The sequence below is a fragment of the Cajanus cajan genome, chromosome 1 (assembly GCF_000230855.2).
Source record: "Cajanus cajan strain Asha chromosome 1, NIPB_CcT2T_4, whole genome shotgun sequence".
Taxonomy (NCBI): domain Eukaryota; kingdom Viridiplantae; phylum Streptophyta; class Magnoliopsida; order Fabales; family Fabaceae; genus Cajanus; species Cajanus cajan.
Window position 1 is genome coordinate 31,532,956 of NC_138517.1, and position 72,089 is coordinate 31,605,044.

General features: G+C 31.0%; 3 protein-coding genes across 8 annotated transcripts; all 3 read right to left on the bottom strand.

Moving 5' to 3' along the window:
- Positions 1-272: 272 nt before the first annotated feature.
- Positions 273-5,426, bottom strand: LOC109792247 (disease resistance-like protein DSC1). 3 transcript variants are annotated; one of them, XR_014427568.1, is made up of 6 exons: positions 5,286-5,426; positions 3,787-4,899; positions 3,379-3,678; positions 1,817-3,285; positions 1,062-1,373; positions 273-663 (listed from the first exon to the last, which is right to left on the bottom strand). XR_014427568.1 is itself a non-coding variant. In XM_083059147.1 (5 exons), the coding sequence occupies exons 2-4, from the start codon at positions 4,507-4,509 to the stop codon at positions 1,855-1,857; spliced, it is 2,454 nt and encodes an 817-aa protein (XP_082915273.1). In that variant the 5' UTR covers positions 4,510-4,899; positions 5,286-5,426; the 3' UTR covers positions 273-663; positions 1,817-1,854. The 3 variants fall into 3 exon arrangements, 2 of the variants coding, with proteins under 2 accessions (XP_082915273.1, XP_082915276.1); XM_083059147.1 differs by lacking the exon at positions 1,062-1,373; XM_083059150.1 differs by having other exon boundaries at positions 273-1,373.
- Positions 5,427-34,589: 29,163 nt separating this feature from the next.
- Positions 34,590-39,964, bottom strand: LOC109792249 (disease resistance protein RPV1). 2 transcript variants are annotated; one of them, XM_083059170.1, is made up of 6 exons: positions 39,470-39,964; positions 38,699-39,331; positions 37,052-38,159; positions 36,639-36,944; positions 36,458-36,544; positions 36,029-36,293 (listed from the first exon to the last, which is right to left on the bottom strand). In XM_083059170.1, the coding sequence occupies exons 2-6, from the start codon at positions 39,166-39,168 to the stop codon at positions 36,162-36,164; spliced, it is 2,103 nt and encodes a 700-aa protein (XP_082915296.1). In that variant the 5' UTR covers positions 39,169-39,331; positions 39,470-39,964; the 3' UTR covers positions 36,029-36,161. The 2 variants fall into 2 exon arrangements, with proteins under 2 accessions (XP_082915293.1, XP_082915296.1); XM_083059167.1 differs by having other exon boundaries at positions 34,590-36,544.
- A 17,676-nt stretch (positions 39,965-57,640) lies between these two features.
- Positions 57,641-62,980, bottom strand: LOC145949378 (disease resistance-like protein DSC1). 3 transcript variants are annotated; one of them, XR_014427572.1, is made up of 6 exons: positions 62,840-62,980; positions 61,341-62,453; positions 60,933-61,232; positions 59,185-60,839; positions 58,430-58,741; positions 57,641-58,031 (listed from the first exon to the last, which is right to left on the bottom strand). XR_014427572.1 is itself a non-coding variant. In XM_083059177.1 (5 exons), exons 2-4 carry the CDS (start codon positions 62,061-62,063, stop codon positions 59,223-59,225), a joined length of 2,640 nt encoding a protein of 879 aa, XP_082915303.1. In that variant the 5' UTR covers positions 62,064-62,453; positions 62,840-62,980; the 3' UTR covers positions 57,641-58,031; positions 59,185-59,222. The 3 variants fall into 3 exon arrangements, 2 of the variants coding, with proteins under 2 accessions (XP_082915303.1, XP_082915305.1); XM_083059177.1 differs by lacking the exon at positions 58,430-58,741; XM_083059179.1 differs by having other exon boundaries at positions 57,641-58,741.
- Between the last annotated feature and the right edge of the window lie 9,109 nt (positions 62,981-72,089).

Here is a 72,089-nt window from a genome sequence, read left to right on the forward strand (position 1 = left end):
AAACTTTTTAATTATAATAGATGCTACATTAAGATATAAATTAAAAAATATAAAAATAATACAAAGATATAGAAAATTTTATACAGATAAATAATTAAAAATATTAAATAAAAATAAAAATAAAACAAGTAATTACAATAAATAAAAATAAATAAATAAAATAATTGTTCCAGTACCCTACAATTATAGTGAGTACCGTAAAATTTCTCTATTTTTAAATAACAACAGTCAACAGTTATTTCTGTGTGATTTCTTGTAACTCGAAATTAACATTTTCAAGCACGAATTTAGGACTTTTCTTTCAATAACACCATAGCATGGTTTTAACATGAATATTTTAATTGAAAAAAGTAGTGAAGCAAATAATACTCCACGTGCAGCTATTACAGAGACTCAAAAACATACTTTCACACAAATCTCAAAGTGAATAAAAGATCAACTTTAATTTGTGGTTGCAACCTGGCAATCAAATAGAATTATTTGCTCTCAACTTCCTACTAAGCATTTTATTGCCCATTTTCCTTCTCTGATACTACCTATGATAATTTTGGGATGGTTTCTGCAGCAAGTACAACTGATTGATTCCATGCAAGCACTTTGGATTCTGATAACCAAGAGATAGTGCACAACCTTCATGTGTTAGGGCTAAATGCATCATCCCTTCTGAAAAGGAAATTTTCACCAAACAAGAAAAAATGGAAACTGTTGAATATATGAATTTGAATGCCTCAACTAAGTCTTTTGTCAAATCTTTATACCAAACCATATCACATGAAAGAAATAGATAACACAAAAGAATATAGTGACAACAATATCATACCAACTCGAAATCTGATTATTCAATGTTTTCATCTGAATAGTGTGTTTCGAATATGGAATGAAGCCTAAAAAACATAGACAACTAGTGTAGAAAGTTCTGTTAATTAATTTAATTTTTACATATTTAGTCCTCATCAATCATCACATTTTTATGATAATTTTTTCTCAATACTTAAAAAATAAATATAGTACACTCAATAGTACCTTGTGACTAGTTTTTTTAAACTAGCAGTTAATTTTACCTTTTCTTATGTACTTTGGGGTCGAGGAAGTCAAGGTAGGGGGAGCATTTGTCTCGCCTAGACCTTGTACAACTTAAAAACTTTACAGCATAAAGACACAGTAACAGGTAATGGAAGAATTAATATTCAAAATATGTCATAATCAAGAAAAAGTGATACAACTTGAGAAATTATATGATCTTCATTAGCTGGTAAGGGAAGAATTAAAGGAAATAACTTATTTATTTGCTACAAAAATATTGATAACACCAAAGCAAGACCAAAACATTCAGTTTCAGAATAGAGTAATGCTGTATAGTCCAAATCCATCGTCTGAAATTTTTTCCAAACACAAAAGATTCAAGTCAGTGAACTTACACATTTGACTTTTCAAAAAATTTTAACGTTCGGAAGATATTTTGGAATTTAAATTCGGAGGATTTAGCATTTTTGTTCAGAATATATACCTTATCCTATAAATTTACAACCATGTAGAGCCACAATTGTAATGTGCATACTTGAAAATTAATTATCACAATCATTACTTCGTCCATGGTCATATTCCTTTTCAGTAAGGGTTCTCCGTAGTTTTTAGTAGGCTTGCATATTGTTGTCTTTTGAGTAATAGTTACTTGTACTTACTTGCTTAAGAGCTTAGTAGGTTCAAATGTTAACTTTTTAATAACTTAATGTTGTAACCAAATAAGTTAATATAATATGAAATGACAGAGTCTTCTAAATCAAAGATTTGGTTGTAGACTGGAGGAAGGAAATACCTGAGATTATAGGAAGCACACAACCCAATTCCACGTGCTTAATGGAACTGAGACATTGACATTTGTTGAATGAAATTGTTATATGTCGAGCTGGTTATTGCACTGACCCCGAATCCTAGTACCATATCCGGCCGCATGACAGTAGTTTTTCTGAAGAGTGTGTGATATGTGTGTAACACTATTTGAGCTTGGATTTTAAAGCTTGTTTGATTTTGGGCTCTACTATTTAGGAAGTTAGAACATCTTCGATCGTACATCACACACACATGATTCGACTCAATTGTCCAACGACAATAATCTATGATCATTTCAACACTGTCCCTTTCACCTTCACCATCACCGTCACTTAAAGTGATTTTAACTGTAAGTTCATTTTCAATTGCTGTTCCTTCATAGTTACCAAGGACGAAGCCAAAAATGAAGTTAAGCATGGGAGAGGATGGAGTAGAAGAGAGATCAATAATTACATAATTATTTGTTCTCTTATACTCCAACCACTCTGGAACAAAGCTTCCAGGATACACATAAACAACTTTATTGTGATCTGCAAAATTCATCACACTGATTTGTGCATTCAACTGAATAGCAACTAGAGAATGTTGATCCAAGTTCAAGCAATTCCATAACAGAACTCGTGTCCTGTTTGCCCTTAATTGTTCAACAGATGTTGAAGGGAGCAATAACATTGTCTTCAACGATTTGCAATCTCTAGCGTTTATATTTTTCAAGGATAGGGGAAGCATTGGTAGAGTTTGAAGTGAACTGCAAGATTGGGCATCTAAAGTTTCAAGGGAAGGGGGAAGATTTGGTATGGTGTGAAGTGATTTGCAGTTTCTGAGTTTTAGAGTTTTAAGGTATGGGTGAAGCTTTGGTAGAGTTTGAAGTGATTCACAGTTTTCAGCATCTAAACATAAAAGGGTCTGGGGAAGCTCTGGAATACTTTGAAGTGACTTGCAATCTCTAAAATCTAGAGTTTTAAGTGATGGGGCAAGCTCTGGTATTGTTTCAAGCTCACGGCAACAGCTTAGGTTTAGATGTAGCAGTTGCGTAAGATTGTTGATGGATGAAGGTAACCTCTGAATGCCACTTTCTGTTAGATTTAGTGATTTAAGCTTTCTTTGATGTCCAAATGACGAGGGAAGTGCTTTCATTTGCTTTGTCCATGATAAGTCCAATTTTTCCATATTTTTTGATATAATTGAGAATTCAGTAAGATTCTTACAATAAACAAGGATGAGATAATTGAGGCTATGCATATGGGAATCACTTGAAAGTATGGTAAGGGATCCACAGTAACGAAGATTCAATTTCTCAAGTTTGGCTAGAGAGAAAATAGATGGATGCACAGTAGTCAACCTATAACAAAAAGAGAGATCCAATACTTCAAGATTTATGGCTTTAGATAAATCTGGCAGCTCCTTTAACTCATAAGAATGCTCGAGGTAAACACCTTTTAAACTCACCAGGTTCTGTAATAAAACAGAGATATCAAATGCACTAAATTAGTTAATTTGGTCTCAACGATGCAACAATAAAATTATAACAGTGAGATACTTATTTACCTTCACTCCATCCCAAAGTTTTTCCATTTTGCTCACTTGTAATTTCAATATTACTAGTTTTTCGGCATAAAAGTTTTGTGGCAAGGATTTTAAAGGGTAACAATCCCAAGAAAGAAATCTTAATTCAGTTGCCAAAAATAGAGGTCCTTCACCAAGTTGATTTTCGAAACCATATGCATCTAATTCGCTTGAAATTTCCAGAAATTTTAGTATGCTCATCTTAGCAAATATGTGAGGCCTTAACTTTAGTCCCCTAACTGTTGTCAACTGAATTCGTATGCTTCTAATGGCCTCAGTAACCTGCCATCAATGTTAAAGAAAATTTTTAACCATCACCAAAAAGCCACATTTCTCTAATAAAGAAAATTCATATGTCATTAAAAAGATATAATTAGTTAGGATTTAAACCTTGTCATTTTTCAGTACTTCATAAATGTCATTGGGATCCCATAATCGGCTGCGGCTTCCAGGGTCTTCAATAGACTCTTGACGAACAATCTCACATCCCATTTCTTGTAAACTATCATGCATAGACACAATATTATCCTCTGAGAAAGATATCAGAGCTTTGTCTTTCAACCTTTCTAGCCCAAAAATCACTGAATTATCACTTTTATCATCTTTCAGTAAAGATTTTAGATTATCTACATTTATCTTTGTAGACAATTTGAGAAAGAAACATGCAAGATCTAGAAAAATTTGTTTCTCTTTGCGATCTAGATCATCAAAACTGAGTTTCATTTTGTCGTAAACTTTCGTAGGAGGAATTTTTTCAAGTTTGGATAATTCACTTTCCCATACTTCCTTATTTTTTCCACAAAGAAGACGAGCTAAAACTTTAAGCACTAATGGAACACCTTTGGCATAATTGACCACCTTTTTTGATAGCTCATTGTACTCCTTGTGAAGATCACTTTTGTTAAAGGCATTCAAATTGAAAAACTGAAGTGCTTCACTGGGACTGAGTTCTGTAAGCCTATATATCTCATCAGCTTTGTTAGCATTAAGCACTTGCTCATCTCTTGTAGTTACAATTATTCTGCTACCTGATCCAAAATTATCAAGAGTTCCGAGTAAATTTTGTAGGTGATCCAAATCATTCACATCATCAAGAACAATAAACACTTTCATGCGACCAATTCTTCTTACAATATCATCAGGCAATGTGTCCAATGTATTAATTTTCACATCACCTTCTAACAATTCAGAAAAGATTTCATTCTTCAAAGGAAGTATTCCATGTTTGCTTGATTGTTCTCTTTCATTTGCTAAAAAATAACAGCCTTCATATTCATACAGTAACTTATTAAATACTTCTTCTGCGAGGTTGTCTTGCCAATACCGCCCATACCCCAAATTCCAATAAGACAAACGTCTTTTGGTTCTTTGTGTTTGCGTATCATTGATTCCACAATAGCAATTTTCTCATTAATTCCAACAAGTCCTTTTGAGTTAGCGTGTGGTTCAGCCAACTTTGACAACAAAATATTGACAATTTCTTTAATCAGTTCAGCTTCATTTCTATATGATACAAGCAAAAAGAGTTTGGTGTTAAAAATCAATGTAAAGTAAATAACGAGACTATGTCAGATCTATCTAGAAGACCAAAAATCTTTAAAGAAATTAACATTTAGAAATTGAAATATACAAAAATCTATTACATGGTAGTAATTTAACCACAAAATTCAATGGACAAGCAAAGCATCGTTGATCAATCAGAATTCTAGCATAACAGTATTGGCTAAAATAAAACCAGTAGCAGAGGTAATGACTGAAAAGCATATAACTAATTTAAGAAATAAAGGTAATATCATCTTGCAATTTAACCAATCATGTTATGATAATAAGCATATAAACTATATTAGAACAAGAAAACATAGAACATTTATGGGAAAAAAACATCTTACTGAAATTTTGATGAGTCAATCCCAGACAAATCAGCAGACTTATTCAAAACACTTTTCCAGAGATGCACCTTGGTCTTATGTTTTCTTTCATGCTTAGCAAGCGCAGTTTTGTAACTCCCCAATTGATGTCGTACATGTGAGGGTTCTACATGGTAGAAAACAGGAATCACAATCCGTCCATGTTTCTCTTTGCATTCAAGTATTTTCACGAGTTCTTCTAAACACCAACGAGAAGAAGCATAGCCTGGTGAGAATATGATCAACAAAATGGATGACCCTTCAATTGCTTCAACAAGTTCTGACCATATTTCTTCTCCCTTCTTAAGATTTTTATCATCTACAAATGCATTTATTTTCTTCCTTTGAAAAGTGTCAATCAAATGGCTAAGAAACCCTGAACGAATGTCCTCACCCCTGAAGCTAACAAAAGCATCGTACTTCACTTGAGGAGTGTTGTTTTCTGACTCTAAGATGGGTTTTACATTTTCCTCAACTACACCACCTTTCAGTCTTCGAAACAACCGAAAGGCAAAGGAAAACAACAGACAAAAAAACAAACAAGAGCCAAAGAAATACAACATATTGGTTTTCCTAAACAATTCAGACACAAAGTATGGTGTTAGATCGCAACAAGTGCAGCCACAATTAATATAACTGCAAAGAAAAAGAAAGATTGAAATGAAATGGAAAAATCAGTTTATTATAAAAATGAAACTAACTTGATATGTCTAGAACAAGTCATATGTAAAAACATGAATACCAGCTTTTTTTTCCGGATAAGTATGCTCGACGGAGATCACAGGAAAACAGTCGTTGACCTTGAATATTAGTGTTCGAAGTAAACCTTTATCACGTATGTTTTGGAGTGTCACTCTACTGATCTTGCAGATTTAGAAGCAATTTCATGGAAAGTACCACAAATATACAATAATGAAGGAAAAACAATTGTATTTTAGCTTTACGTACAGCCGAGAACTGCAATATTATAAAATAATAATATATAAAAGACTAAACAAAGACAATTGGCTAGACCCCATAAGAAAGATAAGATTATATATAAAGACCTACACATATGTCCAACTGATTCAACCCGCAAATGTTTGTTTTTATGGCTGCGTGCTTCATGCTGGTCATTAAATAAAATTATTTCCTCCCCCACCAACTACTACACATGTAAAACGGCATTTTCACTTGAAAAAATGGGAACTGATGAATGGATGAGTCTGAATGCCTCAAACTATTCTTCTGCACGTTCTTTGACTCCATATATGTACCAAATCATCAGGCAAACTTTTCTGCCATCATAGGGAGAATAATGGGTTGTGTAAGATATTTTTTTGTTACCAAATTAAGTAAATAAATTCCACTTGCAAAGATTTTGATCAATTTTGTTCATCTTATCATTTGCTTTTAAGGATGGTTATTATCAATTTAGTCATGAAATTTTTAGTCCTAGATTTAATGAAATTATAATTCTCCTACATAAATGTAAATATATTGGATATGATATAAATATAGAAAAAAGGTTAGTGGTAAATATATTATACAAAATATAAACTTTTACTGATATTAAGAAAAGATTATTACATTGATAAAAATGTATCTTATTTTTATATAAAAAAAAATAAACACAACTTTCCTCTTAGACGGGCCTACTATTATCACGTGTGGACTCCCCATGCAATAATCAAGAAATGTATGTATATGGCTTTCAATCTCCGAAATTTAAAGCCATGAATATAGTGACAGCTATATCATGCCAAATCATATTAAGTAAAGCTATATACCCCACAATCCCTTTGTTCTCTATTGGGCTCAAATCTTTTGGGCTCCAATTGTTACGCGGCCCACTTCCAGTAAAGTGATCATTTCCTTTTGTACATCAAAATGAACTTCAGCTTCGGTAACCCACAATTGTATGCTGCACCAAAATCTTTCCTATACCTCCTAGACTATTATATAGAGAATTGAAATTTATTATTGAAGGGTATGACATTATTCAATTTAATTATTTATTAATTATGATATATGTTTTAGTTATGTTAATGTTAACTAAAAGTAATAGCAGAATGAAATTTAATTTCTATCATAAATTGCAAGGAGCCTAGAAATCGTCATGAAGTGGAATCTTTATTAAGAAAATTTTATGATAGTAAAACATCATATTGTGTAAAATTATTTATATAATTATATGCTAACAAATGAATTCATTCCATATATGAGTTATTTTAAATTTTAAGATAATACATATATAGAGGCATGAAGTGCCTCGGTTCCACTAGTTAATGATAATGTGTATTAATTTAATGATAGTTTTTAAAATAAAATTATTGAATAAAAAAAATATTTTTTTAGAATATTAAATATTTAAGAGTTAAAATAATTTATAATAATATAATTTTGTAGTTCAATATAATGAATTAATTCTCTTAAGACATAATCTAATTAATATTTAAAGAAAACCTTAAGTCCTACATCAATTAAAAATAAAACAATTAAAGAATATGTAAGTTAAATTAAACAACACTCAACTTATAAGTTGATTTTGTAGGGTTAAGTGTTAGACCTATAATCTAAGAGTTTAAAAGGTTATGAATCACATGTTGGAGGTGTGGAAGATGGAATTTGCAAGAAACTTTCTACAATAATTTCTTTGATTTTTTTTCAGAAGAAAATTTTCTACGAAATTTTTTACGACAAATTTGCAGGAAAGATTCTTGTGAAAAAATTCATAGGAAATTCTGCAGGAAAATTTGTTGCAAATTATAAAATTTACAAAAATATATTATCTACGAATGTATTATTTGGAGATAAAATTTCATAGAAAAATTTATAGAAATAACGTTTTTTGTGAATTTTTATGCAAAATTCGTAGAAAAAGTTGTATATAAGAAAAGAAATTATAGCAGTGATGATTTTTTGTGAGAACAGCTAGTGATTGAAAGATCAGAGAATCTATAAATAGGGCCTATGCAGGGAAATGTTAAACTACGTAAAAGAATATGTGGAGTTGAGGCTTTGAGCTAAAAGTAGTAGAAAATAGAAATTACAAGAAATGGAAATGATAAAAAAAGGATTTATCGTGATTTAATTCTAGATTAGGTAAAAAAAATTGAAAATTATTTAATAATTTATTTAATTAATTTAAATTGGTAAATATTTTATACGTTGATTTAAATATATATAATAAAATATTATAAATTTTTAAATTTTTTAATAATTTGTAAACCTATCTATATATTAAACACTTTTAATTTTATGGTTGAATAATTAAAATTCAACATATACCATTAGTTAATAAATAGAGTAATTTTACCTAGAGTTACTCTTGAAATAATTTAATTATAAACCCTAAAAACACACAAATAAACATACAAATATACAAACTTAGAAGTAAACTTGAAGTTGATCACAAAATATGTAAAATGATGGAGAGAAGTTGCTTATTATGAGCTTATCCATTTAAGTAAAAAGAAAATAAAGATGATTTTATTTTTAAATAATTTAGTGACACTTTATTAAAATCAATTATACAATGGATTTTATTTTCGTTGATATTGTATTTGTAATATTTTTTTAAAAAATTATAAATTAAAATCATTAGAATAAAAAGAGAAATATACTATCTACTGCACATATATAAATGGAATAGGTTAGAAAATTTACAAATTTAGACTTCTTTATATTTCTATATGTAAAAACGGAGGATATACTAAAATCTTTTTCATTAGCAATTGCTCTAGTTTTTATTAATTGTTTTAATTCAAAAATAAAATTTATTTTGAAACCTTACTAAAATTATATTAATAAGATAATATTTTATTTTGTAACTAAATTGATAATCTAAATCTTAAATTCTTTACTAATTTGTTTGTTTTAAAGTCACCATCATTCTCAAAATATTACTTTATCATTCTCTAATTTATAAATAATTTACTTTTTTTTCTCCCACCTCTACAAGAGTCAAATTTTAAGCAAGTCAGTTATCAAATTAATTATTAGATTTGTAAATTATTTTTAGTAAAATATAATTTTATTATGTTTTTAAAAAATTTATCAAATTATCTAAAATTTTAAATTTTAGATACGTTTGTTACAAAACAATCGCTAGAGAAATTATAAGATTTATAAATTCTTTTCACCAAAAAGTCTAAACCTTAAAATCCAAAACCCTATATCCTAAAATGATAAATCTTAAATCCTAAATTTTAACCCTCAAATATAGAATCTTTTTTAAAATGAACAAATTATTTAAAATTTACAATAAAATTTTTAAAATATGTTAGTTACAAAAAACACAACCAAAATAATTACAATATTGTAAAACTCTTTTCACTAAAAGATAATTTTGTTACAAGACAATAAAACGACTAACCTAAAAACTAGGAAGATATACATCAGGACACACCATAATAATGGTGTTGGCCAATGTTACACCTATGTATACAATAATTAAAAATGAGGCTCCCAAATATAGTTATCTGAAGGTCACGAATTCCCAAACTTTTACTCAAGAGAGACATTTGGTGATGGTGAATTCCACATCATACCCATCACAAAAATATTTGATGCATATGATGCATGTCATACCATACTATGCATATTCATACTCAACACATCCATCATCACATACTCATATAACATATTCATCAACTGTATCATATACTCATTTTAAACAATGTAGCGTGTACAAAGAGCTAGATAATCTTGCCTAGACTTTCATACGACCAAGTTAAACTTAAACTTCACATTGTATGACCATCATATGATCCATACACAATACATCACATGTTCAATAACGTTGTTGGTAGATTAATCTCACAATTGGACTCATACAAGCAATATTCTTCAATACATTCATTCAATAATTATCATATTCTCCATCCACAGATTGTAGCACAATTATAGTGCAATAAATATGTAGGAACAGGGTGAGATATAAATCTATGTGACAAAAAAGTGTCATTATAGCCCTTAACAATGTAACAGCCCGATTTTTATAAAATTATATTAATAATACATAGTATTTATTTTAATGTTTTAATATGTTTATTAGAAGAATTTTTAATATTATTTATTTATTTGATATGACCTTTATTTTTACATAAAACATATGCTATTTTTACTAAAAGGGAGAAATATATTTTGTATTATTTATCTATTTTATGTGACCTCTATTTTAATATTAAATGATTTTTAATTAATATTTGGATTATTTTTTATAAGACTACTTTTATGAAAATATGTTTTTATCAAGAATTATGTTTATGTTATTTATTAAAAGGAGAAAATATGTTTAATTATTTTATGAGAAGGGAAGGAGGGACGTAGTGGTCTTTTGTTAAATATTATTATTATTATTATTATTATTTATTTTTATTATTTTTAAGAAAGGAGGTTGATGGAGGACCATCCTTGAGACATCATATAGGGCCTATCACAAGGTCCATGGCTAGGAGAGTAGAGGAAGATGAAGAACATACCACACTAAAATCCATGATCATTATGTGTGTGGATTTTGGGCCCTCTCCTTAGCTTGTTGCTTTCCTTCCCTATTTTGCCCTTGTATTTTGGGGTATATTAGATATTAGGATTTTATTTTGTATTTTTATTTAGCCTTTGTATTATGGGGCAAAATTAGTCTTAGGATTTATTTAGGGACTTAACCTTGACTTGTGAGGTCAAAAGTCCATTTCTTTCATTTTCTAGGACTAAGGGTACTTTAGACTTTTTGGAGAGATGAGAGCCATTTCATTTGGGTTGCATCTAGGGTTCATTTAGGGTGCATTTGGGTTTGAAATTTTTGGTCAAATGCTCCCAAGAAACCCTAGATGCTCTCCTCTCTCTATAAGTACTCTAGTCCCTCCACCTTGTACCCATTTTGGAATATATGCATTTTGAGTGAGCCTTTGTGCCTCAAAAGCCTTCCTTAGTCTCCTACAGTTCTCACGCCCAACCTCCTCTCCTCTCTACCCTAAAGAGAGTTTGAGTTTCCCTTGAGTGGCCTCCACCATCCCTTGGTGGAGAGAGCTAGCCAAGAGCACCAAAACACCTTCCACCTCTCCTTTTTCCATTTTCGCCCACCTTCACCTCCACCCCTCCAATATTTTGTTTCACCACCCTTGAGGAAACATCCAGTCATCTACCTTCCTCCTAACCCGTGGAGAAAGAGAGAGCTCCTCCTTGGAAGCCAAAGCACACACCATGGAAGGAAGGAGCCCATCAGAGGTGGTCATGAGGAGTTATTTTCACGTTTCACACTTTCTCTTTCTTTTTCACGCATTGTGCTTTGAGAACTCAAGAGAACCATGAGGAGGAGGTCATCGAGGAACTGTATGTGCTTCGTCTTCTACTCATCAAGGTAAGAGGGAGTGAGAAATCTCACTCGAGGGTAGGCATGACAATCTAACTTGTCCTCGTGGGTACTTGCTCGAACCCGCCCGATTTAGACGGGGAAAAACCATGTTTATCGAGTTTGGATTTTTCTCGATTAATAAAATTAGGGGCGGGGGCAGGGATGTGGATTAATATCCGCCTCGCCCGCGCCCCCATACCAGCTCGCGCCTTTAATATTATAATTAAAAAATTATTTATATATATATAAACCAAAATTAGAAATATTTATATGTAAAAGTTTGTATTATTTTATTTTTCTTTTATTTTTTTAAATTTGTTCATATTTATTTAAAAGAAAAAAAGAAAAAAAAAAGATAGGAGCGGGGACAGGGGCAGGGGTAGGGGCAGGGCGAGGAAACCTGAACCCCGCTTGGGATGGGGATGGGTACCTAGATTTTAGCCCCAGCGCGTATCAAGGGCGGGGGCAGTTTAAATCTGTGGGGCGGGGGTGGGGAATGTAAAACTCGACCCACCTCACCCCATTTTCATGCCTACTCGGGGGTGTGAGAAGAACTGTTGGGTAGTAGGATTGACCCCCAATCCCTTGCCTGATAGGAACGAGCACTTTATGAAAGTTTTCTATTTTTCTTTTTGATTGCGCTGTTACATTCTTGTGATTCTAAGCGAGAACATGCGTTCAATTTCAAGAATAGATAAGTTTTGATATGGATTAGAGTGCTCTATGGGTTCTTACGGAAAATCCTATGAGAAACAAATAAATTTTGAATATTTTCTGTTTTGGTTTCTGAGTTTTCTGTTATGTTCATTGATGTTTGCTGAGTGTAAATATGTGTTTAATTTAAAAAATAGAGAAGTTTTTATATGGATTAGAGTGTTTTATGGGTTCCTACGGGAAATCCTATGAGAAATAGACAAATTTTGAATGTTTTCTGTTTTGGCTTCTGAGTTTTTTATTGTTTCTTAATGTTTGCTAAGTGTAAATATGTATTTAATTTCAAAAATAGACAAGTTTTGATATGAATTAGAATGCTCTGTGGATTCTTGTGAGAAACCTGATGAAGTGAAATTAAGGATATGATCTTTGGATGAATTTTGAGGCATTATATATAAACTTGATGATGGATTTGTGTTTTGAGTAACATTTGGAGTGTTTTGACCTATTGAAATATTATATTGCTTGGCTAGTTGTAAAAAAATGCGTGAAATCATAAAGTTGGGTTTATGACCTTTATGCTTCGTATGTTATGAATTGCGAATTGAATGTGTACGATGTTGGATAATTTCTTGTTATGGTTTGTGTGCTATTCTAATGTATATGCCTATGAGAAGTTTTTTGTATAAGACTATGTGAATATGATGAGACAATGTGAAAAGTAAATATGAGACACGAGAGATGATGATATGTGATAATGAGACATGATATATGAGAAATTATGACAAGTGCAATGATGAGTCAATGAAGTATGAGTGTGTGACATGCACCATGTGCATCTATGTGATGGGTATGATGTGGGGTACACCGTTAGGGAAGGCCCTCCTGTAACGCCCGATATATATAACAATAATTATATATTTTCTTACATAATATTTCTGTAATTATATCATTAACAATATTTTTTTAATGAAGATAAAGATAAAGAAAAAGAATATTTTGTAAAATTATTACATGACATATCGTTCTAAAATAGTTAGAATAATTTACTATTTTACTCATTATTTATTTCTTCCACTTCCATTACAATAATTACATTGATAGTGAAAAAAAATTACAATTGAAATAATATAGTTGGCAAATAAAATTATAACAGATCCATCAAATAGCCTCCATATTCCAATTTCTCCCAAATAGAACAGCAGTAATAACAACTGTAAAAGGACCTGGTATGGCCGGTAGATCCATCTATGTTATAATATATTAAATTTTAAAAACAAAGAAAAGAGAGGAGTAAGAACAATATCCAATAAATACAATAATTCAAAAGAATACACAAAATTATTTATAATCAATATATATAAATATATATACAAATCATATATTAGATTTTAATGATACAATAAAATTTGAATTATACTTTTAGTGACTAGTCAAGATAAATGAGCATCATCATAATATCAACCAATAAAAGGATATCCGTCTATGTTATAATATATTAAATTTTAAAAACAAAGAAAAGAGAGGAGTAAGAACAATATCCAATAAATACAATAATTCAGAAGAATACACAGAATTATTTATAATCAATATTAAAAATATATGTATATATAAATATATATACAAATCATATATTAGATTTTAATGATACAATTAAATTTGAATTATACTTGTAGTGACTAGTCAGGATAAAGGAGCATCATCATAATATCAACCAATAAAAAGATATTTCACCTTAACCAACAATAGGATATTTCACCTTCATTTCTTACTCATTTAAATTCCCAGGGTCACACCTCCAGCTACAAATAATTCAAACTTTATCTTCTATGGCAATAGAACAATATTTATCTTCATAAATACATGAAGAAATAATACAAGACAAATCCAAGATATCACAACTATATCATAATTGATTATAAATACATTTACAATAAATATATTTATGTAAAAAGAATATATTAAGAGTACCAATGATATAAATAAATATGACAATCATTATAAAATAATTAAACAATATAAAATATGAACACCTTAATAATTATTATGGATAAAAATAATCATAGGCTAAGCAAATAAATGAGGTTAGGGACACCTCACTAGATAAATACACATAGAAAATAACATAAATAAATAAACATAGTAGTATATAAAATTTTAAAGAGATAAAGTTCTCCTCTCCCTTACCTGGATAAGCAGGAGCTAAAACTTGAGCAGAATCTCCTCCTCTAGATTCCCTCTCTCTCTCTCTCTCTCTCTCTCTCTCTCTCTCTCTTCTCTTTCTTTCTCTTTCTCTAAGATTTTCACCTTCTCAGTCAGTATAATATTTTTTTCACCCCTGCCTCTTATTTATAGGCATTCTGATGTACCCAGAATGGCCTGTACTGAATCTAGAACGGCCCGTTCCGGAGCCTTCGAATATACGCAAAATTTTCAACTGGAACGACCCGTTTTCGAAAAGCAGAACGGCCCGTTCTAAAATCAGAACGGCCCATTCTAGGGTTCCTTTTTTACTCACATTGACCATCATTGGAACGGCTCGTTTTCAACTATATATTTTAGGCAAATTTAAAATCTCGGAATGGCCTGTTTCGATTTGGGAACGGCCCATTCCGGGATAACCCAAATGGGCTTCTTTTCTACTTTGGAATGGCCCGTTCCACTTTTGGAACGACCCGTTCTGCCACTTCAAAATCAGTATATTTTCTTCGTTTGGAACGGCCCGTTCCACTTTTGGAACAGTCCGTTCTGACGTAAAAAATAGAATTTTATAAAAAATTTCATAAATAATTTAAATTATTAAAACCTTTAAAATATTTTATAAAATCCTTTAATTAATTAAAATAACTATATAAAAATAATAATCAACATTGTATTATTAGAAAATTCAGGGTGTTACAATTCTCCCTTCCTTTTAGAAATTTCGTCCCCGAAATTTACCTGAAAATAGAAATGGATAAATTTCTCGCATCTTGCTTTCTAATTCCCATGTAGCACTCACTACCTTATTGATGTACAACTCTATCAATCTCTCCAACGAATGTCTAATGTTAATAAGTACAAGGTGAACAACTTAACGAACCTATCCATTATAATCCAAATAAGATCAAATTTCTTAAACATATCAAATATAACTACAACTAAGTTTATAGATATATAATCTTATTTCTAAATTAGGACGTCTAAAGACGGTAAAAATATTAAAAGACTCTAGTGTTCCACCTTAGACTTTTTGCATACTATATACTAATATACAAATTCCTCTACTTCTCTTTTCTCCTTAGGCCATGCTTCCGCTGCGCCACTTTGATACATTTTAATATCTCCTAAATGAATACTAAAAGTACTTTTATGTCCTTCCTCTAAGATCATCTTCCTTAATTCAAGATTACTAGGCACATATATTCTATCTTTGAATCTCAAAACACCATCAACCTCCAAGCGTAAAGGGTTATCTATACCTCTACCAATCTTTTCCACTTGGCTCACTAAGAAAGGATTTAGCTCCTTGGTCCTCTAATCACATCTATTAATCTATTAGTCCTTTCAACATATTCAATTCAATGCTCCTAAGGGTGAGCTTACATATTACACTTAAGTCTCTAACATCCTCAATCGAATACAACCCTTATATCATCAAAAATGATAGATGAATGCTCATCCTACTCAGGGCATTTGTCACTATATTAGTTTTACTTTTATAACCCTCTCCAAGGATTAGACGCCTAAGTGTAAGTTCACTATGTACTCATACTCGGTCTTCAAGTCTTACCACTTCATTTATAACCCGGGGAAACTCTTATTCACTACCTTGTCTTATAGCTTCATGCCTTGCCACCAAAATGAATCAACTAATTATGCTTATTCAATACCCTTCAACAATCTACTTGTTACTCGAGTCATACCTAGTTTCTCACTACTAGGAGTAATTTCACAAGTCAAACTTAAATTCCTAATTTGAGCCAAAAGATACATCTCTTTAACCATAAAGAAGGATAAATATAGATATTTCCTACTCAAAGCTTCAACCACTACTTTAGATTTACCCAGATAACAATTAAGATTAAAATCCTAATCCTTACAATTTTCAACTATCTCTTCTGTCTCATATTCAACTCCTTCGGATCAAACAGATATTTAAGATCCTTATGATTACTAAATACCTCAAGCTTAGAATTATACCAGTAATGTCTCCAAAATCTCAAGTGTAAATATTACAACCTCTAATTCAAGGTCATGGGTAAGGTAATTTCTCTCATGAATTTTCCATTACCTAGATGCCTAGAAATATATGCTACTACCTTTCTTTCTTGCATCAACAATCCACTCAAACCCATCTTCAAAGCATCACTATATAACACATAAGACTTACTAGAGTCCGGTAATCTTAACACTAGTCAATCTTTTCTTAAGAGTTTGAAAACTACTTTCACACTTACTATTCCATAAAGACAACTCTCTCTTCTTGGTTAATCCAGACTAAAGTAATGCTATCTTAGAAATTTTCTCAATAAATCTCCTATATTAATAAGTTAATGCAAGAAAACTCTTAACCTTACTAATTGACTTAGGTATCTCCCACTTAAATACAACTTCTACCATAGATAGATCTACATTATATCTCCACTAGAAATTACAAAACCTAGAAAATTCATTTCATACAATAGAAATTCATACTTAAATAGCTTGGTGTAAAGCTGTCTTGAATATATTTTCATCCTCAATTCCAATATGATGATGTCACATCCTAAGTTCAATCTCACTAAACACACAAATATTCATTAATTAATCCTTAAGGTCATCTATCCACATATCAAAATACATGCATATCAAATCATATTAGAATACCTACTTTAACCCTTCATATATACCATCTTTAAGCATGTATGAATCAATTACCGTTTACTCCGTATAACCTGTACATGAACAACCTTTACCACATAATTACATCATACAACCTTAAAGAAACTTTTGATCCACAAGACAACACCTTAGAACATCAGAGTAAAACCGATTTCCTAATAACTCACAAACATCATGACAACATATATATCCCTTTAACAACTATCAAAGAAAATGATACATAGAGAATTATACAGGTTATCACCAAATGATCTCAAACCTATTACCAAAAGAAAACTAACAAGATAAGCTATCACTCTTTTGAAGAGTTGAAATTCTAAAATGATCATATACTTAGCTAAAAGTTTCAAAAATTGTGATATATATAATCAGCGCTAACCACTAGACCTTTAGTCACTAAAATAGTCATAACGAAAGTTCTAGATCTCCATTGTACCTGATTTTGGTGCCCTTGAAAAGTTAACATTCAAGACTACAACTTTTATGAAGATCATAAAATCCAACTCTGTCAATATAATACTCTATCAATATAATACTTGTACTGGCACAATAAAACTGCAGCTAAAACATTCCCTGTATGGATCAGCAAAAGAGCGCACCAAATTCTAAAACCCCAAAAATACCTTAAAACACTTCCAAACCATTATATAAATTTCTTCCTACAATCCTAAACCAAACAACTTACATATTTAGCACAAAGAACTTAAAAACTAAAATAAAATCCTCATACAACCTAACCCATAAAAATCAATATGTAAGCATCAAATTTAATAAATCGTATAATAAGATTTAAAAGTAATAAAGGAAATATAAATTAATTCTAGTAAAGGTGGCAGTGCCTCCTAGTTAGGAATAATTTATAACTTCCAAATAAAAAAATAACAAAAATGCAACTTTAGTCTTCTATCAAGAATATTTAAAACTCCAATTCTCAACATACATCCTCCTTGGATTCAATCACTGCAACTATAGACTTCTTCTACCAAACAAGCATAGTAAACTCATAACTCACAGCTGATTGAATCGACCTACTCTGATACCACTTAATGTAACGCCCGATTTATATAACAATAATTATATATTTTCTTATATAATATTTTCGCAATTATATCATTAATAATATTTTTTTAATGAAGATAAAGATAAAGAAAAAGAATATTTTGTAAAATTATTACATGACATATCGTTCCAAAATTGTTAGAATAATTTACTATTTTACACATTATTTATTTCTTCCACTTCTATTACAATAATTACATTGATAGTGAAAAAAATTACAATTGAAATAATATAGTTGACAAATAAAATTATAACAGATCCATCAAATAGCCTCCATATTCCAATTTCTCCCAAGTAGGACAACAGTAATAACAACTGTAAAAGGACCTGGTATGGTCGGTAGATCCATCTATGTTATAATATATTAAATTTTAAAAACAAAGAAAAGAGAGGAGTAAGAACAATATCCAATAAATACAATAATTCAAAAGAATACACAGAATTATTTATAATCAATATTAAAAATATATGTATATATAAATATATATACAAATCATATATTAGATTTTAATGATACAATAAAATTTGAATTATACTTGTAGTGACTAGTCAGGATGAATGAGAATCATCATAATATCAGCCAATAAAAGGATATTTCACCTTAACCAACAATAGGATATTTCACCTTCATTAATTTCTTACTCATTTAAATTTCCAAGGTCAAACCTCCCGCTACAAATAATTCAAACTTTATCTTCTATGGCAATAGAACAATATTTATCTTCATAAATACATGAAGAAATAATACAAGATGAATCCAAGATATCACAACTATATCATAGTTGATTATAAATACATTTACAATAAATATATTTACGTAAAAAGAATATATTAAGAGTACTAATGATATAAATAAATATGACAATCATTATAAAATAATTAAACAATATAAAATATGAACACCTTAATAATTATTATGGATAAAAATAATCATAGTTTAAGCAAATAAATGAGGTTAAGGACACCTCACTAGATAAATACACATAGAAAATAACATAAATAAATAAACATAGTAGTATATAAAATTTTAAAGAGATAAAGTTCTCCTCCCCCTTACTTGGATAAGCAGGAGCTAAAACTTGAGCAGAATCTCCTCCTCTAGATTCCCTCTTTCTTTCCCTCTCTCTTTCTTTCTCTCTCTCTCTCTCTCTCCCTCTCTCTCTTCTCTCTCTTTCTCTTTCTCTAAGATTTTCACCTTCTCAGGCAATATAATTTTTTTTCACCCCCTGCCTCTTATTTATAGGCATTATGACGTACCCGGAACGACCTGATCCAAAATCAAAATTTTCAACTGGAACGACCCGTTCCAAAATCAAAATGGCCCGTTTTCGAAAAGCAGAACGGCTCGTTCTAAAATCAGAACGACCCGTTCTAAGGTTCCTTTTTTACACACGTTGACCATCATTGGAACGGCCCGTTTCCAACTATATATTTTAGGCAAATTTAAAATCTCGGAACGACCTGTTTCGATTTGGGAACGGCCCGTTCCGGGATAACCCAAATGGGCTTCTTTTCTACTTTGGAACGGTCCGTTCCACTTTTGGAACGACCCGTTTTGCCACTTCAAAATCAGTATATTTTTTTCATTTGGAACGGCCCGTTCCACTTTTGGAACAGTCCGTTCCGGCGTAAAAAATAGAATTTTATAAAAAATTTCATAAATAATTTAAATTATTACAAACCTTTAAAATATTTTATAATATCCTTTAATTAATTAAAATAACTATATAAAAATAATAATCAACATTGTATTAGTTGAAAATTTAGGGTGTTACGCCTCCTTGTTTAACAGCTTAGGAGAGTCCTAGGAGATAGTCACTACAAGAAAAACTCAAATTTCTGACAGATATAATCCATCAGAGACAAGGAAAATCTATCGGAAATTCTCTATTTCCAACAGATTCTCGTCGGAAAAATGGGTGTAGGAAAAAAAAAATCAGTTGGAAAATTTTTTGTTTAATTTTAATAAATTTATTAATGTAACAACCCTCATATTTTGCCTCTCAAGAATTCTATTTCACGACACTTCACTTTTCAGCGTGTTTTGCCCTTATTGCACAGTTTCTGGAAAACTTCTCAAAAGGTCACCCATCCCTATATTACTCCAAGTCAAGCACGTTTAACTGTGAAGTTCTGATAAGATAAACTACAAAGAGGTAGATGCATGTTGTTAGTATGGGTAGTACAAATTAATTCATTTAAGTCATCCTCAACTATACAATCTCATACTTAAACTCTCTTTGGATCCCTCTTATTTCAATGTATCCAAACCATTATAAAAATATAATAATATATATAACAATTATATTACCAATAATAATAACTATATTATATTTAATTAATCTTTATTTATATATATACTTACTTTTATAATTAAAAATCTACTTATTTATATTTAAAATTAATATTATGATACAATTTAAATTATTTATTATAAATTTAAAAGTTTAAATAATAATTTATATATTTTAAAATGAGAAGGGTTATAATAACACTGGTATAACTTTTACCAAGTATTACACCACTCAATAACTTTATATTAAATGTGAATTTTGTAAATTCACCCATTAGATTGAAAGTTCATATCACTTTATATGTTTATATCATATTTTGTTAAAATTGAACAACTTGAAAGTAATCAAAGTATTCATATTTTAGTATATTTTGAAATGTATATATTACGTCAATTTTGTTTTACAAGAATGAAGTATCAAATCATCTTGAATTAATATAAAATTTTGTATATATGATCTAAGAGTAAAAAACTTTCAATTTAACGGTTGAATTTATAAAATTCACATTTAATATAAAGTTATTGAGTAGTGTAATACTTAGTAGAAGTTATACCAGTGTTATTATAACCCTTCTCATTTTAAAATATATAAATTATTATTTAAACTTGTAAATTTATAATAAATAATTTAAATTGTATCATAATATTAATTTTAAATATAAATAAGTAGATTGTTAATTATAAAAATTTTATATTAATCCAAGATGATTTGATACTTCATTTTTATAAAAAAAAAATTTGACGTAATATATTCATTTCAAAATACACTAAAATATGAACACTTTGATTACCTTCAAGTTGTTGTTCAGTTTTAACAAAATTTGATATACACGTATAAAGTGATATGAACTTTCAATCTAACGGTTAGATATACAAAATTTGCAATTAATATAAAGTTATTGAGTAGTGTAATACTTAGTAAAAGTTACACAGGTGTAATTATAACCTCCCTCATATATATTAAAATTTTATTGATGATCTTTTCTAATATATGGTTGTCAATTTTCGTAAAAAAATTCTTACATTTTTGACAAATATAAACTTGTCAAAAATATTATGTTAGTAATATAACTTTTCATATGATTTTTTTTCCATAAGAAATATAAATTTTTTAATAGATTTATATCTGTCAAAAATTACCGACGGATAAATCTGTCAGAAATATAAATATAAATTTTTCGATGGATTTGTATCCGTCGGAAATATAAATTTTTCGATAGATTTATATTTGTTGGAAATTATCGAAGAATATATCCATTGGAAATATAAATTTTTCGATTATCTGTCGAAAATATAAATTTTCTGACGGATTTTTTTCCGTCAAAAATATAAATTTTTCGATGGATTTGTATCCGTCAAAAAATTATCTGTCGGTAATTTGCATTTTTCTTATAGTGAGTGCGGTTTGGATGTCTCAATTTTGCTTGTTTGTGAGCACAGGATGTAACTTGCGCAGCTTCGCTATCCTGACCAGACCCTAGCGGTATATCCTTCTAATTGAAAGTGTATGGGTAGCTCTCTACATGTACACCTAGACTACCTTAGGTGTGTTGTTTAGGCAGCACACTAGTGATATGTGATATGTGATTGGCGTCACATGCATGCATTTGTGAGTTGAGTCCATGACATCATTGCATAATGAGTGATTGTGTATGTGCTACTAATGTATGCATGACTTGAGTTGTGCTTTATCAATGTGTGCTTTGTGTTGTGCTTTGTTATGATTTGTGTGTGTGTTGCTTGATCGTTATTTTTACACCTTAACTTGAGTGTGTAACAGCCCAATTTTCACTGGGCCGTGGGCTCAATTTGTTGCCCGGAACGGGCCGTTTCAAAAGTGAAATGGGCCATTACGGAATAAAGAATTTGTCTAAATATCATAGTTGAGAACGGGCTGTTCCGGTTGGAGAACGGGTCGTTCTGGTTTGGCAAACGGGCCGTTCTGGTTTGGAGGACGGGCCGTTCTGGAAGTGGCACGGGTCGTTCTGCTGGGATTGAGAACGAGCCGTTCTGGTTTTGGAACGGGCCGTTCCAGTTAAGATTTTTGCGTAGTTCTGGAGGGCCGTTCCATTTTTGGAACGGGCCGTTCCGGGTTAGTGAGGCAGATTCCTATAAATAGGAGGCCTCGCCTCTCATTTTCACACATCTTTCATTCTCTCTTCCTATTATCTTCTGTTCTCTCTTCTCCTCTCGAAAGACCAAGGGGCATTTAGAGGAAGAGACCAAGAGATTCCTGTTTTAGTTCAACTGCTTTTTATCCAGGTATGGGGGGAAATGAAATTATTTATATGTAGAGTTACATGAGGAAATTGGGTAGAGGAAGAGCCCTTAGGGTTATGAGTAATTTTATAATTATTTTTTTTGGAGAATTAATTGTCTTATGTGATTCTGTATATATCTAGGACTACGAATATATGATTTGTTTGTAAAAATGATGCTCTGAGAGAGAGAACGAAATCATAGAAAAGTGCCTGTAAGCTAGGTTTTGGGAAAAATTAGATTATTTCTGTTTGAGAAATTGATGATCCCATTAGATTCTGCATGTGTTGAGGATTAGAAATATATATTTAATTTGTAAGAATGTTGATCTGAGAGGTAGAAAGAAATTGTAGAAAAGTGTCTGTGAGCTAAGTTTTGGAACAATTTGGGGTTTTACTGTTTATGTTGAAATTATATTAAATCGGTAATTCCGTGGAGTATTATATTAACTTATGAATGTTATTGGTATATTACTTGATAAAATTGATGATCTAGATGTGAATTGCTTGAGAGATCTATAAACTTTTATTTTGTTAGACTTATCTGTTGAGTATGTGATATGAAATCGTGATATGAGATGAGATGTTGTATGGACATGATTAAGAATGTGATTGCGATTGTGTTTCCTCACACTAATGACTAGGGATGGCACGGCCCCTGGGTAAGTGGTGCTACAGGGAGGGCGTGGCCCTAGCATGGTGTGGGATGAGTAAGACAGTTAACACACACCACTTATGTTGATTATGGCAGCCCTGGCATAGGGTTAATTGCAAGAGATTGTATAGATTGTAATGTGATTGTGGATCCTCACACTCATGCTTCAGGGACGAGCGTACTCCTGGATGATCAGGGATGATACGAACCCTGGTATGGTGTGGGTTGAGTGAGGCAATTAACCCGTATCACTTGTGTCAGATGTGGCGAGGTCTTGGCATAGTGTTAATTGTAAGATTGGCTTGAATTATGGATGTGGAAATGATATTGTTAATCTTAAAATTGTGTGGATTGTGATGGATTGATAAATTATGATACATGCTTGTATATATATGAATTATGATGAGATTTCATTATGATGTGGTTGTGTGTACTTTGCATATAGATATTTTCTTTTCTCACCGTATAAATTGTGGATGTTTTAGGTGAGGAAGATCCAGCTTTGAGTGACATCTAGGATGCCAACAGTTGAATTGTGGGTGTGCTCTGATATTGTGACAACGGGGCAGAGAATTCTAGGATATAGATTTTTATATGTATTTGGAGTTATACATTGTCTTTTGAAAATAATTTGTAACTCTTAAATTTTACCTTCCAAGTTTTATTTCTAGTTATTTTAGAAAGAAGAGTTATGAAGTTTTATGTGAACCTTTTACCAACGTTGAAAAATTTTATTCTTTAGTTTATTTACATGATTAATATTTATATATGTGTTAGGGTAATAAGGGTGTCACTTTTAGTGGTATCAGAGTAGGTCGATCCAATCGGTCGTGAGTTATGAGTCTACTATGCTTGTTTGATAGATTAATAATGTGATGAGTTGATTGTTGACCTTATTGATGTGCTAATGTGATGATTGATTATGTTGTTGTTTATTTATTTGTGTACATTGTGTTCTCAGGATTTGTCTGATAGACATGATATAATTTGATGATGCTATTTTTGATTGCTCTTTGTTATTCTCATGATTGCTTATTTGTTTGATACTTCTTGCTTACGTAAGAAGTAGTGGTTGAGTAGTATCACTCGTATGGTGAGCATATGTACCAATAGTACGGGCAAAGCCTTGATAATCAACTAGAAATTATTGAGACCTTAGATTTGGGTGAGACATTGATTTGTCAAGGGTTTACGGTTAATGGAATTTAGGAATCTATAGTAGTAGCGATTGAATCCAAGGAGGTTGTATCTGAGAATTGGAGTTTTGATATTTTGATGAGAGATTGGAACGTTCCTTGAGTATTGGTGCTTGCATGTTAACCTTTTATAGTTTGGGTAGTATGTGAATTTTATTCTCTAAGTCCTGTGCACTGAATATGTGAGCTGTTTTGGTCTAGGATTGTAATGGAAAGCTTGAATATAAGTTTAAGGTGGAAAGGAGTGAGTTTGGAATGGTTGAGGTATTTTGTGAAATGTTAGTACACTACTGCTGTATGATATGGGGAATATTTTTGTTGAAATTTCGTTGTGCCAGTATGAGTATCATATTGACAGAATCAGATTTTGTGGTCTTCATTAAAGTTGTGGCTTTGGATATTATCTTTCCAATGGAACTAGAATCAGGTAAAACGGAGGTCTAGAACTCCAGTTTAGCTACTTTAGTGATCAAAGGTCTAGTTGTAAGCGCCAAATATATCTGCTGCAGTTTGTGAAATTTTTTAGCTAAGAAGATGATCTTTTTAGAATCTTGTCTTCATAAGATTTGTAGCTCATTCTCTTAGCTTTCTTTTGAGATAGGTTTGAGATCATTGGGATGAGTACAACTTTCTGTGTGTCATTTGCTTTGACAGTTGTTGAATGTAGGTATATGCTGTCATGATGTTTTTGAGTTGTTAGGCATAACAAGGATAAAATTAAAATTGGATATGATGTTTTGAGGTTTGGTCATTGAGAGGTTGTTTAAGATGATATGATACTATGTGGTAAGGTTGGTTCATGTACATGCTATATGGTGTAAACGATGATTGATTCATACATGCCTAGGGATGATATATATGAAGGTTTATAGTAAGTATTCTAATATGATTTGATATGCATGTATGTTGATATGATGATAGATTACTTTATGGATCAATTAATGGATGTTTGTGTATTAATGAGATTGACCTTAGGATGTGATATCGTCATATTAAGAGTTAAGTGTGAAGATATATCCAAGATAAATTTAGGATAGATTATCTAAGTATGATTTTTGAATGTATGAGGTGAGTGTTCTAGGCCATGTAATTTCTTGCGGAGGTATAATGTAAATCTATCTAAGATAGAAGTTGTTCTTAAGTGAGAGATACATGAGTCTATTAGCGAGGTTATGAGTTTCTTGGATTAGCTCATTATTGTTGGATATTTATTGAGTAACTTTCTAAGATAGCATTACCTTTGAACAGATTGAGTAAGAAGAGTGTTATTTTTGTGTGAGAGTAGTTTCCAAATTCTTAAGGAAAGATCGACTAGTGCACTAGTGTGAGCATTGGCCGATCTTAGTAAGCCTTTTGTGGTATGGGTTGATGTTTCTAAGATAGGTTTGGGTGGAGTATTGATGCAAGAAGGAAAGGTAGTAGCTTGTGATTCTAGGCAATTGAAAACTCATTAGAGGAATTACCTTACCTATGATTTTAAGTTAGCAGTTGTAATATTTAGAGACACTTAGAGACACTGCCTATATGATTCTAAGCTTGAGGTATTTATTGATCGTTAGAGCCTTAATTATCTGTTGACTGAAGGAGTTAATTATGTGACAAAAGAGATAGTTTAATTTCTGGAGGACTAATATTTCAAAATTAGATGTTAATTGAGTAAAGCCATTGTGGTGACCGATGTTTTGTGTAGGAAACCTTTATATTTATCTTTCTTTATGATTAGAGAGATGAATCCTTTGGGCTCAAATTATAGATTTAAGTTTGGCTTATAAGGTTACCCTTAGTAGTGTAAGACTAAGTATGACTTGAGTAACGAATGAATTGTTGAAGGAAATTGGAGAAGCATAATTTTGGTGACAAGATATGAGACTATAGGATAAGGTGATGGATAAGAGTTTGACTTGGGTGTAGATGGAATGGTGAAATTAGAGATCTGATATGTATACCTAGTGAACTTATGCTTAGGTGCTTAATTTTTAGAGATGATCATAGAAGTAAAACCAATATTGTGGCAGATGCCTGGATTAGGATGACCTCTGGTATATCATTTTGATGATTTAAGGGTTGGATTTGATTGAAGAATTTTGAGACTTATGCTTGGTGTGTGAGATTATCCTTAGGAGCATTGAATTGATTATGTTGAAAGTGACTAGTGAATTAATGGATGAAATTAGAGAAGACTAGGAGTCCGATCCTTTCTTAGAGAACCAAGTGGAGAAGATTGGTAGAAGTATAGATAACCATTTCTGAGTAGAAATCGACGTTGTTTTGAGGTGCAAGAACAAACTTGGGTGCTTAGTAACCTTGAATTAAGAAAGATGATTTTAGAGGAAGGGCATAACAATACTCTTAACATATATTTAGGAGCTAATGAGATGTATCGGGACCTTAGGAGGATGTATTAGAGTGGTGCAGCGGAAGCATGGTGGCCTAAGGTGAAGAGAAGAGTAGAGAAATTGTATACTCGTGTTTAGTATGCTAGAAGTTTTTAAGAATTTTTGTAGCACTTAGACGTCTCATTTTGGAAATGAGATGGTGAGTGGATAGACCTTAGTTGTAGGTTGTCTGAGATGCTTAAGAGATTAATTCTCTTTGGGTTATAGTGGATAGACTCGCCAAGTTTACTTGTCTTACCCTTATTGATAATAGACATTCCTTGGTGAAATTGATAGAGTAGTACATTAATAAGGTAGTGAGGTTGCATAAGAATTAGAAGGTAAGAAGCGAGGAGTCTACCATTGCAAAAATTTCGGGGACGAAATTTCTTAAAGGAGGGGAGTATTGTAACAGCCCAATTTTCACTGGGTCGTGGGCCCAATTCATTGCCCGGAACGGGCCGTTTCAAAAGTGAAATGGGACGTTTCGGAATAAAGAATTTGCCTAAAAATCGTAGTTGAGAACGGGTCATTCCGGTTGGAGAACGGGCCATTCTGGAAGTGGCACAGGTCGTTGTGCTGGGATTGAGAACGGGCCGTTCCGGTTTTGGAACGAGCCATTCCAGTTGAGATTTTTGCGTAGTTCTGGAGGGTCCAGAACGGCCGTTCCACTTTTGAAACGGGCCGTTCCGGGTTAGTGAGGCAGATTCCTATAAATAGGAGGCCTCGCCTCTCATTTTCACACATCTCTCATTCTCTCTTCCTATTATCTTCTGTTCTCTCTTCTTTTCCTCTTCTCCTCTCTGAAGACCAAGGGGCATTTAGAGGAAGAGACCAAGAGATTCCTGTTTTAGTTCAACTGCTGTTTATCCAGGTATGGGGGGAAATGAAATTATTTATATGTAGAGTTACATGAGAGAATTGGGTAGAGGAAGAGCCCTTAGGGTTATGAGCAATTTTACAATTATTTTTGTTTGGAGAATTAATTGTCTTATGTGATTCTGTATATATCTAGGACTACGAATATATGATTTGTTTGTAAAAATGATGCTCTAAGAGAGAGAACGAAATTATAGAAAAGTGCCTGTAAGTTAGGTTTTGGGAAAAATTAGATTATTTCTGTTTGAGAAATTGATGATCCCATTAGATTCTGCATGTGTTGAGGATTAGAAATATATATTTAATTTGTAAGAATGTTGATCTGAGAGGTAGAACGAAATTGTAGAAAAGTGCCTGTGAGCTAGGTTTTGGAACAATTGGGAGTTTTACTGTTTATGTTGAAATTATATTAAATCAGTAATTACGTGGAGTATTATATTAACTTATGAATGTTATTGCTATATTACTTGATAAAATTGATGATCTAGATGTGAATTGCTTGAGGGATCTGTAAACTTTTATTTTGTTAGACTTATCTGTTGAGTATGTGATATGGAATTGTGTATGTGATATGGAATCGTGATATGAGATGAGATGTTGTATGGACATGATTAAGAATGTGATTGCGATGTGTTTCCTCACACTAATGACTAGGGATGGCACGACCCTTGGGTAAGTGGTGCTACAGGGAGGGCGTGACCCTAGCATGGTGTGGGATGAGTAAGACAGTTAACACACACCACTTATGTTGATTATGGCAGCCCTGGCATAGGGTTAATTGCAAGAGATTGTATAGATTGTAATGTGATTGTGGATCCTCACACTCATGCTTCAGGGACGAGCGTACTCCTGGATGATCAGGGATGATACGAACCCTGGTATGGTGTGGGTTGAGTGAGGCAATTAACCCGTATCACTTGTGTCAGATGTGGCGAGGTCTTGGCATAGTGTTAATTGTAAGATTGACTTGAATTATGGATGTGGAAATGATATTGTTAATCGTAAAATTGTGTGGATTGATAAATTATGATACATGCTTGTATATATATGAATTATGATGAGATTTCATTATGATGTGGTTGTATGTACTTTTCATATAGATATTTTCTTTTCTCACCGTATAAATTGTGGATGTTTTAGGTGAGGAAGATCCGGCTTTGAGTGGCATCTAGGATGCCAATAGTTGAATTGTGGGTGTGCTCTGATATTGTGACATCGGGGCAGAGAATTCTAGGATATAGATTTTTATATGTATTTGTAGTTTTACATTGTCTTTTGAAAACAATTTGTAACTCTTAAATTTTACCTTCCAAGTTTTATTTCGAGTTATTTTAGAAAGAAGAGTTATGAAGTTTTATGTGAACCCTTTTACCAACGTTGAAAAATTTTATTCTTTAGTTTATTTACATGATTAATATTTATATATGTGTTGGGGTAATAAGGGTGTCACAGAGTGAGATGGTTTTTACTCCCTTGTTTTCTCTATGTATGTCTTTTATTGTATTGTAGGTGACCATCAACATGAGGATGTTGGTGACAAAGTTTAGGCTTCAACTTAGGCCTGTTTTGATAAGACATGTGACATCAGGGTGTAGTTAGGACTAGCTAGGATGTTGTTTCCATTAAACTGTTTGGAAAATCTTAGTTTCTTTTCTTTTGTAATTTCTACATTGAAGTTATTATTTATGAGTTTATGAATGAGAATCCTTTACGTAAGATATTTGAGATTCTAGTTTTATTTATGAAAGATTTTAATCATTTTTATTTATTGTATAATTATGAATGTGGGGTAGAGGGTGTCACAAACAAATTATGGTTTTGAACAATAACTTTTTTGGAATTAATTTAAACTTTTATATTCTCTTATATCATAGAGAATTCCCTAAGATTCTCACACAAATCAAGGTTAAGATAACTAAGATTACATAAATGGGAATTGCTTGTCAGTACGATAAGGGACTCACATTGAAAAGGTCCAATTTCTTAAGTTTTTTTTTTTTAAAAGAGAAAATAGATGGATGCACACTAGACAACATAAAATAACTTGAGAGATTTGTGACTTTTGATAAATTTGGCAGCTCCTTTAACTTCTTGGATCCCTAAAGTTAACTACTTTTAAATTCACCATATTTTGTAATAGAATGAAACAAAGTACATATATCACATGCACTAAATTAGTGATGATGTTAATTTTTATTTATAATTATTGGTTATTTATATTAACAAAATCAACTATTTCTTAACTTTTAACTAGTTTAGTCCTTCTTTTGGTTTCAACAGAATTTTCCTAGATATACTATGTGTATTTATATAATTTTTCGTTCATATTTTTTTATAAGTATTTTTAGAGAAGATTATACAATGTAATAGAGAAACCATAGCTCCCACAATGGCTAAACAACAAACAAATCCAAGTAGTTTTCACTTAAAGCCTATTTTTTTTTAAAAAAATTTAGAAAGTTAAGAGATTATCAACTCGTCATAACTCAAACATTTATGAAATCACGAAGATCGACATATTCAATTGAGACAATATTACTCCAACTGATGTGTTAGGTAGTCAAAATAATTGTCTTCAACAACCCATATTTATAAGAGCTAGTTTTAAAAGTAATTTAATTTATGCAAAAAAATTGATTTCTTATGTAAATTATTTAGCTTTTATTTACCAAAAAAATATTTAGGTTTTAAAACATACATAAATTATTAATGTTTTATTGTTACTATTTTCATTATATGATTTATATGGATAATATGTAATATGTAATACATATATTAAAACCATATATTTTATTAAAAAAAAACATATTTTTAGGACTATATATTATTATAATTAAGTATATCCATAATGTTGATTATAGTAGTTTTAATTTATAATTGAAATATTTTGGCTATTACTTCCATGTTTTGATTAACATGTTTTGGTGCTCTATGTGAGTTAGACCAATAATAAGATGTGACCACCTATTCACCTCATGTCAGGTTAATTATAGAAGGTAATTTTTTAAATATTACTATCTTTCAGGTGTTTATGTGCAAATTGTAATATATAGATACATATATATATATATATATATATATATATATATAAATTAATATTATTATATAAGGATAAAAAAAATATACCTCAGGTTATTTACTTACAAGTTGGGTTATTATTTTTTCATGTTATATTATATTGGGTCATTTTTTTCACTGGTTGTCTTCTATCTGTCTCCTCTAATCAATCTTTCTTTTCTAACAAAGAAACCTAAACATGATCTTGTGGCCTTGAGCAGCAATGTGCATGCTTTTGCTAGAACTCTTTCATTATCTTTATCAATTCAAAAAGGGCAAAGGTTCACTACAATACATAAATTCACTCATAGTGAAAATCCTAATGGTGTGTTTGGATGAGGAATTTTACAAATTCAAGGAATTTGTAATTCTTGGTATTTGAATTACTTTGATTTCATTTCTATCATTCTAAAAATATTTTGTTTGTATAAGTCAATTCAAATTTCTCAAATGTTAAATTGTTAGGTTGGATATGATAATTTGATTCCATCATGATAAAATTGATTTTAAAAATATATTTTATATGTTAAGATTTTTAAATTAAATTTTATAAAAATAAATATTAGCTAATTTTTAAATATTTAATAATTTTAAAATTTAATATTAGATAGTATTTAATAATTCTAAATATATTTTTGAATATTCAATAATTAAAAATATGAAGAGATAAAAGATAAGTTAAAATATATAAGTGAAATAAGAAGAAAAAAATATGAGGAATTTCAAATTCTTACTTTTTTGGGAGAATTTGAAATTCTACTATTTCAAGAAATTTCACAAATACTTGAATTTCAAATTCCTTATAAATTCTTCATCCAAACAAGGTAATTCACTTCAAAGAATTTGAAATTCTTCAAATAAATGAATTATCTCATTTAAATTCCCCATCCAATCACACTATAAGAATATGCGAGTTTGTTCTTCATACTCTATGCCCCATTTTGATTCACCCATGGGAACCCTTTTGGCCACATTCGTAATGGTAACAGAAACCAAAGAATGTAACACTCTGAATTTTTCTACTAATACTACGAATAATTATTATTTATTTTTTTATTTATGAAGATTATTTTCTTATAATTATTTTGATTAATTACATGGGTTTGATTGAATTTTTAAAGGTTTTTAATAATAATCATTTATGAAAATTATTTTGTATAATATTATTAATTATGATATTTTGTTATAATTATTATTTGAAGAAAATCATATTTTAAATTGTATTGATATTTTATATTCATTTGATATATATATATATATATATATATATATATGTTATTTATTTATTAATTAGTAATTCTAGATTTTCATAGCCCCGGAACGGGCCGTTCAAACTCGAGAAGGCATGGGTAAAATTTTAACCCAGAACGAGTCGTTCCACTTTGGGAACGGGCCGTTCCGGATGTGGTTTTAAAGAACATGGTATTGACTCAGAACGGGCCGTTCAACCTTGGAACGGACCGTTCCGAAAACCCCAGAATAGGCCGTTCTGGTTTTGGAACGGGTCGTTCTGGGAGAGACTTTTGTACATGTTCTATGTGCCCAGAACAGGCCGTTCCGGATTCAGAACGGGCCGTTCTGGCCAAATCTTGATGCCTATAAATGCGTTCTGGCACTCCAGAAAAATGCATTTTTTTCACTTTTGACCTTTTTCTTCTACATTTTCTGGAGACCAAGGGGAACCCGGAGGAGGAGATCCTGCTTCAGTTTCAACCCCTGTTTATCGAGGTAAGGGGGAGTGAAAAACCTTGCTCTAGGTGTGAGATTGTATGCTGGGTAGTGGGATTGGCCCCCAATCCTGTGTTTGTTGTATTTTTTGTATGCTTATGTATGAGGAGTTTTTCCCAATTGTATCTGTTTTGCCTATTATTTTCTTATATGTAGTTAATTGTATGAATTGAGATTTTTATGGGTTCCTATGGGAAACCCTAAGGGAATGCATTGATAATTGTAAGAGGCAAATTTTAAATGTTTTCTGTTTTACCTTCTAAGTTTTTTGTTGTGTTTCTTGATATTTGCTGAGTGTAAATATGTGTCTAATCTTGAAAATAAACAAGTTTTGATATGAATTAGAGTGCTCTGTGAGTTCCTGTGGGAACCTTTTGAGAAACAGGCATATTTTTAATATTTTCTGTTTTACCTCCTGATTGTTCTATTGTATTTCTTGTTGTATGAGATGTATTAATATATGTTTACTTTTGCAAATAGATGAGTTCTGATATGAATAAAAGTTCTTTGTGAAAGTTGTGAATATGATGTGATAATGTGAATGTGATGATGAAATGTAATGAGGAGATGTGTTGAGACATGATAATGTGATATGGGAATGAGACATGAAAATGTGATATGAGAAAAGCATGGAGTCTTGATTGACATGCATCATATGCATAAATGTTTTTAAGGGTACGATATGAAATACACTATCAGAGAAGGCCCCCTAGTGTAAAAGCTTTGGGGATAGCTCGGTTTGAAATTCCTAGTCTCGCCCATTATGTACATGAGATGTATCTTGTGTGGCTTAGCTATCCCCAACGAGACTCTGGTAGTATGTCCTTCTAGTGAGAGTGCGCAGAGGGTGTGACCCGGCATGTACTCCTAGACTACTCTTCGTATATTGCTAGTGGCAATATGCCATGTGATGTTATACTAGCGCCACATGCATGATAATATGTAGTCTGTGTCCATACTTATGCATTTTTAATGTTATATGATAAAGTGATGGTTTATGTCTTGGATGAGTGTGATGTTATTATTAATTTATCTATGTTATACCTGTTTTGTTTGTGTTTGGCTATTCGGCGTATATTTCTACACTGTGAGCCAGAGTGAGATGTTTCTCACTCCCTTTTCTCGTGTTGTTTTACTTTGACTATTATACAGGTGATCATCAGCGTGAGGTTGAGAATGTTGGTGATGAAGCTTAGGCTTCTATGTTGGGTTTTGCTCTGATAGGACATGTGACATCGGGACATAGATAGGATTAGTTTAAGATGTTCTTATTAAATTATTCTGGAAAATTCAGTTTTATTTCTTTGTAATTTTACCGGCATGTTATTTGGATTAAGTTTATGAATGTGAACTCTTTACCCTTACGTGGTTGGAAATTTTATTTTTATTGATGAAAAATTTTATTTTATTTTATAATTACTGTATATGTATGTTGGGGTAGAGGGTGTCACAAAGAACCTCAAAGTCATGTATTTTCTCGATTCAAATGTAACAAATATGAAAGTCGAGAATTTATAAATAAGAAGAAAAAGTAAACTTGCGCGAATCAAGATGGAGTTCAAAATAGAGCATAGAACAAGAATAATGAATTCACTTGTTTTTAGGATTTTTACAATTAACGAAAATCTAAGAGAACATATGCATGGTAGTAAACCTTTATCCTTTTCAAATCGGTGAAGATAGTGAAGGAGTTCCAACACAAGCACGCTACTGTTACGGGTCGTTGGATCCTATTTTGATTTCATTGAAAAGGGTTTCTCTCTTAAAGGAGAAATGTTGAAGATGACTTGTGAAAAAAAAAAAAAAAGATCACCTTATAACCCATAAAAAAATCAAAACTTTATTTGTAAGTAAATAATTTAGGATTTTTTATTATTATTTTATAATAATAATAAGAATATAACTTAATACACACATAAATATATATATATATATATATATATATAATATTTATTTATTTAAATTTGCACATAATCTCCTAGGAGTTGAGAATAATATTTAAAAAATTATTCTCTATAATTGATATGTGATAAAGGTGGATAAGTGACCACATCTCCACCTCTTATTGGTCCAACTCATAGAAAACACTAAAACATGTCAATCAAAACATGCTCGGAAGTAATAGGCAAATATTTTTAGTTTTAATTGGTAAATGTTTAAAAACTTTATATAAATGTATTGTGTGATTTAATAGCATTATGATCTTTCCATATCATGAAAGCTTTCCTTCGGAAAGTTGGATTCATCCTCCCTTGATCAATTTTGTGAAAGGTATAAGCCAAAGAATTCCACAAATCAATATTCCTGGATTCTTTTTAAAAAAAAATTGCATATCTAACAAAGAAAGCAAATATCCCTGAGAGTAGATTCTTGAGAAAAACAAATCCCTACTAAACTTCTCATTAAATCAAATATTTCATCTTAAACCACATTAAAGAAATACTTAAGATGATATGAAGTACACAGAGCCCGATTCTATTTGTTTGATGAAAGTGATACACTGAGTCATGCAATTACATTTGTTGAATGAAACAATTATATGCAGAGGTGCTTATTGTGCTAACACCAAACTCTTTTAAAACCAGTTGCGTTTGCCCTATTGCTTTATAACAGTGTACTACTTGTGCCTCCAGTGTAACCTGAACCTTGAACATTGTTTGATTTTTGGCTTTGCTATTTAGGAACTCAGAACATCTTCGATTATACATCACACACACATGATCTGATTCAATTGTGGAATCCAAATAACTTATGCAGACTCTAAAACTTTCCTTTTTAACATCATCACCACCATTACTTGCACTGATATCAAATGCAAGCCCTTTAGTGGATCTCTGGTGTAGGACGAAGCAGAAAATGAAGCCCATTTGCGAGGAAGGTGGAGCAGAAGAGAGATCAATGATTATGTAATCTTTTGTCGTCTTATGCTCCAACCACTCTGGAACACTGCTTCCTGGATACCCATAAGCAGCTTGATAAGAACGGAGACTATCAATGTGTTTAAAGTACACAGAATCATCAGAATTATAATCATGATCATCAAAATCATCGTAATTTTCAACATGATCATGATTTAGTGTAGAAAGGTGTTGGTTTGCGAATTTCATCACATTGATTTGTGCATTCAACCCAATAGCCACTAGAGAATGTTTGTCCAAGTTCAAGCAGTTCCAAAATAAAGCAAGTGTCCTGTCTTCCTTTAACTGTTCAACAGCTGTTGTAGGAAACAATACAGTCTTCAATGTTTTGCAATCTGAGGCATCCAGAGTTTTAAGGAAATGAGGAAGCTTTGATAAACCCTGAAGTGACTCGCAATTGCTGACATCTAGAGTTTCAAGTGATGGGGGAAGCTCTGGTAGACTCTGAAGTGAACTACACCGGCTAGCATCTAGAGTTTTAAGAGACCATGGAAGCTCTAGTATTTTTTGAAGCTCTTTGCAAAATTTTATTTTTAGATGTACCAGTTGCGTAAGATTTCTAAAGGATGAAGGTATTCTCTTAATGTCACTTCCAGTTAGATCTAACAGTTGAAGCTTCTTTTGATGACCAAATGATGGTGGAAGAGCTTTGACTCGTGTATACCTCAAGTCCAGCTCTTTCATATTCTCTGCTATCAATGAGAATTTTGCAAGATTCCTACAAAAGTAAAGGTTTAGATAACTTAGGTTGCACAAATGAGAATTACTTATGAGTTTCGTAAGTAAGCGGCAGCCAGAAAGGTCAAATTTGTGAAGTTTTTGTAGAGAGAAAATTGATGGATGCACCGTAGACAACATAGAACAATAGTTGAGAAGCAGTACTTCAAGATTTGTAGCTTTCGATAAATCTGGGAGCTCCTTTAATAACTCAGAATAACTGAGGTCAAGTTGTTTTAAGTTCTCCAAATTCTGTAATAAAATGAAATGCAGATATCACACCAATTAAATTGGTTAGTTTTGTATTCCTTGAATTAATAGTTATAAAATTGAGACGTGTATTTACCTTTACTCCAGACCAAAGCTTTTGCATTCTGCTGAATGGCAATTTCAATATTTCAAGTTTTTCACTACAAAAAATCTCTGGCAAGGATTGTAGTGGGTAATCATACCAACAAAGAAATCTAAGTTCGGTCGCCAAAAATTGAATCTCATCTTCTACAAGAACATGTTGGCGATAAGAATTAGTAAAATGATGCCAAAAAATTTCCAGAAACTTTAGTTTACGCATCTTAAAAAATATGCGGGGGAGTGATTTTGCCTCTCTATATGTTGGAAAATGAATTCGCATGCTTCTAATGGTGTTAGGAACCTGCCATAAATGTAGAAGAAAAATTTTAAACATCATTAAAAACCACATTTCTGTCAAAACAAATTGAAACGTTAATCAAAAGATATAATATTTAGTTAGGCTTTAACCTTGTCAGTTTTCAATGCTTCATAGATATCATCGAGATCCCACAACCGGCTACGCCTTCCAGGGTCTTCAATAGACTCTTGACGAACAATTTCCCATGCCATTTCTTGTAAACTATCATGCATACATATAATATTATCCTCAGAAAAAGTTATGAGAGCTTTGTCTTTCAACCTTCCCAAACTAAAAGCCACTGAGTTACCACTTTCATCGTCATTCAACAAAGATTTTAGATCGTCCACATTTACGGTTTCTTTTGTTTTAAGAAAAAAGCATGCAAGATCCAGAAAAATTTGTTGCTCTTTGCGATCTAAACCATCGTAACTCAGTTTCATTACTTCATAAACTTCAATGGGAGGCATTTTTTTAAGCTTGTCTAGCAAACTTTCCCATTCTTCGTCAATTTTTCCACAAAGAAGACCAGCCAAAACTTTAACAACTAATGGAATACCTTGGGCATAATTGACCACCCTTTCTGATAGCTCATGGTACTCCCTTTGTTGATCTTGTTGGTTGAAGGCATTCAAATTAAAAAGTTCAAGTGCTTTATCTGATCCAAATTCTCTAAGATGGTATCTATTTTCAATTTTGTTAGCCTTAAGCACTTGTTCATCTCTAGTTGTTACAATTATGCTACTACCCAATCCAAAACTGTCAAGAGTTCCTAACAATTGTTTTATGTGATTTGAATCATTCACATCATCGAGAACAATAAGAACCTTCATACAACGAATTCTCCTAACAATATCTTCTGGCAATGAATTTGGTGTGTGAATTTTCACATCGTATCCTAATAGTCCAGAAAATAATTTTTCTTTCAAACAAATTATTCCTTGTTTGTTTGATTCTTCTCTTTCATGGGCCAAAAAATAACAACCTTCATATTCAGACTGTAATTTATTAAATACTTCTTCTGCAAGGGTTGTTTTTCCGATACCGCCCATACCCCAAATTCCAATAAGACAAGTGTTTTTCAACTCTTTTCTTATCCATGATTCTATAGTAGTAATTCTTTCGTCAATTCCAACAAGTCCTTTTGAATTAACAGGGGGTTTAACCAACCTCTTCAACACAAGATTGCAAATTTCTTTAACCAACTCAGCATCATTTCTATATGACACACGAACAAAGACAATATGTTAAATTCAATGGAGATTTTCCTTAAGGATGAGGATTTCTTAACAATCAAGTACTCTTAATTCTCATTTTTTATTTTTCTCCCAATCGAACTGTCTAAGTGAGTAATGCAGCTCTAACAGTTAAGTTGAAAGAAAATAAAAGATGAAGGTAAAGAATTATTTTTTTTAAGTTATTCTTAGAGTAACTTAATTTCCTTATGATACATTAATTTAAAAATATTTTTAAAAAATTAGAAATTGAATACATTTAAATGTATTACTTGTTTGTAATTTAAAAACTAAATTTGGTGAACCAACAAAGCATGGTTGGTGCCATCAGAATTCTAGCATAATGTCATTTGGCTAAAACTATATTATGCTATAGTAATAACTAATAAGCTCAAACTATATATATTCCGCTGAAACCAATTTAAAAAATAAAGGTTAAATCATTTTGCAATTTAACCAATAATACATAAACTATATAACAACCAGAAAATATTGAACATTCATGGAGAAGAAGGAGCTTACAGAAATTTTGATGACTCAATTCCAGATAAATCAGCAGACTTATTCAAAGCACACCTCCAGAGTTGTACCTTGGTATTATGCTTACTTTCATGCTTAGCAAATGCATTTTTGTAACTCCCTGATTGGTGTCTTACATCTGTAGGTTCTACATCGTAGAAAACAGGGATTACACTTCTTTCGTATTTCTCTTTGCATTCAAGTATTTTCACGAGTTCTTCTAAACACCAACGAGAAGAAGCATAATCTGGTGAGAATATGATCAATGAAATGGATGATCCTTCAATTGCTGCAACAAGTGATGGCCATATTTCTTGTCCCTTCTTAAGATTTTTATCATCTACAAAGGCGTTTATTTTCTTCCTTTGAAAAGTGTCACTCAAATGGCTTAGAAACCCGCGACGAATATCTTGACCCCTAAAACTAACAAAAACATCATACTCTACTTGAGGAGTGTTGTTTTCTGAAGACATGGGTTTTTCCTCTAGACCCTTCAGTTTTCGAAATAACCGACACAAACAAAAACAAAACACACAGAAATAAACAAGGAATTACAATATATTTAATTTCCAAATTAACTTGGACACAAAGTATACGGTGTTGGATATATAGGAACAAGTGCAAACTCGTTTGTCTCTGCAGAAGGTAACCGGAAAGAAAAATAAGGTTAGAATTAAAGTGGGAATATCATAGTTTATAAAACATAAACTTAGTTGATAATAGCTACAACAAGTTCAAATGAGGAAGGAGGAAGATGTTATATGAGTGACATACAATACTAGTTTCTGATGGATTAGCAAGCTTTTGAAATAAGCCTTGGCTCTTCTTTTCTTTGGACAAAAGTGAATAACTGACGGAGATCACAGGAAAACAGTCGTTGACCTTGAATATTAGGGTTCGAAGTAAACCTTTATCATGTATGTTTCGGAGTGTCACTCTAGTGATCTTGCAGGTTTATAAGCAATTTCATAGAAAGTACCACAAATATACAATAATGAAGGAAAAACAATTTCACAGGTTTATCAATTTTGTTCATCTTATCATTTGCTTTTAAGGATGGTTAGTATCCATAAATTTTGAATGAATGAAATATAAATTTTTATCCTTCTTAATTATCATGTAACATTTTTTTGTTTATTTTTTTTTTTGAATTATGTATTTAAATAGCTTTAACTATAATTTTTCAATTTTTAAAAAATAATTTAATGTCATATTTATTATAAGATTTGAGTAAATAAATATATTTAATAGATTTATTTTAATAAATGATATTTTTTGTAAAATAATATTTATATTCTCAGGAATATAATAATATAACCAAACATGAAAATATTTAATTCTCGAAAATTCTATATGAATATTTCCAAGAATCTTTATGAGTAACCAAACATATTTTAGTTATTCCCAAAATTCATGATTCCTAATATTTGTAATTCCCAGGGTTCATGATTCATGGGTATAAAAAAAACTTCTCTCTTACACCGAACACCCCCTTAGAATATAGGAAAAGCCTGGTAAACTTTCAAGTGCTCTACAGAAATTGACATATAGAGTTTTAAGAAACATAGGAAGCTCAAGTAGACTTTGAAATGAAATACAATGACTAACATATAAATTTATAAGGAAAAAGGGAAGCTTTGATAGACTTTGAAGTGAAACGAATTGTTGCAAGTATAGATTTTTAAGGAAGAGGGGAATAAGCTTTGACAGAGTTCAAAGTGAAATGCAAAAATTGGAAAGCAGAGTTTTATGGAATATGGGAAGCTATGGTATATCGTGAAGCTTCCAACATTTATTGTTTGCCTCAAGATGTAACATATGCATAACATTAATTGATAAAGGATGAAGGTATCCTCTTAATGGGAGTTTTGCTTTGATGTATCACTTCAAGCTTGCTTAGAGTTCCAAATGATGAGGCCAATGCTTTCACTTCCATAATTTCTAATCTCATTATTTTCAAATTCTTTGATATCAATGAAAATTCAATAAAGTTCTTGCAATAATCAAGGTTGACATAACTGAGGTTGTATAAATGGGAATCACTTGCAAGTATGGTAAGAGATACAATTCATAAGGTCTAATAATGTCTCGAGTTTGGCCAAAGAAAAAAAAATGGATGAATACTAGTTAACTTAGGACAATGACCTAGAAGAAAGACTTCAAGATTTGTGACTTTTGATAAATTTGGAAACTTCTGCAACATGTAGGAGCATGTGAGGTCAAGTTCTCTTAAATTCACCAAATTATGTGACAAAATGAAGATATACATGAACTGAATTAGTTAATATAATAATTTCTAAAGTAACAAAAAAATTATAATAGAAAATCAAGTATATTTACCCTTCACTCTTCTCCAAAGTTTTTCTAAGGTGTTGCCCTAAAAATTCAATATTACAAGATTTTAAATTGAAAAATCCTTTGGTAAGGATTTTAGAGTGTAATAGTCCAAACTAAGAAATCTTAGTTCAATTGCCAAAAGGCTAAGCACATTCTTAACAATGTGGTGCTTGGGTCACATGTTGGCCTACAGGGGCTAGTATAAATAATATCGATTTGATCGTCGGAAATAAGACTTTCTTAAGAAAAATTCATAAATCGTAGTCTTCTCATGTTATCAAATATGTAAGGGTTTAACTTTATTATTTTTATTATTTTGAATTTAATTTGCATGCTTCTAACAACTTCAACACTCTATGTGACACCCTCTACCCCGCATACCATAACACATAAATAAAAAAATTTGAATAACATAATCTTTCATTATTAAAATACCAAATATGTTCAAATAGAGAGCACCACATCCATAACTTAAACAAATAACATAATCAGCGAAAATTACAACGAAATAAGACTAAGGTTTTCAAAATAATTTAATAGAAATAACATCTTAATCTAATCTTATCTACGTCCTGATGTCACATGTCCTATCAGAGCAAAGCCCAACATAGAAGCCTATGAAATTAAATATTACTTTTGAAGAGTATTATTTTGATTAATATTTTCAGTCTTTTAAAGATAGTTATTTATTAATTTCTAGTTATTAATATATTTGTATTTTCATATTATTTAAATATAAATATAAGAAATTAAATATTACTTTTGAAGAGTATTATTTTGATTAATATTTTCAGTCTTTTAAAGATAGTTATTTACATGAATTCGTATGTTGAAATTATTATTCGATATTTCGATAGATTCAAGAAGACGGGGACAATATTTAAATAATAAACAAGTGAAAACACTAGCTATATATAAATAAAATACAATGCAAGATATCTTATATAAGTTTTAAGTGGTTAAATAAATTTTGAGTAAAATTGATGTAAAAGACATTATATATAACTAAATTTTGTAACTAATTCACTAAAACACGTTTGAAATACGAATTATTTTTATTTTTTGAAAATTTTAAATAAAAATATTTAGCTTCTTATAATTGGTAACTATTTTAAAGAAAATAGATTTTTAAGAATATAATTTTTTGAAAACCATTTTTATCTTCCTTTTCTACAAAAAAATTTCAGGGGTCGAAAATCAAATTTTTTCGAATTAGGAAAAATGTTTTATGTATATAAAAGACCACGATATCTATTTTTAAAATAAAAAATATCTTTCTCTCTCATTCTTTTTATTTCTCTTTCTTTTTCTTCCTCTTTTCCTCTGTCTGTCTTTCTTTCTTTCTTTCTTTCTTTCTCTCTCTCTCAGCCACCCTCTTTTTCTCTCTCTCCCAACCTCTCTTTCTCTCTTCCTCTCCTTATATTTCTCTTTCTCCCTCTATCTCTCACTCTCACTCCCCCCTTCCTCTCTCTCATATTTCATTATTTCTCTTTCTCTCTCACTCCCCCTCCCTTCCTCTCTTTCTCTCTCTCTCTCTCTCTCTCTCTCTCTCTCTCTCTCTCTCTCTCCTTCTATTTCTGTTTCCCTCTCTCTCACTCTTACTCCCCTCATTTCCTCTTCCCCTCTCCCTCTCCCCCTCTCTCTCCCTTCCATATATCTATTTATCTCTCTCTCTCTCCCTCTCTTTCTTGCATTTTATTATTTCTTGACCTTGCTAATTTTAAAAATATTATTAAAAAGTTTGTTTTGTTTCTATAGTTTAATGGTATTTTTTAACACCTTTTTATTTATTTAATTATTTATATTTGAATTAAATAATATATTTTGACCCTTCTTAATTATTATGTAGCAGTTTTTTTTGTTTATTTCTCTTGTTGAATTCTATATTTAAATAATTTTAAGAATAAGTTTTCAACTTTTTAAAATAGTTTAATGTCATACTTGTAATAAGATTTGAGTAAATAAATATATTTAATAAATTTATTTTAATAAAGGATATTTTTATATGAAAGTATTTATATACCCAATAATATAATATTATAACAAAACATAAAAATCTTTAATTCATGAAAATCCTGGATGAATATTCCCAAGAATCTTTTTAAGTAACAAAACATATTTTAGTTATTCCCAAGAATTGTGATTACCAAGATTTGTAATTTTCAAGAATCATGATTTTTGAGTATGACAATATTTATTTAGATAATCTTTTTAGGTTATTTTGGCGCATACTTAACTGTCATTTTGGTCTCTAATGACATGTCATACACTATTCATCAAGATATAGGTTGACACATGGCGCTATGTGGCTGCTAACATGACACAACATGATGGAGTAGCATGGACCAAGAGCCATGGCTAGGAGGATACATGAAGACTTGGCTAGTTTACAGCTCAATGGGCTTGGTGGGTTCAAGCTGCTTTTCACATGGACCATACACTGAGATCTTAATTATACACTATTTGTATGTATTGTATTAGTATAGGTTTCTTACATTTTGTTCTTGTATTTTGGACCACATAGATTAGAGTTTTTGGACCATAGGGTTATTGGACATGTTTTAGGACTTAATGGGTCTTGGGTATTTGGTATCCAATATTGAGTTTATTTTGCTTCTTTTATTATTTCCTAGTGTTTAGGATAGTTTGACCATTGTATTTAGGCCATTATATATAGTAGGATTTGAGAAGAAAAGCTTAATTAGGCAGAGTTAGCTAAATTGGATCACATTTAGGTGTAATTTAGGATGCATTTGGTGCACATGTGCTAACCTAAGGTTCCCAAGTAACCTCAAATTAACCCTAAATGCAACCTAAATGACATTGGAACCGCACATGGGCTAGCATGTGGCTGCCAAAGAATTTGAAATTCAAATTCCATTTGAATTTCAAAATTTTCGGCACCCAAATGTGTAGCAAGATGGGTGGTGCCAATGCTAGTTCTCACTGCCTATAAATTGAGCTTTCCTTTACTCTTTGTAGTCACTTTTAGATTAATATACAGAGCATTATGTAAAATTTGCAAATTCTCTCCATGTTGAAGTCCAATTAGGCGTGTAGAAACTAGGGTTCTTGAAAAGCTTCTAAGTTTAGTTCTTTGTGAGTGTAATATTCTAAATTTTTCATACCATATATATATATATATATATATATATATATATATATATATATTCTCAATTTTATTAGTATTATCGTATTCTTAAAATAATAATTTTAAATTTCTAATTGCAAGATTTTTTTTAAATAAATAGATATCATATATTAATTTTTAGTACAATGTTTTGATTACATTATGATTATTGTTATTGTTGTTGTTATTACAAAATGTAAATATTAAATTTTAAAATATTACATGTTTAATTTTGAATTTTTAGAATATATCATATAAGTAAAATAATTTAAATAAAGCTATTTTGAATTTCTAAAATATATATATATTGTAAGCAAGATAATATAAATACAATATAATTAGGAGTAAGATTTTGTATTATTATTATTATTATTAATGAGGTAATACATGACAATATACTATATGTAATCATTTCTTTGATTTTATGGATAAGGGACGATCTGAAGGTTTCAGAGATTTTTTTAGATTCTTGCTTATCATTTACCTACTACGCATTACGTGGTAATGAAACTAAGAAAAAGAAATGCAACTAAAACTGTTAATGCCTAACTATGTAATCATTACAGGATTTAGCTATAAATAAGACATGAATGTTGAGGGAACGGGGAGCAAGAGAAAGTGAGAGGACCCGAGAGTGAATTTGAGAGAGTGATTTTAAAGCTTGAGAAAGAAAACGAGAGAGTCTCGTTAAAATATGTGGATAGCTTGGTACAAAATAATTTTCAAATTTTTATTTCTTCAAATATTAAGATAAGGAGGAGGAGAACTTTATCTTTTTAAAATTTTATACGCTATTATGTTTATTTATTTATGTTATATTTTATGTGTATTTACTTAGTGAGATATCCTTTATTTATTTACTAAATCTATGATAATTTTTACTATAATATAGTTTTGTTAAAATATCTTAAACTCGTCTTGTTGTTATTTCTTCATGCATTTTTAAAGATAAATGTTATTCTATGGTCATAAGAAATAAAGTTTGAATTAATTTGTAGTTGGAGATTTAAACGAGTAAGGACTTAAGGAAAAATATCCTTATGTTGTTGATATTATTATGCTCATTTATCCTAACTAGCCACTACTAAAATAATTCAAATTTTATTATAACAATGAAAATCTAATATATATATATATATATATATATATATATATATATATATATATATATATATATGAATGTATGTATATATGTGTGTGTATATAATTATATATTTATGGTTGATTATAAATAGTTTTGTACTTTTATTTAATTAATTATATATTTATTTGATAATTTTTCTCACTCCTTATTTTTCTCTGTTTAAAATTAAATATATCACAAGATAGATGAATCTACCCGTTATTCCAGATCCCTTTACAGTTGTTATCTTTGCGGTTTTTCCTGGGGGTAATTGGAGTGTGGATGTTATCTCCAACTCAATCACATTCCAAGGCATAGGATTGTCTTCGTTTGTTTTCTTTTTCAACCAAGAAAATCTCATTTTTATAGATGGACCTAGTGACTTTCTTTTTACCACCTGCTAACCACGCTAACCCTATTGTAAACTTATTTCCTCCACCAATGTAAATACTATCGTAGAAGAAAAAAAAATATGGTAAGAAAATAGGTATGCGTTGTAAATATTATTAGAATAATATGTAATGTAAATATTGAAATAATAATGTAAGATATATGTAGTTTATAGTTACGTATGTTATTGCAAATATTTTAATGTAATTATAAGATAATTATGTGCATGTGAGTTCGAAAAATCTTTCTTTATTATCACGTATAATATTATTAATAACATACTTGTGTTTTCAATCTATATATATATATATATATGGAGCATATCAAGTGAGAGAGAATTTATTATGAAAGATGAGAGAGTTAAAATATAACCCTTAGATTAATTTCCTCTCACTTGATTAAATCCCAAATTTTCTCTCACTTGATTAATCTAAGGGTTATATTTAAACCCTCTCATCTCTCATAATAAATTCTCTCTCACTTGATATGCTCCCCTATATATATGTATAATGTTGGGATTAATATTTATACTATTAGACGTTGTAGTGAGCAATCCTTTATTCACTTGGCTTAGGTGCTTTTAGTTCCATTTTTTCTCACATCTAGCCTTTGTTCTTGATCCATTCAAGTCCAGAGATTCACTCAAGGAAGATCCAAGGAGCTTGGAGCAAGTCAATTAGAGAATTAGTCCACCTTTCTTTAGAATTTGCCATCATAATGTCCCAATTACAAGTTAACTTGCGATGTTAGCATTTGAGTGAGAGTAGGGACTAGAATGAGTAATGGAAAAAAAATGAGGATTAATTTTTCATTTTTTGTGTTAGAGACTTCTATAATAAGGCTCCACAAAGTTGAAAACCAAAGTGGTAGTTTGCTCTTAATTTTTTTTTTTTTGAAGATTCTTGAGATTTATATACAATATAATTAATAAATATGTGTATTATTAAATAATGACAAAGAGGAGGGATTCGTTTATTTTAGGAGAAAGTCTACTTAAACTTACTTTGTTCAATAACTCATATTCTATATCAAATTTTAACGATCCTGATGGAGGACCATCCTTGGTACTTAATGTGAGACCCATCACATGGTTCATGGCTAGGAGAATGGAGAGATACCATGTATGGATCCATCTCCTAGGCCCAATTTGAGTAGTATAGAATTTTATTGCTTTATTCCAATTTTACCCTTTGTACTTTTGGGGTATCTTAGTCATAGGATTTATTGTTTTTGTATTTCCCATTTTACCCTTGTATTATGGGGTGCTCTAGATGATTAGGGTTTTAATTTTGGGCTAGGGTTTTAAATTAGGAGGTGACGCATGTTTTTGGTGTTCTTGGACCTATTTTTGGTGTTAGAAAGGCTTAGGCCCAAGTGGAGGGCAAAGGTTGCATGGTCTTATCATGCACCTAGATATAGCCAATCTAAACCCAAAGATTCCATCCTTGGCCACCAAGTTGCATCTAGGGTTAATTTGCATTTTATTTGGAGTGCATTTGCCTTCTCCAAATGCAACCCTAGATGCCTCCCACTCCTATAAATACCCAATGCACCACACCTTGTAAATACTTTGGAAATTGAATATAAAGAGAGCATTTTTGCGTTTATATCATCCTTAGTCACCTTGGTTATTTTCGGCCACCTCCCATCCTATCTCCACCTTGAGAGCAAAACCCTAGAAGTGGCCTTCACCTACCTTGAAGTGAGCCAAACCCTAGAGTACCCTCTCAAACCTTTCATCAAACACTTCACCCACACTCTCCATTTTTATCCATTCCACCATTTTGTTTTTCTAAATAAGACGCTGTGACACCCTTCTACCCCAACACATATTTTGTAATAAATCTTTCAATTACAGTAAAAGGGTTCACATGAGAAACTTCGACAACCACATTAATAGACATATCAAACATAAAACACAAGAGTTTTTACAAATTGTTTTCAAAATAATATTACAGTACCAAATTCACATAAATATTTCGTCCTAAAAATCCTCTGCCCCGATGTCACAATATCAGAGCATTTCCCAAAATAAAACTATTGGCATCCTATATGCCACTTGCAGCTGGATCCTCTCCACCTAAAATATCCACAATTTGTACGGTGAGAAAAGAAAATATCTATATGTAAAGTACATACAAACACATCACAATATAATCTCATCATAACTCAATATTTAATAAAATATTTACCAGTATATATATAGATATAATCAATCGTTCATCATTTTCACATTTAAATTTGCATACATATCTCAATCCATCACAATCCATACTATTTATACAATTATCAATATCAATTTCACAATCATTATTCAAGCCAATCTTACAAATTATTTCGACATCCATAATTCATGTCAATCTCACAATTAACACTATGCCAAGACCTCGCCACACTGACACAAGTGATACAGGTTAATTGCCTCACTCAACCCACACCAGACCAAGGTCACGCCCTCCCTGTAGCATCACTTACCCAGGGGCCGTGCCATCCCTAGCCATTTGATGTGAGGAAACACAATCACATTACAATCAGTACAATCTCTTGCAATTAACCCTATGCCAGGGCTGCCATAAACGACATAAGTGGTGGTGTTAACTGTCTTACTCATCCCACACCATGCTAGGGTCACGCCCTCCCTGTAGCACCACTTACTCAGGGGTCGTTCCGTCCCTAGTCATCGATGTGAGGCATCACAATCACAATCAAAATCAAAATCACATTCATAACAGATAAGCTTAACAAAATAGGGTTTACATACCCCTCAAGCAATTCACATCCATATCATTCATTCTTAACAAGTAATATAGCAATAACTTTCATTAATATAATAATCAATAGAATAATTAGTATAACAACAAAATCCCTAATTATTCCAAAATCTAGTTCACCGCATTTTCTTTACAATTCATTCTTCTTCCCAGATCATCATTCCTACACTTCGGCATTATAAACCTCAACACAGATAATTTTAATAGAACCAATAATTCTCCAAATCATATAATTGTAAAATTAATTGTAATCCTAAGGAATTCTTCCTCTACCCAATACCCTCATGTACTATACATATAAATAATCTCCTTTTCCCACGTACCTGGATGAATAGGAACTCGGGCAAAATCTCCTCTTCTTTTTCTTAAACCGGGACCAGAACTAGGGCAGAACCTCTTCTATCTTCCTCCTCTTTTCTCTCCCTAGGCAGAACTTCCTCTACTGGATTTCTCTTATTCTCTCTCCTCTTTTCCTTCCCCTTCTCTCTCTCTTTCTCCCTTTCTCTCTCTCTTCTTTCTCTCTCTAGGACCTATTCTCCAAGTTATGAATTTCCTTCAGCCCTTATCCCCTATTTATAGGCAACCTGGGCTATCCGGAACGACCGTACTGAATTCAGAACAGCCCGTTCTGGATCCTTCGAATTTGTGCAAATTTTTGAACTGGAACGGCCCGTTCTAAAGTCAGAACGGCCCGTTCCCAAAAAGTAGAACGGCCCGTTCGAAAACCAGAACGGCCCGTTCTCAATCTCAGCAGAACGACCCGTTCTCCCTCCGGAATGGCCCGTTCTCCTTCCGGAACGGCCCGTTCCCAACTTAAAAATTTAGCTTATTTTTAATGCTTAGAACTGCTCGTTCCACTTTCGGAACAGCCCGTTCCGAGTTACTCAAATACTCCTAATACCTTTATAAAATTACGAAAATGTCCTCAGTAATTACAAAAATGTCATTACTAATAAAAATATCCTTTTAAAGAAATTGGGGTGTTACAATTCTCCCCTCCTTCAAGAAATTTCGTCCTCGAAATTTTTGTAATGGTAGATTCCTCGCTTCTTACTTTCTAATCTTTATGCAACCACACTCACTATCTTTCTGATATACAGCTCTATCATTTCACCAAAGGGTAAGACAAGTAAATTTGGCGAGTCTATACACAAATAAAATCGATCTCTTAAGTGTCTCAGACAAACTACCACTAAGGTCTATCCATTCACCATTTCACTTCCAAAATGAGACATCTAATTGCTACAAAATTTCTAAAGACTTCTTGCATACTAAACACGAGCATATGATTTCTTTTCTCTTCATCTTAGATCACTATACTTCCGTTGCGCTACTCTGATACATCTTAGTAGCTTCTAAATAATGAGTACTCTTATGTCCTTCCTCTAAAATCATCCTTCTTAATTCAAGATTACTAAACACCCAAATTTATTCTTGCACCTCAAAACAACTTCAATTTCTATTTAGAAAAGGTTACTCATATTCCTACTAGTCCTTTCCACTTGGTTCACTAGGAAAGGCTCTAACCCCTGAGCTTCTATAATCTCATCCACTAATTCACTAGTTATTTTCAATCATAATCAATTCAATGTTCCTAAAGGTAATCTCACACATCAATCATAAGTCTCTAAATTCTTCAATCAAATCCAATCCTTAAATAATCAAAATAATATATTAGTGATCATCGTAATCCAGGCATCTGTCTCAATATTGATATTACTTCTACTATCATTTATAAAGATCAAGCACCTAAGCATATGTTAACTAGTTACACATATAAGATCACTAACTTTACTACTCCATCTACAACCAATTCAAACTCCTATCCATCACCTTATCCTATAGCTTCTTATCTTGTCACCAAAATGAATCAACTAATGGTATTTCTCCGATTTCTTTCAACGATCCACTTGTTACTCAATTCATACTTAATCTCACACTACTAAAGGTAAATTTATAAGCCTAACATAAGTCTCTAATTTGAGTCAAAAGAATTCATCTTTCTAGTCATGAGGGAAGATAAATATAAAGGTTTTCTACACAAAACTTTCGGTCACCACAATAGCTTTATTCAATTAACAACTAAGTTTGAAATATTAATCCTCCAGAAATTAAACTATCTCTTTAGTCACGTAACTAACTCCTTCCGTCAACAGATAATTAAGGCTCTAACGATCGATAAATACCTCAAGCTTTGAATAATGTCTCCAAATCTTAGTATAAATATTAAAGCTGCTAACTCAAGGTTATGGATAAGAAAATTTCTCTCATGAATTTTCAATTGCCTAAAATCATAACCTTCTACCTTTTCTTCTTGCCACAACACTCTTCTCAAACCTATCTTTAGAAGCATAACTATATATCACAATAGTCTTACTAAAATCTAGTAGTATTAACACTAGTCAATCTTTCCTTAAGAATTTGAAAACTACTCTTCTTATTTGTTATCCCATAGTAAGGCAACTCATTCCTAGACAATTCAGCCAATAATAAGTGACGAAATGCTTTGGGTAGTTGAAAAATGAACTTAGGTCCAGGAATTCCTGATATAGATTAACCTTTTAACCTTTCAAACTATTGCTGAATCTATGGGTAGGCAAGAGACAACCTACATCTTAGTACCATAGGAAAGAAAGCAAAATGATTCCTGTAGTAATGACGAGAAAAATGGAAGCAGTTTAAACCGTGAACAACTATCTTAAAAATTTACTCACTAAATTTTTCTATAGACTATCAAATAAAATTTTTAATTTTACTAATTGACTCAGGTATCTCTCACTTAAGCACAACTTCTACCTTAAATAGATCTACATTATACCTTCGCAAGAAATTTCATGGCCTAAAAATACTAACCTCATACAATCCAAATTCTTACTTAGACAATCTAGTCTAAATCTATATTGAATATATCTTCACACTTAATTCTAATATGATGATCTCACATCTTAAGGTCAAAACCTCTTATTAACACAAACATCCACTAATTGATCCATAAGGTCATTTATTCTCATATCCACATACCTGCATATCAAATCATATTAGAATACTTCCTTCACATATATCATCCCTAAGCATGTATGAATTGATCACCATGAACCAATCATTTCATTTTAATCAACCTTTCAATGACCAAACCTCAAAACATCACCAAATCCATTTTTATCCTTGCTATGCCTAATAACTCAAAAATATCATGACAGCATATATCTACCTTCATCAACTGTCAAAGTAAATGACACACAGAGTTGTATTCATCCAACTGATTTCAAACCTATCTCAAACGAAAGTTAAGTGAATAAGCTACAACTCTTATGAAGACATAAGATTTCCAAAAGATCATCTCATTAGCTAAAGATTCAAAAATCACCACAAATAAATTCAGCGCTTACAACTAAATTTCTGATCACCAAGGCAATCATAATTGAAGTTCTTGATTTTCGTTTTATCTTATTCCAGTTCTATTGGAAAGATAATATCCCAAGCCACAACTTTCATGAAGACCACAACATCTAATTCTGTCAATATGATACTCATACTGTCACAACAAAACTGCAGCGAAAATATCTTTTACACCAAACAGCAATAGTGTATCAATATATCTAATGCCACAAAATACCTCAACTCTTTCCGAACTCACTCCTCAATTTCTCATTCAAGTCTCTCACTACTATCTTCAATCAAAACAACTCACATGCTACTTAAACCATAAATAGTTAATATGCCAATACTAACACTCAAGGAAATTACCGTCATTTCGATCTCTTACCAAGGAGACATCTACCTTAGATTCAACTGCTACAATTATAGATGTCAGAAACTCCACCAATCGTAAACTCTTAGTACACTCAATGTATCACTCACATCTAAGGTCCTAATAGTTCCAGTTGTCTAGCACAAAACTTCGTCAACTATTACTGACACATGTGCTCGCAACACGAGCGACGCCTCTCAACCACTACTTCTTACATAAGCAAGAAGTACCAAAATAATTAAGCAATCATGAGAATAACAAGAGCAATAAGTTACAATCAAATCATCACATTACTCATTTACCAAACAAGCATAGCAAACTCATAACTCACGGCCGATTGAATCGACCTGCTCTGATACCACTAAATGTGACACCCTTCTACCCTAATACATATATTGTAATAAATCTTTCAATTACAGTAAAATGGTTCACATGAGAAACTTCGACAACCACATTAATAGACATATCAAACATAAAACACAAGAGATTTTACAAATTGTTTTCAAAATAATATTACAGTACCAAATTCACATAAATATTTCATCCTAAAAATCCTCTGCCCCGATGTCACAATATCATAGCATTTCCCAAAATAAAACTATTGCCATCCTATATGCCACTTGCAGCTGGATCCTCTCCACCTAAAATATCCACAATTTGTACGGTGAGAAAAGAAAATATCTATATGTAAAGTACATACAAACACATCACAATATAATCTCATCATAACTCAATATTTAATAAAATATTTACCAGTATATATATAGATATAATCAATCGTTCATCATTTTCACATTTAAATTTGCATACATATCTCAATCCATCACAATCCATACTATTTATACAATTATCAATATCAATTTCACAATCATTATTCAAGCCAATCTTACAAATTATTTCGACATCCATAATTCATGTCAATCTCACAATTAACACTATGCCAAGACCTCGCCACATCTGACACAAGTGATACAGGTTAATTGCCTCACTCAACCCACACCAGACCAGGGTCACGCCCTCCCTGTAGCATCACTTACCCAGGGGCCGTGCCATCCCTAGCCATTTGATGTGAGGAAACACAATCACATTACAATCAATACAATCTCTTGCAATTAACCCTATGCCAGGGCTGCCATAAACGACATAAGTGGTGGTGTTAACTGTCTTACTCATCCCACACCATGCTAGGGTCATGCCCTCCCTGTAGCACCACTTACTCAGGGGCCGTGCCGTCCCTAGTCATCGATGTGAGGCACCACAATCACAATCAAATTCAAAATCACATTCATAACAGATAAGCTCAACAAAGTAGGGTTTACATACCCCTCAAGCAATTCACATCCATATCATTCATTCTTAACAAGTAATATAGCAATAACTTTCATTAATATAATAATCAATAGAATAATTAGTATAACAGCAAAATCCCTCATTATTCCAAAATCTAGTTCACCGCATTTTCTTTACAATTCATTCTTCTTCCCAGATCATCATTCCTACACTTCGACATTATAAACCTCAACACAGATAATTTTAATAGAACCAATAATTCTCCAAATCATATAATTGTAAAATTAATCGTAATCCTAAGGAATTCTTCCTCTACCCAATTCCCTCATGTACTATACATATAAATAATCTCCTTTTCCCACGTACCTGGATGAATAGGAACTCGGGCAGAATCTCCTCTTCTTTTTCTTAAACCGGGACCAGAACTAGGGCAGAACCTCCTCTATCTTCCTCCTCTTTTCTCTCCCTAGGCAGAACTTCCTCTACTGGATTTCTCTTCTTCTCTCTCCTTTTTTCCTTCCCCTTCTCTCTCTCTTTCTCCCTTTCTCTCTCTCTTCTTTCTCTCTCTAGGACCTCTTCTCCAAGTTATGAATTTCCTTCAGCCCCTAGCTATCCCCTATTTATAGGCAACCTGGGGTACCCGGAACGACCGTACTGAATTCGGAACGGCCCGTTCCGGATCCTTCGAATCTGTGCAAATTTTTGAACTGGAACGGCCCGTTCTAAAGTCGGAACGACCCGTTCCCAAAAAGCAGAACGACCCGTTCTAAAACCAGAACGGCCCGTTCTCAATCTCAGCAAAACGGCCTGTTCTCCTTCCGGAACGGCCCGTTCTAGGCCCGTTCCCAACTTAAAAATTTAGCTTATTTTTAATGCTCAGAACGGCCCGTCCCACTTTCGGAACAGCCCGTTCCGAGTTACTCAAATACCCCTAATACCTTTATAAAATTACGAAAATGTCCTCAGTAATTACAAAAATGTCATTACTAATAAAAATATCCTTTTAAAGAAATTGGGGTGTTATAGACGCCACCTTTGAAGAACATGATCCAAGGAGTCAAGGTGTCCTCACATTGATCAACCAATCCATCAATGCTAGTAAGGATGTCATCCGATCCAACTGTTGAATTTAAAGTTTTTAATGCATAGATCAATTCTGTAAATGTTTTAAAAAATTAAAAACCATTTAATATTTCGTTTCATTAATTTAAATTGATGGCTAATCATAAATATTTTTTATATGTTGATTTGAATTAATGAAACGAAGTATCAAATAATTTTTAATTTTTTTAAAAGTTTACAGATATGATCCACTTTAAATTCAACAGTTAGATTGCTAAAATTTGATATATAGAATATAATTTATTAAAAAAAATAAGTTTAAGTAATCTTACCCTTGCAACAGACGAATCCCTCCTCCTCATATGACAAATAAATATAAGTATTGACATAAACAAGACATTAAAACACGTTAACTATAATATCAACCAAAAGAATAAATAAATGTTGCTTCATTTGCAATTTAACCAACCATGTTATGATAATATTTTAGCAGATTTTTTCAAAGCATCTCTCTATATTTGCACTATGCTCTTAGATTTGGTGTTATGTGAGCAAATTCATTTTTGTATGTCTAAGATTGATGTCTTACATGTGTGGGTTCCACTTTGTGGAAAATAGGGATTACAATGTGCCTATATTTGTCTTTGCATTCAAGTATTTTCACAACTTCTTCTAAACACCAACGCGAAGAAGCATAGTGATGTGAAAATATGATCAATGAAATGAAAGATCCTTTCAATTGCTGCAACAAGTGATGGCCATATTTCTTCTCCCTTCTGAAGCTATAATCAACAAAAGCATTTATCTTCTTTCTTTAAAAGGTTTTTTTTTTATTATTTCTTTTATTTTTTACCATTACATCCATTCTAACATTTAATAATGTGAAAGTCCTTGTCTTCAAAATATTGGACAAAATGTCCCTATTTTTAGTGCATTGAGTTGTCAGGTAATTTTTTAATTAATTTTTTTATTTTTAATTTATAAAATATATTTTTAATATAATAAATATATTTTAAAATATGAAAATATAAATTAAAATAAAATATATTATTATATTAATTAAATTATTTAAACATGTAATATTTTTTAAAAATATTTAAAATATTTCTTTTGTTTGATTGAAAAGAAAATAAAAGGAAAAAAAAAGAAGAAGAGAGGAATTGAGTTTAATGACATTCTTGCAACAATCTTTTTCTCCTACATTACTTCATGATTTATATGAATTATACATGAAATAAAAAAAAAACATTAATTAACCATTTAATTTTATTATGCATCATAATTTTAAAATAAAAGAATTAAAAAGAAAAATCAAAAATCAAAAACCCTAAACTAAAGAAAAAGAAGCTAGCAGGTATAAAAAGAAAATGGTGACAACATGCGATTAACATTAACCTCGAATATGTACGTATGACTTTCAATTTAAGAAACAATTTCATTGACAAATTTACAATAGTGATGGATAAAGCAATTGCTTCTTTACCTTTACCACCCCAAAGTGAGAATCTGGTTCACATTCTTTTGAAATTGGATAATAAAGTTTGGAATAAATATAGCAAAGAATTATATTTTACTCCTCATCCAAGTAAAATAATATATTTTAATTTCAATTTAGTTTTATAAATCGGATATTTTTAAAATTATTATTTGTTGTTTCATCAAAGACATGGCGCAACGTCATTTACCGACTATCTATTAAAATATTAACCCAACATTCTACTGTATTTAAATTTATAAACATATTAATTATCATATTAAACAATAAATATTACTGTCTATGTTAATAAACATAATTGTCTTTTTATTACATACTTTTGACAAGGATTAGAATCTCCCATCAACAGATTAATAGCTTGTAGCGAATTAAAACACAGATAACATTACTATATTTAAATATATAAATATATTATCATATTAAACAAAAATATTATGATTTAAGATTTTTTTATAATTAAATTGTTGACACGAAATATCCAATTATTTGTCTGTGATTAATTACTGCCAAAAAAAAAAAAACCTGACTGGACACCTTTAAAAAAAACTAACCTCCCAATCATGCTTTTTATTAGTTAGTATGTATTAGCTTAAGTTGTGGTTTTCTCATTTTAAAATTGCATGCAAATTTTATTGGCATACAAACAAGTTTCACATCGATAAAATAATAAAAGAAATAACAACTTATATAATACAAAAATACTTCAATAATCAATAAGCCTTTTGAGTAATGGCTAAAAAGCAAAACCGTTTAAGCTCAAAGCGGACAATATCTTGTAGAGTATGTTTGTCTAATAACTTATAAAAAATAATACTCATAAATAACTAATAAAATAACCCCCAACAAATTTTAAAAGAATAAATCTGGTTTAATTTCTTTTAAAATTATCTAATAAAGTTTGAAATAAATATATTAATTATCCAAGCAAAACATTATATTTTATTTTTTAATTTCTTTATCAACTTGGTATATTTTTAAGGGAAATGTTATGGTACCCATGAAAATCGAAGGGTTTTAGTATATTAAATTATGTGAATAAATAAATTTTATAAAATAAATTCAAAATAACATAAATTTTAGATTAAAAATTTGTATAAAATGAATCAATAAAAAAGACTAATTAAAAAAAATCAAAGATCAATTTTCATAACAAATTTTGTTTATATATGAAAAAATTAAAAAATTAAAAACAAAAAATTATAATAATATTATTAAAACATTAAAATAAAAAATAAATAATACAACTGAAAAACTAATTTATACTATAAATTAAAAAAAATATCACCAAAGAAAAACTAAAACATATTAACAAAATATTAATATTAAACTTTTTAATTATAATAGATGCTACATTAAGATATAAATTAAAAAATATAAAAATAATACAAAGATATAGAAAATTTTATACAGATAAATAATTAAAAATATTAAATAAAAATAAAAATAAAACAAGTAATTATAATAAATAAAAATAAATAAATAAAATAATTGTTCCAGTACCCTACAATTATAGTGAGTACCGTAAAATTTCTCTATTTTTAAATAACAACAGTCAACAGTTATTTCTGTGTGATTTCTTGTAACTCGAAATTAACATTTTCAAGCACGAATTTAGGACTTTTCTTTCAATAACACCATAGCATGGTTTTAACATGAATATTTTAATTGAAAAAAGTAGTGAAGCAAATAATACTCCACGTGCAGCTATTACAGAGACTCAAAAACATACTTTCACACAAATCTCAAAGTGAATAAAAGATCAACTTTAATTTGTGGTTGCAACCTGGCAATCAAATAGAATTATTTGCTCTCAACTTCCTACTAAGCATTTTATTGCCCATTTTCCTTCTCTGATACTACCTATGATAATTTTGGGATGGTTTCTGCAGCAAGTACAACTGATTGATTCCATGCAAGCACTTTGGATTCTGATAACCAAGAGATAGTGCACAACCTTCATGTGTTAGGGCTAAATGCATCATCCCTTCTGAAAAGGAAATTTTCACCAAACAAGAAAAAATGGAAACTGTTGAATATATGAATTTGAATGCCTCAACTAAGTCTTTTGTCAAATCTTTATACCAAACCATATCACATGAAAGAAATAGATAACACAAAAGAATATAGTGACAACAATATCATACCAACTCGAAATCTGATTATTCAATGTTTTCATCTGAATAGTGTGTTTCGAATATGGAATGAAGCCTAAAAAACATAGACAACTAGTGTAGAAAGTTCTGTTAATTAATTTAATTTTTACATATTTAGTCCTCATCAATCATCACATTTTTATGATAATTTTTTCTCAATACTTAAAAAATAAATATAGTACACTCAATAGTACCTTGTGACTAGTTTTTTTAAACTAGCAGTTAATTTTACCTTTTCTTATGTACTTTGGGGTCGAGGAAGTCAAGGTAGGGGGAGCATTTGTCTCGCCTAGACCTTGTACAACTTAAAAACTTTACAGCATAAAGACACAGTAACAGGTAATGGAAGAATTAATATTCAAAATATGTCATAATCAAGAAAAAGTGATACAACTTGAGAAATTATATGATCTTCATTAGCTGGTAAGGGAAGAATTAAAGGAAATAACTTATTTATTTGCTACAAAAATATTGATAACACCAAAGCAAGACCAAAACATTCAGTTTCAGAATAGAGTAATGCTGTATAGTCCAAATCCATCGTCTGAAATTTTTTCCAAACACAAAAGATTCAAGTCAGTGAACTTACACATTTGACTTTTCAAAAAATTTTAACGTTCGGAAGATATTTTGGAATTTAAATTCGGAGGATTTAGCATTTTTGTTCAGAATATATACCTTATCCTATAAATTTACAACCATGTAGAGCCACAATTGTAATGTGCATACTTGAAAATTAATTATCACAATCATTACTTCGTCCATGGTCATATTCCTTTTCAGTAAGGGTTCTCCGTAGTTTTTAGTAGGCTTGCATATTGTTGTCTTTTGAGTAATAGTTACTTGTACTTACTTGCTTAAGAGCTTAGTAGGTTCAAATGTTAACTTTTTAATAACTTAATGTTGTAACCAAATAAGTTAATATAATATGAAATGACAGAGTCTTCTAAATCAAAGATTTGGTTGTAGACTGGAGGAAGGAAATACCTGAGATTATAGGAAGCACACAACCCAATTCCACGTGCTTAATGGAACTGAGACATTGACATTTGTTGAATGAAATTGTTATATGTCGAGCTGGTTATTGCACTGACCCCGAATCCTAGTACCATATCCGGCCGCATGACAGTAGTTTTTCTGAAGAGTGTGTGATATGTGTGTAACACTATTTGAGCTTGGATTTTAAAGCTTGTTTGATTTTGGGCTCTACTATTTAGGAAGTTAGAACATCTTCGATCGTACATCACACACACATGATTCGACTCAATTGTCCAACGACAATAATCTATGATCATTTCAACACTGTCCCTTTCACCTTCACCATCACCGTCACTTAAAGTGATTTTAACTGTAAGTTCATTTTCAATTGCTGTTCCTTCATAGTTACCAAGGACGAAGCCAAAAATGAAGTTAAGCATGGGAGAGGATGGAGTAGAAGAGAGATCAATAATTACATAATTATTTGTTCTCTTATACTCCAACCACTCTGGAACAAAGCTTCCAGGATACACATAAACAACTTTATTGTGATCTGCAAAATTCATCACACTGATTTGTGCATTCAACTGAATAGCAACTAGAGAATGTTGATCCAAGTTCAAGCAATTCCATAACAGAACTCGTGTCCTGTTTGCCCTTAATTGTTCAACAGATGTTGAAGGGAGCAATAACATTGTCTTCAACGATTTGCAATCTCTAGCGTTTATATTTTTCAAGGATAGGGGAAGCATTGGTAGAGTTTGAAGTGAACTGCAAGATTGGGCATCTAAAGTTTTAAGGGAAGGGGGAAGATTTGGTATGGTGTGAAGTGATTTGCAGTTTCTGAGTTTTAGAGTTTTAAGGTATGGGTGAAGCTTTGGTAGAGTTTGAAGTGATTCACAGTTTTCAGCATCTAAACATAAAAGGGACTGGGGAAGCTCTGGAATACTTTGAAGTGATTTGCAGTTTTTGATTTCTAGAGTGTAAAGGAATGAGGGAAGCTCTGGTAGAGTTTGAAGTGATTCACAGTATTTGGCATATAGAATTTTAAGGGATTGGGGAAATTTTGGTAAACTCTGAAGTGATGCACAGTTTGTAACATTTAGAGTTTCAAGCAAATGGGGAAGCTTTGGTAGAGTATGAAATGAAGTGAATCGGACATCTAGAGTTTCAAGTGATGGGGGAAGCTCTGGTATTGTTTCAAGCTCACGGCAACAACTTAGTTTTAGATGTAGCAGTTGCGTAAGATTGTTGATGGATGAAGGTAACCTCTGAATGCCACTTCCTGTTAGATCTAGTGATTTAAGCTTTCTTTGATGTCCAAATGACGAGGGAAGTGCTTTCATTTTCTCTGTCCATGATAAGTCCAATTCTTCCATATTTTTTGATATAATTGAGAATTCAGTAAGACTCTTACAATAATCAAGGATGAGATAATTGAGGCTATGCATATGGGAATCACTTGAAAGTATGGTAAGGGATCTACAGCTACGAAGATTCAATTTCTCAAGTTTGGCTAGAGAGAAAATAGATGGATGCACAGTAGTCAACCTATAACAAAAAGAGAGATCCAATACTTCAAGATTTATGGCTTTAGATAAATCTGGCAGCTCCTTTAACTCATAAGAATGCTCGAGGTAAACACCTTTTAAACTCACCAGGTTCTGTAATAAAACAGAGATATCAAATGCACTAAATTAGTTAATTTGGTCTCAACGATGCAACAATAAAATTATAACAGTGAGATACTTATTTACCTTCACTCCATCCCAAAGTTTTTCCATTTTGCTCACTTGTAATTTCAATATTACTAGTTTTTCGGCATAAAAGTTTTGTGGCAAGGATTTTAAAGGGTAACAATCCCAAGAAAGAAATCTTAATTCAGTTGCCAAAAATAGAGGTCCTTCACCAAGTTGATTTTCGAAACCATATGCATCTAATTCGCTTGAAATTTCCAGAAATTTTAGTATGCTCATCTTAGCAAATATGTGAGGCCTTAACTTTAGTCCCCTAACTGTTGTCAACTGAATTCGTATGCTTCTAATGGCCTCAGTAACCTGCCATCAATGTTAAAGAAAATTTTTAACCATCACCAAAAAGCCACATTTCTCTAATAAAGAAAATTCATATGTCATTAAAAAGATATAATTAGTTAGGATTTAAACCTTGTCATTTTTCAGTACTTCATAAATGTCATTGGGATCCCATAATCGGCTGCGGCTTCCAGGGTCTTCAATAGACTCTTGACGAACAATCTCACATCCCATTTCTTGTAAACTATCATGCATAGACACAATATTATCCTCTGAGAAAGATATCAGAGCTTTGTCTTTCAACCTTTCTAGCCCAAAAATCACTGAATTATCACTTTTATCATCTTTCAGTAAAGATTTTAGATTATCTACATTTATCTTTGTAGACAATTTGAGAAAGAAACATGCAAGATCTAGAAAAATTTGTTTCTCTTTGCGATCTAGATCATCAAAACTGAGTTTCATTTTGTCGTAAACTTTCGTAGGAGGAATTTTTTCAAGTTTGGATAATTCACTTTCCCATACTTCCTTATTTTTTCCACAAAGAAGACGAGCTAAAACTTTAAGCACTAATGGAACACCTTTGGCATAATTGACCACCTTTTTTGATAGCTCATTGTACTCCTTGTGAAGATCACTTTTGTTAAAGGCATTCAAATTGAAAAACTGAAGTGCTTCACTGGGACTGAGTTCTGTAAGCCTATATATCTCATCAGCTTTGTTAGCATTAAGCACTTGCTCATCTCTTGTAGTTACAATTATTCTGCTACCTGATCCAAAATTATCAAGAGTTCCGAGTAAATTTTGTAGGTGATCCAAATCATTCACATCATCAAGAACAATAAACACTTTCATGCGACCAATTCTTCTTACAATATCATCAGGCAATGTGTCCAATGTATTAATTTTCACATCACCTTCTAACAATTCAGAAAAGATTTCATTCTTCAAAGGAAGTATTCCATGTTTGCTTGATTGTTCTCTTTCATTTGCTAAAAAATAACAGCCTTCATATTCATACAGTAACTTATTAAATACTTCTTCTGCGAGGTTGTCTTGCCAATACCGCCCATACCCCAAATTCCAATAAGACAAACGTCTTTTGGTTCTTTGTGTTTGCGTATCATTGATTCCACAATAGCAATTTTCTCATTAATTCCAACAAGTCCTTTTGAGTTAGCGTGTGGTTCAGCCAACTTTGACAACAAAATATTGACAATTTCTTTAATCAGTTCAGCTTCATTTCTATATGATACAAGCAAAAAGAGTTTGGTGTTAAAAATCAATGTAAAGTAAATAACGAGACTATGTCAGATCTATCTAGAAGACCAAAAATCTTTAAAGAAATTAACATTTAGAAATTGAAATATACAAAAATCTATTACATGGTAGTAATTTAACCACAAAATTCAATGGACAAGCAAAGCATCGTTGATCAATCAGAATTCTAGCATAACAGTATTGGCTAAAATAAAACCAGTAGCAGAGGTAATGACTGAAAAGCATATAACTAATTTAAGAAATAAAGGTAATATCATCTTGCAATTTAACCAATCATGTTATGATAATAAGCATATAAACTATATTAGAACAAGAAAACATAGAACATTTATGGGAAAAAAACATCTTACTGAAATTTTGATGAGTCAATCCCAGACAAATCAGCAGACTTATTCAAAACACTTTTCCAGAGATGCACCTTGGTCTTATGTTTTCTTTCATGCTTAGCAAGCGCAGTTTTGTAACTCCCCAATTGATGTCGTACATGTGAGGGTTCTACATGGTAGAAAACAGGAATCACAATCCGTCCATGTTTCTCTTTGCATTCAAGTATTTTCACGAGTTCTTCTAAACACCAACGAGAAGAAGCATAGCCTGGTGAGAATATGATCAACAAAATGGATGACCCTTCAATTGCTTCAACAAGTTCTGACCATATTTCTTCTCCCTTCTTAAGATTTTTATCATCTACAAATGCATTTATTTTCTTCCTTTGAAAAGTGTCAATCAAATGGCTAAGAAACCCTGAACGAATGTCCTCACCCCTGAAGCTAACAAAAGCATCGTACTTCACTTGAGGAGTGTTGTTTTCTGACTCTAAGATGGGTTTTACATTTTCCTCAACTACACCACCTTTCAGTCTTCGAAACAACCGAAAGGCAAAGGAAAACAACAGACAAAAAAACAAACAAGAGCCAAAGAAATACAACATATTGGTTTTCCTAAACAATTCAGACACAAAGTATGGTGTTAGATCGCAACAAGTGCAGCCACAATTAATATAACTGCAAAGAAAAAGAAAGATTGAAATGAAATGGAAAAATCAGTTTATTATAAAAATGAAACTAACTTGATATGTCTAGAACAAGTCATATGTAAAAACATGAATACCAGCTTTTTTTTCCGGATAAGTATGCTCGACGGAGATCACAGGAAAACAGTCGTTGACCTTGAATATTAGTGTTCGAAGTAAACCTTTATCACGTATGTTTTGGAGTGTCACTCTACTGATCTTGCAGATTTAGAAGCAATTTCATGGAAAGTACCACAAATATACAATAATGAAGGAAAAACAATTGTATTTTAGCTTTACGTACAGCCGAGAACTGCAATATTATAAAATAATAATATATAAAAGACTAAACAAAGACAATTGGCTAGACCCCATAAGAAAGATAAGATTATATATAAAGACCTACACATATGTCCAACTGATTCAACCCGCAAATGTTTGTTTTTATGGCTGCGTGCTTCATGCTGGTCATTAAATAAAATTATTTCCTCCCCCACCAACTACTACACATGTAAAACGGCATTTTCACTTGAAAAAATGGGAACTGATGAATGGATGAGTCTGAATGCCTCAAACTATTCTTCTGCACGTTCTTTGACTCCATATATGTACCAAATCATCAGGCAAACTTTTCTGCCATCATAGGGAGAATAATGGGTTGTGTAAGATATTTTTTTGTTACCAAATTAAGTAAATAAATTCCACTTGCAAAGATTTTGATCAATTTTGTTCATCTTATCATTTGCTTTTAAGGATGGTTATTATCAATTTAGTCATGAAATTTTTAGTCCTAGATTTAATGAAATTATAATTCTCCTACATAAATGTAAATATATTGGATATGATATAAATATAGAAAAAAGGTTAGTGGTAAATATATTATACAAAATATAAACTTTTACTGATATTAAGAAAAGATTATTACATTGATAAAAATGTATCTTATTTTTATATAAAAAAAAATAAACACAACTTTCCTCTTAGACGGGCCTACTATTATCACGTGTGGACTCCCCATGCAATAATCAAGAAATGTATGTATATGGCTTTCAATCTCCGAAATTTAAAGCCATGAATATAGTGACAGCTATATCATGCCAAATCATATTAAGTAAAGCTATATACCCCACAATCCCTTTGTTCTCTATTGGGCTCAAATCTTTTGGGCTCCAATTGTTACGCGGCCCACTTCCAGTAAAGTGATCATTTCCTTTTGTACATCAAAATGAACTTCAGCTTCGGTAACCCACAATTGTATGCTGCACCAAAATCTTTCCTATACCTCCTAGACTATTATATAGAGAATTGAAATTTATTATTGAAGGGTATGACATTATTCAATTTAATTATTTATTAATTATGATATATGTTTTAGTTATGTTAATGTTAACTAAAAGTAATAGCAGAATGAAATTTAATTTCTATCATAAATTGCAAGGAGCCTAGAAATCGTCATGAAGTGGAATCTTTATTAAGAAAATTTTATGATAGTAAAACATCATATTGTGTAAAATTATTTATATAATTATATGCTAACAAATGAATTCATTCCATATATGAGTTATTTTAAATTTTAAGATAATACATATATAGAGGCATGAAGTGCCTCGGTTCCACTAGTTAATGATAATGTGTATTAATTTAATGATAGTTTTTAAAATAAAATTATTGAATAAAAAAAATATTTTTTTAGAATATTAAATATTTAAGAGTTAAAATAATTTATAATAATATAATTTTGTAGTTCAATATAATGAATTAATTCTCTTAAGACATAATCTAATTAATATTTAAAGAAAACCTTAAGTCCTACATCAATTAAAAATAAAACAATTAAAGAATATGTAAGTTAAATTAAACAACACTCAACTTATAAGTTGATTTTGTAGGGTTAAGTGTTAGACCTATAATCTAAGAGTTTAAAAGGTTATGAATCACATGTTGGAGGTGTGGAAGATGGAATTTGCAAGAAACTTTCTACAATAATTTCTTTGATTTTTTTTCAGAAGAAAATTTTCTACGAAATTTTTTACGACAAATTTGCAGGAAAGATTCTTGTGAAAAAATTCATAGGAAATTCTGCAGGAAAATTTGTTGCAAATTATAAAATTTACAAAAATATATTATCTACGAATGTATTATTTGGAGATAAAATTTCATAGAAAAATTTATAGAAATAACGTTTTTTGTGAATTTTTATGCAAAATTCGTAGAAAAAGTTGTATATAAGAAAAGAAATTATAGCAGTGATGATTTTTTGTGAGAACAGCTAGTGATTGAAAGATCAGAGAATCTATAAATAGGGCCTATGCAGGGAAATGTTAAACTACGTAAAAGAATATGTGGAGTTGAGGCTTTGAGCTAAAAGTAGTAGAAAATAGAAATTACAAGAAATGGAAATGATAAAAAAAGGATTTATCGTGATTTAATTCTAGATTAGGTAAAAAAAATTGAAAATTATTTAATAATTTATTTAATTAATTTAAATTGGTAAATATTTTATACGTTGATTTAAATATATATAATAAAATATTATAAATTTTTAAATTTTTTAATAATTTGTAAACCTATCTATATATTAAACACTTTTAATTTTATGGTTGAATAATTAAAATTCAACATATACCATTAGTTAATAAATAGAGTAATTTTACCTAGAGTTACTCTTGAAATAATTTAATTATAAACCCTAAAAACACACAAATAAACATACAAATATACAAACTTAGAAGTAAACTTGAAGTTGATCACAAAATATGTAAAATGATGGAGAGAAGTTGCTTATTATGAGCTTATCCATTTAAGTAAAAAGAAAATAAAGATGATTTTATTTTTAAATAATTTAGTGACACTTTATTAAAATCAATTATACAATGGATTTTATTTTCGTTGATATTGTATTTGTAATATTTTTTTAAAAAATTATAAATTAAAATCATTAGAATAAAAAGAGAAATATACTATCTACTGCACATATATAAATGGAATAGGTTAGAAAATTTACAAATTTAGACTTCTTTATATTTCTATATGTAAAAACGGAGGATATACTAAAATCTTTTTCATTAGCAATTGCTCTAGTTTTTATTAATTGTTTTAATTCAAAAATAAAATTTATTTTGAAACCTTACTAAAATTATATTAATAAGATAATATTTTATTTTGTAACTAAATTGATAATCTAAATCTTAAATTCTTTACTAATTTGTTTGTTTTAAAGTCACCATCATTCTCAAAATATTACTTTATCATTCTCTAATTTATAAATAATTTACTTTTTTTTCTCCCACCTCTACAAGAGTCAAATTTTAAGCAAGTCAGTTATCAAATTAATTATTAGATTTGTAAATTATTTTTAGTAAAATATAATTTTATTATGTTTTTAAAAAATTTATCAAATTATCTAAAATTTTAAATTTTAGATACGTTTGTTACAAAACAATCGCTAGAGAAATTATAAGATTTATAAATTCTTTTCACCAAAAAGTCTAAACCTTAAAATCCAAAACCCTATATCCTAAAATGATAAATCTTAAATCCTAAATTTTAACCCTCAAATATAGAATCTTTTTTAAAATGAACAAATTATTTAAAATTTACAATAAAATTTTTAAAATATGTTAGTTACAAAAAACACAACCAAAATAATTACAATATTGTAAAACTCTTTTCACTAAAAGATAATTTTGTTACAAGACAATAAAACGACTAACCTAAAAACTAGGAAGATATACATCAGGACACACCATAATAATGGTGTTGGCCAATGTTACACCTATGTATACAATAATTAAAAATGAGGCTCCCAAATATAGTTATCTGAAGGTCACGAATTCCCAAACTTTTACTCAAGAGAGACATTTGGTGATGGTGAATTCCACATCATACCCATCACAAAAATATTTGATGCATATGATGCATGTCATACCATACTATGCATATTCATACTCAACACATCCATCATCACATACTCATATAACATATTCATCAACTGTATCATATACTCATTTTAAACAATGTAGCGTGTACAAAGAGCTAGATAATCTTGCCTAGACTTTCATACGACCAAGTTAAACTTAAACTTCACATTGTATGACCATCATATGATCCATACACAATACATCACATGTTCAATAACGTTGTTGGTAGATTAATCTCACAATTGGACTCATACAAGCAATATTCTTCAATACATTCATTCAATAATTATCATATTCTCCATCCACAGATTGTAGCACAATTATAGTGCAATAAATATGTAGGAACAGGGTGAGATATAAATCTATGTGACAAAAAAGTGTCATTATAGCCCTTAACAATGTAACAGCCCGATTTTTATAAAATTATATTAATAATACATAGTATTTATTTTAATGTTTTAATATGTTTATTAGAAGAATTTTTAATATTATTTATTTATTTGATATGACCTTTATTTTTACATAAAACATATGCTATTTTTACTAAAAGGGAGAAATATATTTTGTATTATTTATCTATTTTATGTGACCTCTATTTTAATATTAAATGATTTTTAATTAATATTTGGATTATTTTTTATAAGACTACTTTTATGAAAATATGTTTTTATCAAGAATTATGTTTATGTTATTTATTAAAAGGAGAAAATATGTTTAATTATTTTATGAGAAGGGAAGGAGGGACGTAGTGGTCTTTTGTTAAATATTATTATTATTATTATTATTATTTATTTTTATTATTTTTAAGAAAGGAGGTTGATGGAGGACCATCCTTGAGACATCATATAGGGCCTATCACAAGGTCCATGGCTAGGAGAGTAGAGGAAGATGAAGAACATACCACACTAAAATCCATGATCATTATGTGTGTGGATTTTGGGCCCTCTCCTTAGCTTGTTGCTTTCCTTCCCTATTTTGCCCTTGTATTTTGGGGTATATTAGATATTAGGATTTTATTTTGTATTTTTATTTAGCCTTTGTATTATGGGGCAAAATTAGTCTTAGGATTTATTTAGGGACTTAACCTTGACTTGTGAGGTCAAAAGTCCATTTCTTTCATTTTCTAGGACTAAGGGTACTTTAGACTTTTTGGAGAGATGAGAGCCATTTCATTTGGGTTGCATCTAGGGTTCATTTAGGGTGCATTTGGGTTTGAAATTTTTGGTCAAATGCTCCCAAGAAACCCTAGATGCTCTCCTCTCTCTATAAGTACTCTAGTCCCTCCACCTTGTACCCATTTTGGAATATATGCATTTTGAGTGAGCCTTTGTGCCTCAAAAGCCTTCCTTAGTCTCCTACAGTTCTCACGCCCAACCTCCTCTCCTCTCTACCCTAAAGAGAGTTTGAGTTTCCCTTGAGTGGCCTCCACCATCCCTTGGTGGAGAGAGCTAGCCAAGAGCACCAAAACACCTTCCACCTCTCCTTTTTCCATTTTCGCCCACCTTCACCTCCACCCCTCCAATATTTTGTTTCACCACCCTTGAGGAAACATCCAGTCATCTACCTTCCTCCTAACCCGTGGAGAAAGAGAGAGCTCCTCCTTGGAAGCCAAAGCACACACCATGGAAGGAAGGAGCCCATCAGAGGTGGTCATGAGGAGTTATTTTCACGTTTCACACTTTCTCTTTCTTTTTCACGCATTGTGCTTTGAGAACTCAAGAGAACCATGAGGAGGAGGTCATCGAGGAACTGTATGTGCTTCGTCTTCTACTCATCAAGGTAAGAGGGAGTGAGAAATCTCACTCGAGGGTAGGCATGACAATCTAACTTGTCCTCGTGGGTACTTGCTCGAACCCGCCCGATTTAGACGGGGAAAAACCATGTTTATCGAGTTTGGATTTTTCTCGATTAATAAAATTAGGGGCGGGGGCAGGGATGTGGATTAATATCCGCCTCGCCCGCGCCCCCATACCAGCTCGCGCCTTTAATATTATAATTAAAAAATTATTTATATATATATAAACCAAAATTAGAAATATTTATATGTAAAAGTTTGTATTATTTTATTTTTCTTTTATTTTTTTAAATTTGTTCATATTTATTTAAAAGAAAAAAAGAAAAAAAAAAGATAGGAGCGGGGACAGGGGCAGGGGTAGGGGCAGGGCGAGGAAACCTGAACCCCGCTTGGGATGGGGATGGGTACCTAGATTTTAGCCCCAGCGCGTATCAAGGGCGGGGGCAGTTTAAATCTGTGGGGCGGGGGTGGGGAATGTAAAACTCGACCCACCTCACCCCATTTTCATGCCTACTCGGGGGTGTGAGAAGAACTGTTGGGTAGTAGGATTGACCCCCAATCCCTTGCCTGATAGGAACGAGCACTTTATGAAAGTTTTCTATTTTTCTTTTTGATTGCGCTGTTACATTCTTGTGATTCTAAGCGAGAACATGCGTTCAATTTCAAGAATAGATAAGTTTTGATATGGATTAGAGTGCTCTATGGGTTCTTACGGAAAATCCTATGAGAAACAAATAAATTTTGAATATTTTCTGTTTTGGTTTCTGAGTTTTCTGTTATGTTCATTGATGTTTGCTGAGTGTAAATATGTGTTTAATTTAAAAAATAGAGAAGTTTTTATATGGATTAGAGTGTTTTATGGGTTCCTACGGGAAATCCTATGAGAAATAGACAAATTTTGAATGTTTTCTGTTTTGGCTTCTGAGTTTTTTATTGTTTCTTAATGTTTGCTAAGTGTAAATATGTATTTAATTTCAAAAATAGACAAGTTTTGATATGAATTAGAATGCTCTGTGGATTCTTGTGAGAAACCTGATGAAGTGAAATTAAGGATATGATCTTTGGATGAATTTTGAGGCATTATATATAAACTTGATGATGGATTTGTGTTTTGAGTAACATTTGGAGTGTTTTGACCTATTGAAATATTATATTGCTTGGCTAGTTGTAAAAAAATGCGTGAAATCATAAAGTTGGGTTTATGACCTTTATGCTTCGTATGTTATGAATTGCGAATTGAATGTGTACGATGTTGGATAATTTCTTGTTATGGTTTGTGTGCTATTCTAATGTATATGCCTATGAGAAGTTTTTTGTATAAGACTATGTGAATATGATGAGACAATGTGAAAAGTAAATATGAGACACGAGAGATGATGATATGTGATAATGAGACATGATATATGAGAAATTATGACAAGTGCAATGATGAGTCAATGAAGTATGAGTGTGTGACATGCACCATGTGCATCTATGTGATGGGTATGATGTGGGGTACACCGTTAGGGAAGGCCCTCCTGTAACGCCCGATATATATAACAATAATTATATATTTTCTTACATAATATTTCTGTAATTATATCATTAACAATATTTTTTTAATGAAGATAAAGATAAAGAAAAAGAATATTTTGTAAAATTATTACATGACATATCGTTCTAAAATAGTTAGAATAATTTACTATTTTACTCATTATTTATTTCTTCCACTTCCATTACAATAATTACATTGATAGTGAAAAAAAATTACAATTGAAATAATATAGTTGGCAAATAAAATTATAACAGATCCATCAAATAGCCTCCATATTCCAATTTCTCCCAAATAGAACAGCAGTAATAACAACTGTAAAAGGACCTGGTATGGCCGGTAGATCCATCTATGTTATAATATATTAAATTTTAAAAACAAAGAAAAGAGAGGAGTAAGAACAATATCCAATAAATACAATAATTCAAAAGAATACACAAAATTATTTATAATCAATATATATAAATATATATACAAATCATATATTAGATTTTAATGATACAATAAAATTTGAATTATACTTTTAGTGACTAGTCAAGATAAATGAGCATCATCATAATATCAACCAATAAAAGGATATCCGTCTATGTTATAATATATTAAATTTTAAAAACAAAGAAAAGAGAGGAGTAAGAACAATATCCAATAAATACAATAATTCAGAAGAATACACAGAATTATTTATAATCAATATTAAAAATATATGTATATATAAATATATATACAAATCATATATTAGATTTTAATGATACAATTAAATTTGAATTATACTTGTAGTGACTAGTCAGGATAAAGGAGCATCATCATAATATCAACCAATAAAAAGATATTTCACCTTAACCAACAATAGGATATTTCACCTTCATTTCTTACTCATTTAAATTCCCAGGGTCACACCTCCAGCTACAAATAATTCAAACTTTATCTTCTATGGCAATAGAACAATATTTATCTTCATAAATACATGAAGAAATAATACAAGACAAATCCAAGATATCACAACTATATCATAATTGATTATAAATACATTTACAATAAATATATTTATGTAAAAAGAATATATTAAGAGTACCAATGATATAAATAAATATGACAATCATTATAAAATAATTAAACAATATAAAATATGAACACCTTAATAATTATTATGGATAAAAATAATCATAGGCTAAGCAAATAAATGAGGTTAGGGACACCTCACTAGATAAATACACATAGAAAATAACATAAATAAATAAACATAGTAGTATATAAAATTTTAAAGAGATAAAGTTCTCCTCTCCCTTACCTGGATAAGCAGGAGCTAAAACTTGAGCAGAATCTCCTCCTCTAGATTCCCTCT

Excerpts from the sequence above, each read along its gene's own strand:
- LOC109792249 (XM_083059167.1), bottom strand. The coding sequence starts at position 39,168 with ATGTCTTCAGAAAACAACACTCCTCAAGTAGAGTATGATGTTTTTGTT. Across the intron at positions 36,945-37,051 it reads AAGCATTGAAAACTGACAAG|GTTCCTAACACCATTAGAAG; the intron begins GTTAAAGCCTAA and ends CATTTATGGCAG. Across the intron at positions 36,545-36,638 it reads AGCTTTGGTCTGGAGTAAAG|AATTTGGAGAACTTAAAACA; the intron begins GTAAATACACGT and ends ATTTTATTACAG.
- LOC109792247 (XM_083059147.1), bottom strand. The coding sequence starts at position 4,509 with ATGAAAGTGTTTATTGTTCTTGATGATGTGAATGATTTGGATCACCTA. Across the intron at positions 3,679-3,786 it reads AAGTACTGAAAAATGACAAG|GTTACTGAGGCCATTAGAAG; the intron begins GTTTAAATCCTA and ends CATTGATGGCAG. Across the intron at positions 3,286-3,378 it reads AACTTTGGGATGGAGTGAAG|AACCTGGTGAGTTTAAAAGG; the intron begins GTAAATAAGTAT and ends GTTTTATTACAG.
- LOC145949378 (XM_083059177.1), bottom strand. The coding sequence starts at position 62,063 with ATGAAAGTGTTTATTGTTCTTGATGATGTGAATGATTTGGATCACCTA. Across the intron at positions 61,233-61,340 it reads AAGTACTGAAAAATGACAAG|GTTACTGAGGCCATTAGAAG; the intron begins GTTTAAATCCTA and ends CATTGATGGCAG. Across the intron at positions 60,840-60,932 it reads AACTTTGGGATGGAGTGAAG|AACCTGGTGAGTTTAAAAGG; the intron begins GTAAATAAGTAT and ends GTTTTATTACAG.